This window comes from Panthera uncia, chromosome B4, assembly GCF_023721935.1.
Source record: "Panthera uncia isolate 11264 chromosome B4, Puncia_PCG_1.0, whole genome shotgun sequence".
Lineage (NCBI taxonomy): Eukaryota > Metazoa > Chordata > Mammalia > Carnivora > Felidae > Panthera > Panthera uncia.
In genome coordinates, this window is record NC_064809.1 from 42,657,367 (window position 1) to 42,729,455 (window position 72,089).

General features: G+C 37.1%; 2 protein-coding genes and 1 long non-coding RNA gene across 5 annotated transcripts in view; 1 reads left to right on the forward strand and 2 right to left on the reverse strand.

Moving 5' to 3' along the window:
- LOC125918825 (killer cell lectin-like receptor subfamily F member 1) overlaps window positions 1-11,120 on the reverse strand; it is a 27,267-nt gene extending 16,147 nt beyond the window's left edge. Inside the window, exons 1-4 of one of the 3 annotated variants that reach the window (XM_049625061.1) lie at window positions 10,996-11,120; window positions 10,739-10,828; window positions 6,907-6,993; window positions 4,778-4,876 (exon numbers count right to left, since the gene is read on the reverse strand). In XM_049625061.1, coding sequence (XP_049481018.1) covers window positions 4,778-4,876; window positions 6,907-6,993; window positions 10,739-10,820 — 268 coding nt within the window. In that variant the 5' untranslated portion in view covers window positions 10,821-10,828; window positions 10,996-11,120. The other 2 variants (XM_049625060.1, XM_049625062.1) reach the window with 2 other exon arrangements.
- A 24,664-nt stretch (window positions 11,121-35,784) lies between these two features.
- CD69 (CD69 molecule) lies at window positions 35,785-44,264 on the reverse strand. Its single transcript, XM_049625066.1, has 5 exons — window positions 44,105-44,264; window positions 39,843-39,965; window positions 38,367-38,566; window positions 37,922-38,025; window positions 35,785-36,901 (listed from the first exon to the last, which is right to left on the reverse strand). The coding sequence occupies exons 1-5, from the start codon at window positions 44,166-44,168 to the stop codon at window positions 36,793-36,795; spliced, it is 600 nt and encodes a 199-aa protein (XP_049481023.1). The 5' UTR covers window positions 44,169-44,264; the 3' UTR covers window positions 35,785-36,792.
- LOC125918837 (uncharacterized) lies at window positions 39,959-54,664 on the forward strand. The gene is made up of 3 exons (XR_007456597.1): window positions 39,959-43,722; window positions 46,916-47,002; window positions 53,966-54,664. It is a non-coding gene; the product is annotated as an uncharacterized LOC125918837 (long non-coding RNA).
- Window positions 54,665-72,089: the final 17,425 nt, after the last annotated feature.

Sequence of the window (72,089 nt, forward strand, 5' to 3'; positions counted from 1 at the left end):
TTAAAATGTCAATACTACCCAAAACAATCCACACATTCAATGGAATCCCAGTCCAAATAACATGGTCATTCTTCTCAAAGCTAGAACAAACAATCCTAAAATTTGTATGGAACCACAAAAGACTCTGAATAGCCAAAGTAATGTTGAAAAAGAAAACCAAAGTGGAAGGTATCACAATCCCGGACTTTAGCCTCTACTACAAAGCTGTAATCATCAAGACAGTATGGTATTGGCACAAAAACAGACACACAGACCAATGGAATGGAATAAAGAACCCAGAAATGGACCCACAAATGTATGGCCAACTAATCTTTGACAAAGCAGGAAAGAGTATCCAATGGAAAAAAGTCTTTTTAGCAAATGGTGCTGGGAGAACTGGACAGCAACATGCAGAAGAATGAAACTGGACCACTTTCTTACACCATACACAAAAATAAGTCAAAATGGATGAAAGACCTAAATATGAGACAGGAAACCATCACAACCCTAGAGGAGAAAACAGGCAACAACCTCTTTGACCTCAGCCACAGCAACGTCTTACTTGACATGTCTCCAAAGACAAGGGAAGTAAAAGCAAAAATGAACTATTAGGACCTCATCAAGATAAAAAGCTTCCGCAGTGCAAAGGAAACAACCAGCACACCTAAAAGGCAGTGTACAGAATGGGAGAAGATATTTGCAAATGACATACCGGATAGCAGGTTAGTATCCAAAATCTATAAAGAACTTACCAAACTCAACACCCCAAAAACAAATAGCAGAAGACATGATTAGACACTTTTCCCAAGAAAACATCCAGATGACCAACAGACACATGAAAAGATGCTCAATATCATTCATCATCAGGGAAATACAAATGAAAACCACATTGGAATACCACCTCACACCGGTCAGAGCAGCTAAAACTAACAACTCAGGAAACAACAGATGTTGGCGAGGATGTGGAGAAACAGTAACACTTCTGCACTGTTGGTGGGAATGCAAACTGATGCAGCTTCTCTGGAAAACAGTGTGGAGGTTCCTCAAAAAATTAAAAATAGAATTACCCTATGACCCAGCAGTAGCACTACTAGGAATTTATCCAAAAGATACAGGAATGTTGATGCATAGGGGCATGTGTACCCCAATGTTTATAGCAGTGCTTTCAACAATAGCCAAAATATGGAAAGACCCCGAATGTCCATCTACTGATGAATGGATAAAGACGTTGTGGTATATCTATAGAATGGAATACTACTTGGCAATGAGAAAGACTGAAATCTTGCCATTTGCAACAACGTGGATGGAACTGGAGGGTATTATGCTAAGTGAAATAAGTCAGTCAGAGAAAGACAGATATCGTATGTTTTCACTCATATGTGGGATTTGAGAAACTTAACAGAAGACCATGGGGGAAGGAAAGGAGAAAAAATAGTTCCTAACAGAGAGAGAGGCAAACCATAAGACACTCTTAAATACAGAGAACAAACTGAGGGTTGATGGAGGGGGAGGAAGGTTGATGGGCATTGAGGAGGGCACTTGTTGGGACAAGCACTGGATGTTGTATGTAAACGATGAATCATGGGAATCTTCTCCCAAAGCCAAGAGCATGCTGTATACAGTGTATTTTAGCTAACTTGACCATAAATTATATTTTTTAAAAAAAGACGCCAGCAACAATGCAACTAGGACTTTTAAGGATACATTTAATAAGAAATTACTATATTTGTACTTCTATATTTCTAATAGTAGATACTTTGACCAGATAGTGTGAACCAGTGCTTCTTAACCATTTCTATATTATGGAATATAAAAAAATTTCTGAAGTGTAGCAAGACAAAAAAATAAAAGTCTATGGTTTACCAATTAGTCACCTAGATCTTTATAGCTCAAGAAGCTTAAGGCATACCAATGCTAAGGCAGTGTTGAAAAAACTCTCTTTTAAAGATACTTTTCTAGAAGATAATTATATCCTAAAAGAATTAGATAAAAACGTATTGCTTAGAAGAGCCCAGGTGGCTCAGTCAGTTAAGCATCCAACTCTTGATTTCAGCTCAGGTCATGATCTCAGGGTTGTGGGATCGAACCCCACATAGGGCTCTGCGCTGCTTGAGATACTTTCTCTCCTTCTCCCTCTCCCGCTTGTGCTGTCTCATTCTCTCCCTCTCTAAAATATGAAAATAAAAGTATTGCTTCGCTCGTAAGAAATAAGGAAAATCGCTGAAGGGAGGCACTTAGCTAGAAGCCGAATAGGAAGCATTTCCATAAACGAGTTCATAAAGCCAGGTTGCCCTCAAAGCTAATGATTTATTTGTTTATTTTTATCTTAACACGTATGTGTTTGTTTATTTATTTATTTATTTATTTATATTAACGATATTCAGTGCCCATCCATGATAAAAACTCTCAGCAAACTTGGAATAAAGGTAACTTCCTGAATCGGATTAGCATATAGAAAGTATTATACTTAATGGTGAAATACTGAAAGTTTTACTTTTTTAAAATTTTATTTTTTAATTTATGTGTATTTTGTATTAACTTCATTTATTTTTAAATTTACATTCCAGTTAGTTAGCATATAGTGCTATAATGATTTCAGGAGTAGATTCCCATGATTCATCCCCTACATATAACCCCCAGTGCTCATCCCAACAAGTATCCTCCCTAATTCAAAGCTAATGATTTATATCAGTTCTAGGGTCCTAAATCCAGACCTTGGGTTTGCTGAAAAGTGATAGAGTGAGCCAGTGAGATTCTGGTTAGTCCAGTTTCTTCAATTATTTTTTTTAACATTTATTTATTTTTGAGAGAGAGAGAGAGAGAGAGAGAGAGCGTTAGTGGGGGAGGGGCAGAGATAGAGGGAGACACAGAATCTGAAGCAGGCTCCAGGCTCTGAGCTGTCAGCACAAAGCCTGACTGGGACTTGAACCCACAAACCGTGAGATCATGACCTGAGCTGAAGTGGGATGCTTAACCGACTGAGCCACCCAGGAACACCAGTCCAGTGTCTTCAAAAGCATCTCAAGTCATTTAACCATTAGCCCCTCACTCCCTCCGCGCAGATGAAATTGCAACCAATCTTTGCCAGAAAGTATTTTTCTTTTAGAAATTCCATCAATTGAAATCATTCACATTAGAATAAAAACATATTAAATGCTTTAAAAAACAAGCCACGTTGCAGGATACACAAACAGCAGATTTGGTCACCAAAGACTTTAGATAGTTAATCATCATATGTATCAAAAATCATAATGTTTTAAATTATTTAAAGAATAAAAGAATAAGTAGAAAAATGATCAGATAACAGGAGACTATTGAAAGCTAACACAAGTGTGACTGAAATTAAGTCCTTAGAATTGAACACTATAATCCCTGAAATCAGACTCCATGAATGAGTCTGTAGTTTAGACCCAGGAAAAGAGAGCATGTGTGGACTGCAAAACATATCTGAAAACATTGCCTTCAGCACAAATCGATAACTTTGAGGACACAACGGGATGCTAAGAGAAATGGAGGGTAAGCCTATTGCACATCTAATTTAAATTCTAGAAAGAAAATAGAAGGTGGACAAAAAATTAGAATTGATGGCTGAACAGATCTATTTTTATTTTACATATTTTAAGTTTTATTATTTTATTAAGATCAAATTTAGAATTGATGTTCTTTCCTGATGAATTGATCTAGGAATCTAGGAGAGGTGACATACATCTATAGCAATAGGATTAGGATTAGAAAACAAGTCTAACAAAATTTAAAGCTAGAGCTTTATTTAATAACACTAGTATGACCTGTGTCTCCAGTATAGTACATTATAGTACTCTTGCTCTGGGGATGGCGTCCCACAAAATTTTCCTTCAGCGTCACACCAGTTAAAAAAAAATTAACATGTGTTGTATCAGACAGCTTTTAGAATGTGGTCAAGGGGGCTTGGAAATATCAAAATCCAATTTAAGGTTTTAATGAATTCTCAGAATTTGAATGTACTCTGTATTATGGACTGGTAAGTCTTTCTAATAGAATTATACCTGGATGTTCAGAAGAAGAACGGTATATAGTTAAAATTAAATTAATAGATTTAAACATGTAATAAGGTCTCTGGAAAATAGAAAGCAGAAAGGCTAAAAGTAATTGAGTGTTTTCTTGACTTTTAAAAGTATACAGGAGCGCCTGGGTGGCTCAGTTGGTTAAGTGTCTAACTTCGGCTCAGGTCATGATCTCACGGTTCGTGGGTTTGAGTCCCACGTGAGGCTCTGGGCTGACAGTGTGCAGCCTGCTTGGGATTCTCTCTCTCCCTCTCTGTCTGCTCCTCTCCCTCTCTCTCTTTCTCTCCCTCAAAAATAAATAAACTTTAAAGAAATAAAAGAATGCAAATACATTCATATGAGACAGCAAGAGAAAGACCAACATAAGATTACCATTTATAATTATTTTGCATTTAATAACATCACCTGGTAAGAAAAAAAACTACCTTGGATAATCATGGACTTTAAAAATGAAAATATTGTGATCACATTCTACATCCTCACATGCCCCACTAGAAATAAAAAGAATAAAATGCAAATATTTCAATGAAATACCTTTACATTTAGTTAGAACTCTATATAAGCTCATTTTTCTCCTTTGCCTTGTAACTCTGAGTATTTTTGCCATGGACTGTAATGGGTCTATAGAAAGTAATGATCTCAACCATACCTCTGCAGGTGCAGAGGAACCTTTCTATTCAGATATATTCAGGTAAAACTGAAGCTACTGTCAATGCCTGGCTATTCAGGGATTAGACAATATATAGTAATGTTACCTATTGAGGCGATTGTTCCAGATTTACTTTCCCCAGCACAGAATTTCTCTTTTGATTCATCATCCATTGTATTATGTCTTGCAGATTTGAACTGGGAAACTGATGAAAGAAGAAACATATTTTCCTAACTAAATAAAAAACACAAAACCATTGGGTTCTAGTGACTAAAGTTCAATCATGTAGAAACTCTATAGGAACTTAAATAATTAACATTCTAAGGGGAAAAACAACATTATTTCCCCCAAGATTTGGACTTTCCTTTGGACTCTTAATCTTATTAATGTTAACTTTAGTGAAAATGAAAAGATACGATCTGGGACCAGATGTTGTTCACCTGATTTTTTCCTGGAGGCTTCATACTTATTTTAATAAGCACAAAATAACCAGCCATGGATATAAGCCTCATTTGGAGAGTTTGCGTTTAATGAAACACAATTATATCGTGTTAATGACACTTGTTTCAATCAAGTGTCACCTGATTCAGGGAAAGGATTTTATTTTCTTCTATGAGTTTATTTATTTATTTTGAGAGAGAAAGGGAGTGTGTGCATGCACATGCAAGTAGGGGAGGGGAAGAGTGAGGGAGAGAATTGGGGTTCCATCTCATGAACCATGAGATCATGACCTGAGCTAAAATCAAGAGTCAAAGAATCAGATGCTTGCGGCACCTGGGTTGTGTGGTCAGTTAACTGCCCGACTCTTGATTTCATGATCAAGAAATCATCTCATGGTCATGATCTCAGGTCATGATCTCATGGTTCGTGGGATGGATCCCCGAGTCCGGTTCTGTGCTGACAGCACAGGCCTGCTTGGAATTCTCTCTGTCTCTTTCCCTCTGCCCCTCCCCTACTCATGTTCTTTCTCTCTCTCACAAAATAAATAAATAAACTTAAAAAAAAAAAAGAAAAGAGTCAGATCCTTAATCAGCTGAGCCACCCAGGCTCCCCTCAGGGAAAAGATTTTATATGTTTTGATTTGGTTCATAATTGTTTCAATACTTTGCATGTAAATGCTATATATAGAAGTATAGGGTGAGCCCGGAGTACTTTTTCTACAATGACAAATATTTCTGTCTTTCTGATGGCCATTGAACTGAAATTACCTTTGGTAATTTATAATTTCATAATAATGTGTATTAGGCAATTAAACATTTAAAATCTACTTTGGTAATAATTCTATTGGTAAAAAATACGTTTTATTGACAAACTGATGTTTTAGTAACAAACAAATCTATTAGCTTAACATAAAAACATATATAGAATAGGTTTTTAATGCTAATTATTTTTGCTTCCCTCCTCCCTAATTTTATAGCTGCAATTAGACAATAGACTAGTTATATTAAACTAATGAAACAACTGATCTTTCTGGGGTTTTGGGTGTGCATCTCAACTAGAGGTTCGACCTGGACTTCTAGGTCTTTCCCATTCTGGAATTCTATCACTGTGCCTATTTCTTCGTAACTTCCAAGGCCATTCATAATTGCTAATACTATTTACAAGGATTCTTGATGTAGGCAGGTATGCCTTGGCCTGTTCTAGAGTTTGATTTTATCTGGAAACCTGGATTCCTTGCAATATATACACTCTGTGTGTTACCTTAGTTCTATAGACATTTGTGAAGAACTTTTCTCCAAGCATTTATTCAATAATTAAAAATATTTGCCATATGAATAATTGGATTATGCTCAGTTATGTTCGAAGTACATGCGTAGAATTTTTAAATGGTTTATTAAGAAATGTTTTCACCTATTGATTTAAGATTGATAGTGCCCAGGACTAGCTCATGTGAATAAACTTACAAATTTAAACTTATAAATTTAATTTCCTTTCATCGGAAAATAGTTTTAGAGCAGCTTGTGTATAGCTCAATATTAAACTGCATTGTGCCGTTCAATCACAAAATATAAATATATTCTTGACATCTGTTTCTTTTATCAATGAAAAGAATCCACAATTATATCACATACTGAAGTTCTATGGAGAATCTTTCATTTTAATTGTTTCAAATTTCATACTTTTTGTGAAGTTGTACTGCATTGTTTAGGGAACCATTGAACAGCAAACACAATTACAACAGGTCACTAGAGAAAAATACTTCAGGATAAATGAATAATACTGATAATTACTTACCCAAAATGCTCAACACAATTACTATTACAAGAAGGATGATGATAATTGCACATCCAACTTTCAAGAAAATTCCATGATGGTGAGTATCTACAAAATTGGATAGATTGGAGAGATAAAATTGGATAGTAACTCCAGCAGATATTTCCTTATATGGTGAGAGGTAAGAGGGGACTCAATAAATTTTCTTGGTTATCATGCTTCTAAGTTACTCTCCTTTGAAATATATACACCCAGCTTCTTTTTTGCGGATGCATGCACACACACATACGCACTCACGCAGAACATATATACTTTTCTGGTTTGTGAAGAGGGGACTTATAAAACTTTGAATAGGTATGAATTTTTGTTTATGGGTTCATTGCACTTATTCCACAGCATTACAATGATCTACTGTGAGCAGTCCTAAATTTTTATATAAGACTGAGACTCTCCAGATTCTCTAATAAGTTTATTGACAGCACCCACTGATGTGGATTGATTCATTCTTTTCTCTCTTATGTAACATGCCTACATACTGTGATACATAACTGTGATTTCATATGTTTCATTCATTTTTATTTTAAAATAAAGTACTCTTAGAGATGACCTCACCCAACATCTGCACATTAGTGGGGATATTCAAGTCCACAGCCACATAGTTATTTGATGACAGAGCTGAGATCAGGCCTCAGCTGTCTTGACTGACTACCAAACCAGTAGTTGGTTTGCTGTTCACTCTATCTCATTGTCTTTGGAGTAGTCAAAAGATAATAATAAATCACAAAAAAAGGACTTATTAGCTTTGGCTGATAATTAAACGGGCAATCTCTAATGCAAAATAATTGCAGCATATCAATTCCACTAGATAGATGATATATACACTGAGAAAGTAATAAAATAATTAATGTTGATACATAACCAATTACAAAGTCAAGCGTCAAGACCGGTTAACCTGAATGCTTATTTAGTGGTATATTATTTTTTTTTAATTTTTTTTAACGTTTATTTATTTTTGAGACAGAGAGAGACAGCACATGAACGGGGGAGGGTCAGAGAGAGAGGGAGACAGAGAATCTGAAACAGGGTCCAGGCTCTGAGCGGTCAGCACAGATCCCAACATAGGGCTTGAACTCAGGGACCGTGAGATCATGACCTGAGCCGAAGTCGGCCGCTTAACCGACTGAGCCACCCAGGCGCCCCAGTGGTATATTATTATAGAGTGCTTTGTTCTATGTTCAAATTCTTACTGTTATTGAATAAAACATCTTTAGTGGGATTTTAATTGTCAGAAGATAAAAAAGGCTGTGTATTTTTATTTATCATGTAAAACAATGAGAATGGTGCCAGTCAAGATATAATCTCAAGAAGAATGTGATGGTATCCCTACACACATTTTTAATATAAAATAGACATGTTTTTAATAACATGTTTCAGGTTACAGACCTAAAAACTTACAGAATAAAATTTCAGATTTTGTGAAGGGACTGACATAAGGGATATTAGCTCATTTTTTTGACCCTCAAGGTATGATTTACCAAAAGTGTGAATTTCTCAATTTTAGCCTGGGATATTCTCAGTGGCATCATACTTTTCCACTTTTTCACTTCAGCTCAATTTCATCGTGACCTCTTTGTTTTATATCTTAAAGAACAAATGAACCTATAATATCTATTGAGTGTCTCATGAGATCCGTTTATTTATTTATCCATTTATACATTCATCCACTTACCAAGCATCTACTGATGGCCTGTTAGGTACTTGGTACTATGTGAGGTGTTGGGGATGCAAAGATTAAGAGATTAGGGACAGGGTCTCAGCATTTTTGAGGCTCTGAAGAAGTAAGGAATATGGTAACTTTAAGGAGCAAAGAGAAAGACAATAGCCAGAGCAAAATAAGTAAAACATACGGAGTAAGAAGAAGACTAAGAACCTGACATATCATATGTAGGGCTCTAGAGGACATGACATTTCAGTGTACCAAATAATTTTTTCCCTCTACTGTGATATGACACATGAGAACAGAAGTTGTATTTATCCAACACCAGGGATATGCAGTGAAAGAGTAATAAAGTATTTGATTTCTGGTCATAAGCACCATTGTGGGTAAGTAATTTAATCTTTATATATTTATGTTTTCTCTCTTTAATACTGGAATATTGAACTAGATGGCATTAAAGATGTTATCTTCAAATCTCTAAGCCTGGAGGGAAGTAAAGTTCTATCTGTAAACAAAAAGGAAATCAAACCCTGGAATGTAGAATTGAAAACACTGGTTTTGTTGCTTGAAGTGAGTTAAAATAATGCTAGAAAAATGGACTAATAGTGTGAGAATTTTCACAATGGGAGAATAAGAATGCAATTCTATTACACGTTATTTTTCAAATTAAGTTCTATCTTCTCATCGAAAAAGAAAGCACCCAGTGTAGGGAGAAAAGAAAGCAGATAAGCTTCTATTGGGCAAGTTAGAGAGGTGACATTTAAAAGTAGGGAATGATATGCTTTTGCAATCGGAGAAAATCACACATCAGTTTCATTTCATAACAAATTTAAAAATATAAAAGAAGAAATACATTCTGTGGAAATATAGAAAATCATACATTATATTCATTCTATAAGGGCAAACGCAATGAGGAGATTTTAAATTACATAAATATTTTATATAAACTATTTTTTATTATTATTATTTTTAATTTTTTTTTAATATGAAATATATTGTCAAATTGGTTTCCATACAACACCCAGTGCTCATCCCAACAGGTGCCTGCCTCAATGCCCATCACCCACTTTCCCCTCCCTCCCACCCCCCATCAACCTCTATCCTAGAGAAAAGAATGGAAATGCAACATGAAATTTTCCCTAGTACTTTGGAGGATAAAAGACACATTGAATTTTAAAATCTATCAGTTTTGAGTGGTTTGTGATTAAGGTGCAATGTTATCTTTAGCTATATGCCTATCTCTTCATATTCCAAAAATATTCTATTACTCAGATAGTCACTAATTCTAAACTTCATGAAATAAAATACTAGCATTTCATGTCTCCTTAGTTTAGTTTAACATTGTTACCCTATCAATTTGCAAGTTTCAAAAAGATAATTAACAATGTGAATAGTAGCCAGGAATTTTCCCCTCTGTATAAATAAATATATCATTCTATATTAAAAGGGCAGGTTTAATCAGGGGTATATAAAGTGTAGAGAAAAAAGGGGTCATGAGTACAGATGTCACTGTATGAGTGTAAATGGTCACTGCAAGAAATGCAAAGAATAGAAAGTTTACAAAAACCAAAAGCGAAGTTCTGTGTATTAAGAATAGAATTATATATAACACCCAGTGCTCATCATAAGTGCCCTCTTTAATATCCATCACCCATTCAACACATACCCCCACCCCCACCTCCCCTCCAGTAACCCTCAATTTATTCTCTATAGTTAAGAGTCTGTTTCCTGGTTTGCCTTTTTTCTCCACTCCCCCCACCATGTTGACCTGTTTTGTTTTTTAAAATTGCGCATATGAGTGAAATCACAGGGTATTTGTCTTTCTCTGACTGACTTATTTCACTGAGCAAAACACTCTCCAACTCCATCCATGGTGTTATATGTGAGTGATAAATCACTAAATTCTACACCTGAAACTAATATTATACTGGATGTTAACTAACTGGAATTTATAAAAATTTGAAAAAGAAAAGCATAAATTACAATTAACTTTATGAACATTTGTGTCATTAAAAACATTCACTCTTATCCTTGCATTTTTCTATTTTTTAGTAAGACATATACAAGCACAGGACAGAAATAAAGGAGATTAGAAGTAAAATATTAATTTTAGAAGGACCCCTAAATCCAACTTACCAGATTTCTGAAGCGAAGATGAATTTCCTAGAGAAAAAGCCCCATCAGTTTTAATATCCGCATAGATTATATCTCCAGCCATTGCACATACTAAAAAAAGAGAGACCAAAAATGATGTTCTGCTAAGGGAGTTTCATAGTTCTGCAAATAAATTTCCGGTAAGTCAAATAAACTGAGATGAACAATTTTCTTTTGCTCTCCCAAATTTGGTGGATTTCTCCTATGAATAAATGACAAAGCAATGTGTTCAGTCTTACCAATCAAGACAAGAGATTTCCAAACACTTCACGATAGGGAAGAAAACTACTATTCGTACAGGAGTTTCTTCTCTACAGTTAGTTTTCTGCTTAAATTTGGAATAGTTTTCACTTTTGATATTACCACAGATGACCTCCTGCCATTTTTTCTTCTATAAACTACTTCCTCTTTTAGTTCAGACATATATTCTCTGGCAGAAATTCTGTGACCATTCAGCATTTTCTCCAAAGTGGAATAGCAATTTGGAAGGGAGGACAAAGAAAAAGAATGATTTAAAAAAAAATGTTTATTTATTTTGAGAGAGACGGAAAGCATGAGCAGGGGAGGGGCAGAGAGAGAGGGAGAGAGAGAATCGCAAGAAGGCCCTGCACTGAAGGCCCTGAAGGCCCAACGCAGGGCTTGATCTCATGAATATGAGGTCATGACTTGAGCTGAAATCAGGAGTCAGACACTTAACCAATTGAGCCACCCCGGTACCTAAAAACGAGGGATTTTATAATGGATGTGATAGAAATAACTGATAGACTTCTCATCTTGAAATGCATCGTATTTACCTAGGTAATACCTTTTTAACCTAGGTAAAAATTCCCTTAGGCCTATTCCTTCTTTTCTATGTTTTATAATATGAGCATCAAACTGAGTTAAAACATGGATCATGCAGAGGATTTCCAAGCTGATAATTATATTTAAGGCACAGAAATAAATTCTATGTCAAAATAATTCAAGGTTATGCCATTAAAGAAAATAAATCTTATGTTTAAACAAGGTTCATAGAAATTTCCTGTTGAATGCAATGTATAAAACGTAAATTTTGTTCTCCTGTTTTTTCTAAAGTTACACTAAAATTATATTAAAGGAATAAAAATGTAAAAGTCTCAAACAATAACAAAAAAGAAGTGAGTTCTAACAGATAAGGAAAAAAAATCAGTCAATTCATGGAAGATAGAGATATCATCATTGATGAAACAAAGTAGAAGAAAGTGACGTCTAGAATATTCGTAGGGAAATAACAGAGGAGAGAGCCCAACTACCTGTGAAATTCTCATAAGACTCAGAGGTCAGAAATGCCAGATATGAAAAATGACAGAAAGCTTTAGTTCATAAGCAGTAGATTAAATGGGCTTCTGTACCGGAAGGAATTGGTTTCCTCAATGTTCACCCAAATACGTTGCATGGAATTATTTAAACTGTAGTTATCCTTAATCCCTCAGATCCAAGGATTTTACCTATATTAACCAAATAGCTAGAGAACAGATCTTGATTTTCTGGCATCGAGGGTTCCCTCATGGCTTCTGACTCACAAGGCTTCTGACCCAGGATGGGCTATAAGTTGACCTCATGACCACTGTGACACTCTCTCTTTCTTGGGATGTTCTAAAACTTTATATGTTGAACTGAATTTTATACATGAAAAACTGACTTTGAGAGGTTATATGAAGATGGTTGCATGACCACACATTTTTAGAGTGAGGATTTGAATTTACGTCAAACAGTCTGAAGTCCATAGTATAATACAATAATGCCTTCTAGATTTTGAGGGTGAGAATGACATTTTATTCTTCTTCTTTGTTATATCCATCACTCAATCTATGCTTGAAACATAACAGACACTTAATAATTATGTATTGAATTACCAAAACAGTTAAGGCTACACTGAATTTTATTACCGAACTCTTAACATTTTTCCAGAATGAGAGCAATCGGTTTTGACTAAAAAGTAGACTTCTATTTGTATAAAAAATATTATCAGAGATTCAGCCATCTAAAACTAAAAAAAAAATCCTAGCAGGTGGAAAATTTATTATATATAAAATCCTAGCATATGGAGAATTTATGTAATAAATCCTTGGAATTTACAGTTATATATATATATAACATTATATATATAAATATAATAAATATTATATATTTAATTAATATATATTGTATATATGATTATATAAATATATATATATAAATATATATATTTAATGTTTATTTATTTATGAGAGAGAGAGAGTGCTCAAACAAGCAGGGAAGGGTCAGAGAGAGAGGGACACAGAAAATCTCAAGCAGGCTCTTTGATGTCAGAGCAGAGCTCGAGGCAGGGTTCCAACTCACAAACCACGAGATCATGACCTGAACCAAAACCAAGAGTCTGATGCTTAACCATCTGAGCCATGTAGCAACCCCCACATTTGATATTAATAATCTCTGCCTTCTCTCCTTGCCCAAAGTAAGTCACCAAGGTATGAGTTATGGAGTAATCTCTAGGTTTGGTGAGATTTAACTTTTGATTGTCATGATTCTTGTAGGTATAGGACTCACTTAGCCAGAAAAACCATTTTATAGGTAGTCAATTTATGGATTAATTGAAAAATGGGATATTAAAAGTTGTGGTGTCTTGTGGTGTATGTGATTAAATAATAGAAATATGTCTGGAAACAAAATAGAGCTATTCAGTTAGGTACACTAGACTCATGAAATATTCATCAGTAAAGATGTGAAAGCATAACAGATATCTAGTTAGGCTGCTGTATCGTATAAAGAAAATTATACGCGTACGATGATGTTCTCAAACTTGGTGACAACTTCCCTGGGCTATAACTTTTTTGAATGTTGAGTTGTTCCGTTTCCATTGTTATTTAAAAACATTTTTTTTGATGTTTATTTATTTTTGAGAGAGAGAGCATGAACAAGGGAGGAGCAGAGAGATAGGGAGACACAGAATCCGAAGCAGGCTCCAGGCTCTGAGCCGTCAGCACACAGCCCAATGCGGGGCTTGAACTCACAAACCAGGAGATCATGACCTGAGCCCAAGTCAGATGCTTAACCGACTGAGCCACCCAGGCGCTCCTTCTGTTACCATTATTGATAGATGCCAGTTCTAAGTAATTAAGTAGTATGCATTTGAAATATGTTTTATTACTGTCCTAACTTTAACCATAATTTTATTAATCATGGTTCCGGGCCTGGATTCCAAGTGGAATCCTCCATCTTGGCTCACTTCCTGGAGTGCAAGTCCTCATTTCCAACTGCCTTCCAATATCTCAAACTCAAAATGATCCAAAGTAATCCAACTTCACCTCTCCTTCCACCGTGTCACCTCTTTATTTTGGTGGCCCCATTACTTTTGCATAAACTCAGACTTAATATCTCCCCTTTGTATACCTCCTTCTGTCACGTTCCAGTGTGCATGCGTGGGTGAGTGATGGAGAGTCGTATATAATAATTTATTCATTTAAGATGAAAATGTCCTCTTCACCTCAGACAAGCATGGGATTGAGAACATATTCAGAGAAATATAATGCTGTGGGAGGGCAGGGAGGTAAATCTGGAGAATGATTAAAAGCTTACCAGTCAGATAAGTAACTCTTCCTGTGATGGTAAGAGTGAGAAACAGAAAAATGTACATGTTTTCTCTGAATATTTCTGGGGGGGAAAAGGTTTTATTTTGCAGGTTGGCTGGGGCATGGGGACAGGGAAATAATTGTTTGTTCTATGATATATTTGTATCCATTTATGTGTGTGTGTGTGTGTGTGTGCACATACATATTTTTAAGGTCAACTATATATATATATATGTATATATATATATATATACATATATATACATATATATACACTTTATAAAGTGTGTGAAAAGATTTCATTTTACATGAAAATGACACCTTTTGCCCTTTTTCAGTAATCTATAACAATTATCTAATTATCTAATTATTCCGGGTTAGTGGTTCTTAACCTTGTCTGAACATTGAAAACTTTTGGAAAGCCTTAAAAAAATGAGGATGTAGAGAAAAAGGAACGCTTGTGCACTGTTAGTGGGAATATAAATTGGTGCAATCATGGTAGAAACACTATGGAGATTCCTCAAGGAAGTAAAAATAAAAATGCCATATGATTCCATAATTCTACGCTGGGTATTCACCCAAAGAAAATTAAAAAAAAAAATACTTTGCAACATTACATGCACCTCTATGTTTATTGCAGCATTTTTTCAGTAGCCAAGAGATGGAAGCAACCTAAGTGCCTATTGATAGACGAATGGATATAAAAGATGCGATATATTATATATGTATATATTTATCTATTTATAATGGAATATTCCTGAGCCATAAAAAGAATGAGATCTTGCCTTTTGCAACATTTACAACAACATGGGTAGACCTAATGGGATTCATGCTAAGTAAAATAAGTCCGGAAAGGAAAATAAATAGCATAAGATTTCAATTATATGTGGAATGTAAAGAATAAAACAAACAAATGAAAAACAGAAACATACCCCAAAGTACAGAGAACAAACCAATGGTTCCCTGAGGGGAGAGGGTGGTAGAGGGGGCAAAATGGGTGGAGGAGAGTGGGAGATACCAGCTTCCGGTTATGGAATGAATAAATCATGGGGATGAAAAGTGCAGCAAGGGGAATACAGTCAGTGGTATCGCAATAGTGTTGTGTGGTGACAGATGGTAACTTCACTGGTAATTACACATAGCATAGGAGTGTCAAATTACTACGTTGTATACCCAAATGTAACCTTGTGTGTTAGCTATACTTCAGTAAAAAATAAATTGAAATAAAAATAAATTTGAAAATGAATGAAAAGTATCACCAACAAAGCCTTCAATCTATCTCACTCCTATTAGTAGAACAAGAAATGAAAATAAGACACGAAAAAAAAAAATAAATGAGTCACAGGGATGTAATGCACAGCATGGTGACTACAGTGAGAGTACTGTATTGCATATTGGAAAGGTGCTAAGGTAGTCGATCTTGAAAGCTTTCATCGCAAAGAAAAAGAATTTCTGTAACTATGCATGGCAATAGTGCTAACTAGACTTATTGTGATGATTATTTTCCCATAAATACAAATAGTGAATTATTATGTTGCCCACCTGAAAGGAATATAGAATTATATGTCAATTATACATTAATAAGAATTTATTTATTTATTTATTTATTTTTAATGTTTATATATCTTAGAGAGGGAGAGAGAGAGAGTGCGAATGGGAGAGGGTCAGAGAAAGAGGGAGACGCAGAATCCGAAGCAGGCTCCAGGCTCTGAGCTGTCAGCACAGAGCCAAATGCAAGGCTCGAACTCATGAACCCGTGAGATCATGACCTGAGCTGACCCTTCCCCTTCCCCTTCCTTCCTTTCTTCCTCCTTTCATGGGTCAAGTTACCTGCAGATAAGTTTAACAGTTTTGAAACCTGTTTTTCATTGTTGTTAGGTTAGGTACGAACTAATGTCAGGGTTAGTTTATTCCTACCACTAAGGTCTGAGGCTTCTGTAGTGATGGCCCTGGTGAATACTAACGACTCTCTAGTTGGGCAAGTAAGAGCTTGAATGTCTCCTCACCCTGTTTGGGCTCTGAGAATTGGTCTGCAGATAACCGCTTTGTTGTTTTTTACCCGGATTGGTGCATTTTTATGTTATGTATAAGCATCGTAGTATTCAGCAGAATCAAGGGAGATTCTTTTTTGAAATTCTGCCTGCAACTTCCAGCTGCCTCAAAGTCCTACTCTGTATCTGTGTGTCCTCAATTTCAGTGAGACTGCTAGCTTCCTTTGGATGCTCTTTCCTGTGCCTGCATTATGGAAGATTATTCCCAGTGAAATCTGGAGTCATCTTAGTGCCCATCTTACTTATTTCCCTTTTCTGACACGATCTGAGCTATCTGTTGTACAATTTCTGAAAGCCTTTTTTGGTAGGTTTGCTGAATTTTCTACTTGATTACAATGGGAGGTTAAGAATGATTCTTGTTAATCCATCATGGCCAGTGGTGTTATACTTTTTAAACATATTTGCATTCACATTATATTCTATAAGCAAATTTTATTTATTTATTTATTTATTTATTTACGTACTTAATTAGGGGAGGGAGGGGCAGATAAAGAGAGGGAGAGAGAGAATCCCAATCAGGCTCCATGCCATCAGTGCAGAGCCTGATGCAGGGCTCAATCTCACAAACCATGAAATCATGACCTGAGCCAAAACCAAGAGTCAGACGTTTAACCGACTGAGCCACCCAGATGCCCCAATAAACACATTTTTTGAAAAGATGACTATTATATTGCTAATATTTTGTTTTTATTTTCTCTGTGACTTGTTTTTGAGTTTCCATCATAATCCATTATGAGACTAGGGAGATTGGAATTCAAAACACCTGAGCTTGAGTCCTGACTTCAAATTGTTTTAGGTAAACAACTTTGGGCAAATTTATCTTTTTAATGCCAATGTTTCTATCTACAACAGATATATAATAATATTAAAGCACTGTTGTAACATATGCGACATTGTAACCGTTAGTGAACTATACAAATATTGTTGTTTTTCTCTTGCTCACTACTATGAGGAAGGAAAAATTTTCCTCTACCCTTTAAGCATGTTCCAGCTAGTGTAAGACTTAAATTGACATAAGGCAGTTTGATAGGAGAAAAAAACCCAGAGTTTAATTAAATGCACACAGAGACCCAATAACAAAATTGATACCCAAAGAAATGACCGAGGCAGCCAGTTTTGATATATTTCAGATAAAGAGGCAATACATTTGTAAAGAATTGACAGAACAAAGAATGTTATGTTTGGGAACTTCAATTAATAAGGATCTCTAAACAGAATTTGGGCTAAGGCGGTAAATTAGTAAACAGTTACAAGGTTTATTTATAAATGATAATGATATCCCTCTACCTTCCGGTACATGGAGAGTACCTTTCACATGAAATATTTCCTGTTTTCAGCAGGACAAAGGAGGGTCAGCATGTCCTTCTGGCACTGGCTGTTTCCTAAATAGCTTTAATTCAAATAATCAATATGCCATTGTGGCAAATTTTTCTTGCCCTGGGTCCACACAACTGACTTTCTGTGACATTTATTCTAGTAGTTTTTAAAGACCTCCCTCAAGCTCTGGTGCTTTATTTCATTTTCCCTCTTTCATTAATTTAATGTTCTCAAAGAGGCATTTTTGTGTTTAGAAAAAAAAAAGACTGAACATAGTAACACTTAAGGAAGAATATTTAATAAAAAATAGTTATTAAAAAAATAGTGTTATTCTAACACATTGTAAGAATTTGTAAAGTTCCCTTTCTCTCCCAGTGTCTTTAAAGTACAAGGCAGAAAAATAAGATACAGCATCACAATAAAAGATCCAATGTCAATAGTGCTGAAATGTCAAAAACATCAAAAAATAGTGTGTTAAGTAAGTAACCACATTTAGGGGGAAGTCTGAGAAAAGAGAAGTTGTGAAATCAGGAGTGTTAAACAGTTACAAAAAGAGGAAGAATGTTCTGAAACAGAGTAAAATTTTAGCTTCAGAGAAACCATAGAATTATTAACTTTGAATGCAGATAAGAAAATTAGGTTTAATCATCAGTGGAGGGAGCAATATTGTCTAACGTGATGTTGAAAGTAACTCAAAGACATTTACTTATCAGCACAGAAATTTGTTCACATTAGGGTTAAGAGATGTTTGCCAAGCATGAGATATATATGAGAGAGAGAAGAGAGAGAGAGAGAGAGAGAGAGAGAGAGAGAGAGAGAGAGGAGAGATTACAGCTTTCAGTAGTTTGTTTGAAATGGATTTTTATTATACGTGTGAACTTGAAATACAGTTTAGATACAAAGTTAAGATTAGTAATCACATTTCCTCTGAATTTTAGTGGCACTTTCTGTCAGATGGCATATCGTTATTAAAAATTACAATTATTGTTCCAATTTCTGAGTCTGTGTCTGTAGCCTAACTTTTCTTTTTTTTTTTTTTAAGTTTATTTCTTTTGGGGCGCCTGGGTGGCTCAGTCGGTTAAGCCTCCGACTTCAGCTCAGGTCACGATCTCATGGTCCGTGAGTTCGAGCCCCGCATCGGGCTCTGGGCTGATGGCTCAGAGCCTGGAGCCTGCTTCCGATTCTGTGTCTCCCTCTCTCTCTGACCCTCCCCCGTTCATGCTCTGTCTCTCTCTGTCTCAAAAATAAATAAACGTTAAAAAAAAAAATTTTAAAGTTTATTTCTTTTGACAGAGAGAGAGAGAGAGAGCGAGCAGGGGAGGGACAGAGAGAAAAGCCCAAGCAAGCGCCACCTGCTGTCAGCACGGAGCTGGACCAGGGACTCAAACCCAGGAACAATGAGATCGTGACCTGAGCTGAAATCGAGTGGGACACTTAACCAACTGAGCTACCCAGGCACTCCTGTAGCCTAACTTTTCCATATGGAAACTTTAAGAACCTTTAATTTGTCCCTTGAATTCTGAAATTCTCTAATGAGGTGCCCTGTCAGCCTATTTTCCCTCTTTCTGTCGGACATTCAATGGGACATTTTAAATGGGAAACATGTCCTTCGTTTCTGAGAAAGTTTCTTTCATATTTCTATTATAATTTTCTTCCAACTTTTCCCTCATGTCTTTTTCTAGAATTCCTATTAGTGAGATATTGGTGCTCTTGGGTTGATTTTCTTTCTTTCTTTCTTCTTTCTTTCTTTCTTTTTTTTTCTTTTTTAACATTTATTCATTTTTGAGAGACAGAGAGAGACAGAGCATGAGCGAGGAAGGGGCAGAGAGAGGGAGACACAGAATCCGAAGCAGGCTCCAGGCTCTGAGCTGTCAGCACAGAGCCCGATGTGGGGCTAGAACTCACGAACTGCAAGATCATGATCTGAGCTGAAGTAGGACGCTCAGCTGACTCAGCCACCCAGGCGCCCTTGATTTTTTAATATCATTAAACTTTTCCCCATTTTTAAAAATCCGTTTCTCTTTAGATTCTACTAGCTAGGCTAGTTCCTCAAGTTTTTCCTCCACTCTCTTCATAGAATCTCCTTTCCTGAATTTATTATAACTTTAATTTCCAAGCATTCTTTCTTATTCTTTAAATGTCCTCTTTTCAGTTTGCTCTTCTTACTTATGTAATGAAGTTTTTTTCCCCTACTTCTCCCACCAAATATATTAATTATAAGAACATTTAGAATTTTTCTTGTTGTTTGCCATCAACTTTTACACGAATGTTATCTGATATGTGCTTGCTTTGGCCTCTTTATGTTTGTTTGTTTGTTTTGGAGGGGGGAGGGGCAGAGAGAGAAGAGAGAGAATCCCAATCAGGCTTCATGCCCAGTGTGGACTCCCATGCAGGATTCAATTTCACAACTGTGAGATCACGATCTGAGCTGAAATCAAGAGTCGGGTGCTTACCGTACTGAGCCATCTAGCTGCCCCTGGTCTCTGTTCTTTTAAGGGACTTTCCTAAATATCTAGTGTCCCATAAGTGCCTATTAATATGTGAGGGTGAGATACTAAATAAACAGTAGAACATTATGTATCTGGAACCCGCGGACATCCTTACGGATGTTAAGGCAGAGACTGTTCATGTCTTCTTATTCTCAATAGGTCTTTTGTATTCATCACTTTTCTCAAAGAGCAATTCTACTTTAGGCTGAGTGAAATAACTCAGAAAGAGTAAGACAAATATGATAGGATCTCATTTCTGTGTGGAATCTTTAAAGCAACAACAAGAAGAAGAACTCAGGGATATAGAGAAGAGATTGGTGGTTGCTTTAAGTGAAGGGTTAGAATGGGCGTAGTGGGTGAAGGTGGTCAAAAGATACAAACTTCCAGTTATGAAATAAATAAGTCCTGGCAATGTAATTTATCCTAGAGACTAGGGTCAATAATCCTGTATTGTATACTTGAAAGTTGCTAAGATAGTAGAGCTGAAAAATTCTCATCACGAGAAAAAAAAAAGCTTGTCGCTAAGTGTGGTAAGAGATGTCAACTAGACATTGAGATGATTTCACAGTATATACACATATCAAGTCATTATCTTGTACACCTAATGCTAATATAATGTTATCTGTCAATTATACCTCAATTAGAGGTATAATTCTCTGGTACAATTCTCTGGTTTTCAGCCTGGTTGTATTAAGCCTGGATCTTAAGGATCTTGAAACTAATGAAAGAGTCTCTGATCTTATTATTCATAATTGCAGTTAATTTCTCTCTTTTTAATAAAATACCTCCTCCTTTAGCCTTTCCTAAAGACTCCCAACCTGAATTCAGATTTCTTTTTGGTTCAGTCATTCCAGGCAGCAAACTTCCAATCTCCTGCAGAGATATCAGATTGGAGTTTGGTTGTTCAAGGTGGAAAGGAGCTCAAAAGACTGAAACGTTTCTTATGTGTATTTTCAACTAATACTCCAGTTTTCCCCCTATGGTATTTGTTTTCTACTTCTGACCAACAAATTACCATAAACTTAGTGGTTTAAAATAATTTCACTTATTTATTATCTCATTTTGCTTATGCCAGGAGTCTAGGCATGGCTTAGGCAGGTCCTATGCTTCAACCTCTCACAAGGCTGCAATTCAAGTGTTGCTTGGGGCTGCGGTCTTATCTGAGGCTCAACTGTGGATCTACTTCCAACCTCTCGTGTTGGCAACATTCAGTTCCTTGTAGGCTGTCAGACTAGAACCTCCATTTCTCATTGACCATAGCTTTCAATTTCTCACCACAAAGACTTTTGCAACATGGTATCTTGCTTTCTCAAAGCCAGCAATAAAGAGAGTCTCCTCCAGCAAGACAGGCATTAACAGTCTTATATAACATTATTATATTTCGTGTATTTTTCCTTTATTTTATGGGTAGAAGCAAGTCATGGTTCCCACCCACACTTAAGGAGAGGGGATCATGCAAGGTCACAAAGACCACAACAGAGAGATTGTGGGGCTATCCTACAGTCTGCCCACCACATCCAACTTTAGAGGTGCATAGTCTCTCTAATTTCATAGCATTCAGAGTTCTATGGCTTAAGTCACTTGACATATTCTAAAATGCATAAATATTTATCTTTTGTGTTCATTTCCTCCTAATCCTTTCCAGTCCATTATTTGTTTTTCAATGAATGTTGTTTTAATGGAGTTTTTGAACAAAGCAGAAACAAATACAGCTGTTCAATATTATGAATACACCTGAAAGTCCCCTACTGAATTTTTAAGTAACCTTTGTTCAGCAATTAAAAACAAAAATCCCCCCCCAAAAAAACCCGAAAAATCCATGATATCTTAAGAATAACATAGACACATTACACTTAATGCTTCATTTAGTTTTATTAAAGGGCAAATAACTTATTATGTTAATTAATTAGGTTTGAATCCTATATGATATCTATATAATATTATAAATTTATATAAGTATAAATACAGACCTTAAATTATATATATATATAAGTGGTATGCATATGTATATATACCAAAACATTTTCTATTCAGGGAAACATTGGGTTTATTTGTATTGATAGATTAATTTTCAAAAAACGTTATATAAAGTTTATAGTATTTGTATGAAATTTGCACAATTTTAAGGTAAACATATTCGCAGAAAGGGAGTAACCTAAATTTACATGAAACCTACAAAATACTCTGATGATTTTATTAGCAAAGAGCTAACATTTATTAAGATTATTATATCCTTCAGATATTAACTTACTTAAACCTCCCAGCATCACAAGAAATATAAGAGCTACGTACTTTGACTATCCCTATTTACTGATGAGGCACACAAGGCAATTTACCCAAAGTACACAGAAATGTGAAACCAGGCTATTTGACATCAAAGCCTATACATTCAATAACTAAACTGCTTCTCTGAAACTGGAAGCTGAGATTGAATATGGTGTCCTCCCTATAGGAAGTCAATTTTTTAGTGAGTTAGACAAACCATTCGCTAACAATTAATATATAAAGCAAAAGAATTCTGCCACAGAGTATGCACAAAGTTCTACTGCCACCTAGAAATACACCAGAAAGGAACTGACACTCACAAGCAGGGGTGAATTTTGAAAGAAAAGAACCTTTCATTTTCTTAGGAAACAAAGCTAATGAAGAAGTGCCCTAGTCATGCTGCAACGCGCCATCAAATATTTTCAGGATACGCAGCCTTTTGTGTTAGGATGGTTTTCCCTGCCACTCCAGACTTTTTAAAACACTTCATAAAAGCGGAATCACACAATTTGGAGTCTTTTGTGTCCAGCTTCTTTGATCATCGGTTTTTTGGATACATATTTGTGTCGCTGCCGGTGTGATAAATACAGTGCTTTATGGTATAGATGCACCACAATGTATCTATTTTCCAGTCGAGGGACACCTGTGTTGTTTCCAGTTCAGGGCTAGTATGGATAAAACTGCTCTGAAATTTTTGTATCATTCGTTGCATGCACATACACATTTATTTGTGCCAGCAGATGAATGGAATTAATGGGTCATAATGTGTCCCATTGGTAGAGACTGCCAACCAAGATAGTAGCTATCAGTTTAATCTCCCTCCACAAGTGCAGTGGGTGCTTGAACAACACAGACAACCCTACAGAGTTGAAAAATCTGTGTACAACTTTTGAACGCCCAGAAACGTAACTCCCAATATCTTACTCTTGACAGAAAGCCTTACCAATAACATAGACGATCAATTAACATATATTTTACGTGTTATATGCATTATATACTGTATTCTTTTTTTTGTCTATTTGGGAGAGAGAGTGTGTGTGTGTGTGTACGCGAGTGGAGGCAGAGTAGGAGAGAGAGCATCTCAAACAGGCCCCAAGTTCAGCATAGAGGCAGACGTGGGGCTCAATTCCACCACCCTGGGATCATACGCTGAGCCGAAATCAAGAGTGGGTCACTCAACTGACCGAGCTGCGCTGGCGCCTCTGTACTGTATTCTTACAGTAAAGCAACACAGACCAGAAAATATTATTAAGAAAACCAAAAGGAAGGAAATACATTTATAATATTGTACTATACTTATTGAAAAAAAATTTGTGTGTAAGTGGACCCACACAGTGGACACCCATGTTGTTTAAAGGTCAACTGTACATGAGTTCCAACTGATACAAATTCTCACCAATGCTTGCTAGTCTCTGTTTTTGTTTATTTTTCTAAAAAAATATTAGACATTGTAGTCGGTCTTACAATAACTCCTTTTAGTTTTAATTTCTATTTGATGACGATTTTGATAAGCGTATTTGCCATTTCAGTTTGTGTGTGTGTGTGTGTGTGTGTGTGTGTGTGTGCGCGCGCGCGCGCGCAATGACCTTTCAAGTCTTTTTGCCCATTCAAAAATGTGCGTGTTTTTCCTTCTTGCTGATTTCTCGACTCTTCATCTACAAATCTTTCAGTCTTCGCTGAGGGAGCCTGTGTGCCTGTCGAGACGCATCTTCGACACTCGGGCAGGCAGGTTACAACTTTTCTCAGCCTTCCCTTCCTGTTTGTGCAGACTCTCAAGGTCAGTCAGAGGTGAAAGCTTAGCCCCCCCTTCCCCCCCCCCCCCCCAGGTCATTCCTGGGCATGCGTCCGATCCTGGCCTGGCACCCTACACATGTGTATAACCTTTTAGGGTCCCAGGAATATGTTCAAAGCCCACTTCTCAAAGTCCGCTACAGGTGTTCAAAGCCCACATGCAGCAAAACAAGCACCAAAACTCTACTAATGAACAAAATTTTCGCTTGGATGTTTTGGTCAGCTTTTCATGCCCATTGTTATTGTTGCCACTGGAAGCAAAACAATTGCCACTGAAGTTCTGAACAAACACCTGCAGGAAATGGGGAAGGACTAGACGGTTTTGACGAAGTCTCATCTGAAGATGACTAAGCAAGCTTTCGCAGCAGGTGTAACCTGGAGGAAAAGGAGCTGTTTTGTCGGTAGGGGGCCCTAAGTGATTGTGGTTGCCATAAACTTTGACAGCAGTGACCCGTGACTCTCAGCGTGACACATTCTGCATGGCTATGTCCCAAAGTGTCAGACGGCCTGGGTATGAATACTCGATCTAAAATTTTAAGGCCTTGGGTAAAGTACTTACTCTCTATGTAACTTGGTTTCCTTATATACAAAATAAGACATTAATAACACCTAAGGCACGGGGGTGTTGGGAAGATTAAATGAATTAATTGTATGGTAAGCATTTAGTCTCTGGCTGATAGAAGCACGATGTAATGTTGGTTATAATTATTGCTATGTTTTTATTATCCTTATTAATCATCATATCGTCATTCAATACAAACGTTCCTTACTTTTATATTTTTGAGTGCTTTGCATAATGCAGGGAGCGAGTATTGTCACATTTAGCAAAGTAGTAGGGGTCGAAGGCTGTGCCACGTGGATGCAGGTATGAACCAGCAAAATGTGACTCTTGGAGAAACCGGCAACAACAATTAAGGGTGAGAGGTATTAAGCAACAAGTAACTTTTTGAGCACTGAGTCTGAGAATTTCTCAGAAGATTTCTTAAAAGCAGGAGGAGACTTCTACTACTTTCGTTTGGTTATTCAAAAGAAACAGGGTGATTTTCTCACTAGGTAATACCGATCCTCTCTCCACAAAGGAAAACGTGTCGAGCCAGCAAAATATTCTAAACATATTAACGGCATCAGTGAGATAGCAAATTAGTAAGTAACCCCAGGCAAGTCCAAAAGAAAGTTAAAACCCAGAAAGAAGAGCTGCCTTTCCTGTACAAGATTCTCAGAGACAGAATCAGAGCAGCAGAAGAGGGTTTGGGGCAGTCTAAGAGCTTGGGCAGGGGTAGGGAGATTGAAAAATCAGTACATCTCGTTGGTTCACCAGAAAGCTACACCCCAGGACAAGATGGTCTCGCCTGGATACCACGGACATTTTGAATCAGATTATTCTTTGTTGTCGGGAGCTGTTCAGTGCCTTGTGTAGTTTAGAAGCGTCTCTTACTTCTCCCTTCTAGAGGCCAGTATCAAGCTTTCCCCACCATTGACTGCCCACCATGTTGGACAACCAAAAATACCTCTAAACACTGCGCTAGGAGTAAGGCCGAGGAAGAGTGGCTGGTCTTTGAAGGAGATGAAGGTCAACTTCAAACTTTTCAGTCACTAAAATTGAAGGGAAATGATGCCAGATTGCCAGTGTTGAGGAAGGAAAAATTTCCTTTTCTTCCCCACCCCCAGGGTTCTTCTAGCTAGTGAGGAATTAAATTGATATGAGATAGATTAATAGGAGGAAAAAAAAAAGACACAAGTTTTATAACATGTCTGCGGAGACTCAATTATGACATTGAGATGCCAAGAAATGACCAAGGCAGACAGTGTTTACACATTTTAGAAAAGAGACAATAGGAATTGACCGGATAAAGAAAACATAGGGACACCTGGATAGCTGGGTCAGTTAAGTGTCTGACTTTTGATTTCAGCTCGAGTCATGATCTCACGGTCATGGGATCCAGCCCCCTGATGGGCTCCATACACACTGGGCATGGAGCCTGCTTGGGATTCTCTCTCTCTCCCTCTCTCTCTCTCTCTGCCTCTCTCCTGCTCACGTGCTCTCTCTCAAAAGAAGAAGAAGAAAAAGAAGAAGGAGAAGAAGAAGAAGGAGAAGAAGAAGAAGGAGAAGAAGAAGAAGGAGAAGAAGAAGAAGAAGAAGAAGAAGAAGAAGAAGAAGAAGAAAACAACAGGTGTTTGGGAACTTTTTTTTTTTAAATATGAAATGTATTGTCAAATTGGTTTCCATACAACACCCAGTGTTCATCCCAACAGGTGCCCTCCTCAATACCCATCACCCACCCTCCCCTACCTCCCACCCCCCATCAACCCTCAGTTTATTCTCAGTTTTTAAGAGTCTCTAATGGCTTGGCTCCCTCCCTCTCTTTTTTTTTCCTTCCCCTCCCCCATGGTCTTCTGTAAGTTTCTCAGGATCCACATAAGAGTGAAAACATATGGTGTCTGTCTTTCTCTGTATGACTTATTTCACTTAGCGTAACACTCTCCAGTTCCATCCACGTTGCTACAAAAGGCCAGATTTCATTCTTTCTCATTGCCAAGTAGTATTCCATTGAGCTTTAATTAGTAGCTTTAATTCTATGTGGAATTTGGGCTGAGGTCATAGATTACAGTAAAAGAGTAATGGGAGGTTTTTTTCTACAAATTTCTCAACTTCAAAGTCTCTGTCTTTGGTGATAAGGAGGTCTTTTTCCTTCCAATCATGGGGAGGGCATTTTTTTTCACATGGGGGATTTATTTCCTGCTTTCAGGGGGACAAGGGAGGGTCTGAGTGTCCTCGCGTTGGTTGTTTTCCAAATAACTTCAATTCAAAACAATCAATATGCCATTGTGGCACATATGGGATGGCCTGCCCTGGGCCTCTACAGTTCCAGTTCCTGCCCTGGGCCCCTACAGTTTCCAGCTTCCCTGGAAACTTCCACACTAAAAGCTGATCTGGTGACTGTGGAGAGAGAAATGGAATTAGTAAATGCGTGGTAAGAGATCTGCAGAGAGTAGAAAGAACATAGATTAGAATGAAGTTGACAGGGGCGCCTGTCAGGAGCACCCACAGGAGCCTGGGTGACTCAGTCAATTAAGCATCACTCTTGATTTTGGCTCAGGTCATGATCCCAGGGTCATGGGAGGGAGTCCCATGTCTGGCTCCACACTGGGTATGAAACTGCTTGAGATTCTCTTTCTGTCTCTCCCCTGCTTGTGCTCTCTCTCTCTTTCTCTCTGTCTCTCTCTGAAAAAAAAAAAAAAGACTGAGGATGAATAAACAGAAAAGAACAAATCAGAGCCCATTTCCCATCTCTCATTAAGCCAGTCCAAGCTCCAGAAATAGATCAGGTCTATAGAATACCTGTACTTCTTTACTTCTTTTCTCTGACAAAAAAATATTAATTCTTTCTTTTAACAGATTTAAATTAGATATATTTGTCCTGCTTTGTTTACAGAGAAGCAACATTTTTCACTGATGATGGCATAAGCTCCTCTTTGCACGATGGCGTTGGAGTACCATAGAGGCTGAGCTGTTAACTTCTGAGCATTTCTTTTTTTTTTTTTTAGTATGAAATTTATTGTCAAATTGGTTTCCATACAACACCCAGTGCTCATCCCAACAGGTGCCCTCCTCAATGCCCATCACCCACTTTCCCCTAACTTCTGAGTATTTATAAAGTTCACTTGGTGGTATTGAACTCCGGTTCCATGACCATGGAGAGACTTAGGATTGCTTTTCTGACTGATTATCTCCCAAATTTGACTAATGGCACCTTTAGTGCTGAATAGAATTTGGAATTGTGATATACTAATGGATTTTCTATGATTTCTTGAGGGACGCATTTATGTGGCACAATTTTAGGAACAAAGGAGCACAGGTTTGTAATTTGGCAGTCAGTTAGCTGGAGTGCTTACTCACAGAAAGGAACCAGATATCCAAGATCACATTGTCCTGACCACGTAGTTAGGAACCCCATTTATGCTTTGTTGCCGCATAACATAAGGAGATTTTTATGGACAAGATTAAGTTGAAATTTTGAAAGTCTGGGACATCTCATGACCTCTGCCACCGATAATGTTCACATCCACATGTCTCCATTTCTCCTGTGAGAGAAGAACAGGTTGAGAAACAGCCGACATAAGAAGCCTGTAGTTGCCAATCACAACATTATTTAAATAGGAGTAAAGGGGTTCAGAACAAGTCTCTCCAAAATGTGCCACGTGGGCAAGTAGACTGTTGCAAGCTGAAGTCAATCAAGACCCAACAGACTCAAGAATAGCTTTACCTCTCCCTTAAACTATCTAAAAAATATTTAGATATGGGACCTGGCTCAGAAAGAGAGCCATTAACAAGAGATAACATTTTTACGTGAATGACTTATTTGCATGGCAGGTCAAATGTCTGTTTATCACACATCTCTGTTCTTCTCTTTGGTCTGTGAATTATTCTTCCTCCCTTTGAAGCCCCAGGCCTTAGCTTAAGATGACATAGAAGTCTCCATTGCCCGGCTTGTCCTTGGGTCTTACATTTTTATGGGGTCCCTGCACATTTGCAATTAAATTAGTTTTTCTCCTGTTACTCTAACGTTAATTTGATTGCCAAGGAGGTTAGAAGGGTAGAAAGAAATTCTTTTTCCTCGTCCACACTAAAAAACAGAAAACAACCCAAATATCAATCAATACTGCCTATTCATACAGGAAACAACATATAAGAATGAAAAGTAATTAACAACAGGTACACCTAACAGCGTGGATGAAACTCACCCATGTGATGTTGGCTATGAGTTTGAGCTTGAGATATACTGAGGGAAACTAGACACAGAGGATCACTTACCACTTCATTCCATTCATACAAAGGTCAAAAACAAACCGCAAACATCAATTTTAGAAGTTATGAAAACAGGTATCTCTGTATTTCTGGGGGAGATGAAAGGGGTAGAGACAAAAAAAGGGCAAGAAAGTGTCATTTGGTGCTAGCAATGTCCTGCCTTTTGATTTGGGTACAGTTTTCATGGATATTTGTTCTGTAAAAAATTGTTAAACCTACATTTATGTGTTGTACCTTTGTCTGTATGTTGGTTACAAGTTATTAAATATATTTCATTAATATTAATTAATACGGTATTGTGTTCATTGCAAGCTATTAAACATGTATAACATATGTATAAAATAAGATATTAATATTCACTATAGTATATATTATTAATATCACATTTATATAATATTCGTCATTATATTAATATTGATAATTAGTCATATTATATAATAAGAAAAAGGTGTCTTTCAGGTCTCAAAAACTAGACATTTTGAAGTATGTTTTGGTAATATAGACTTTGGTAGTAGAGGCTTTAGCATATACAAAGTACTTTAGCATATTTGCACATATTACACAATAAATAAACATTAAAAAGGTTTTAAAAAGTGAGTTCTTTGGAGAAATGTTTATTTAAGTCTTTTGCCCATTTTTAAATCAGGTTATCACTATTATTATTTTTTTGCTATGAATTAAAAAAAATTCTTATATATTTTGCATATAACACTTTATCCAGATGTATGTTTTCCAAAGATTTTTTTCTCATTCAATAGGTTACCTTTTCAAATTTTTTTTTTAAGTTTATTTATTTTTGAGAGACACAGATAGCATGAGTGGGGGAGGGGCAGAGAGAGAGGGAGAGGGAGAGAATCCCAAGCAGGCTCTGCACTGTCCACACAGAGCCGATGTGGGGCTTGAACCCACGAACTGTGAGATCACGATCTGAGCCAAAACCGAGTCAGACGCTGAACCAACTGAGCCGCCCAGATTCCCCAGTTACGTTTTTATTCTGCCATTCCCTCTGCTCTGCAGAAGCTTTTAGTTTGATGTAATCCTACTTATCTATTTTTGCTTTTGCTGCCTGTGCTTTTGGTGTCATTCAAGAAATCATTGTGGAGACTCATGTCAAGAAGACTTTCCCTTATTTTTTTTTTCTGGGATTTATTTTCACGTCTTTAATCCATTTTGACTCAATTTTTATGTATGGTGACGTCAGATAAGGATCCAATTTCATTCTTGTAGATGTGGATATCCAGGTTTTTCAACACCATTTATTCAAAAGGCTATTCTTTCTCTACTGTGTTTTCTTGATACCCTTGTCAAAGATCAAATGACTCTATATGCATGCTTCCCCCCACCTCCTGGGCTCTCTAGTTCCACTGATCTCTATGTCAGTGTTTATGCCAGTACCATACTGTTTTGATTACTGTAGCTTTGTAATATATTTTATTGTTTAAAAAATTTTTTTTTCTTAATGTTTTTATTTATTTTTGAGACAGAGAGAGACAGAGCATGAGCAGGGAAGGGGCAGAGAGGGAGGGAGACACAGAATCGGAAGCAGGCTCCAGGCTCTGAGCCATCAGCACAGAGCCCAAAGCGGGGCTCGAACTCATAGACTGCGAGATCATGACCTGAGCTGAAGTTGGATGCTCAACCGACTGAGACACCCAGGCGCCCCTGTAATATATTTTAAAATGAGGATGTATGAAGCCTCTAGCTTTGTTCTTGTTCATGATTGCTTTGCCCATGTGGGGGTCTTTTGTGGTTCCATCTGAATTTTAGGATTGTTTTTTCTTCTATTTCTATACACTATATCTTTGGGATTTTGATAGGGGTTGCACTGAATTTGTAGATTGCTCTGAGTGATATGGCCTTTTAATAGTATTAACTCTTCCAATCCGTGGACACAGAATGTCTTTCCAGCTATTTGTATCTGCTCTAATTTCTTTTATTAATGCGTTCACCATGTAAGTCATTCACTTTTTTGGTTAGGCTTATTTCTAAGGTTTTTTAAATTCTTTTTGGAGCTATTGAAATGGGATTGTTAATTTCCTAGTGTTTGTTGTTGGCGTATAGAAATGCAAGTGATGTTGTATTTTGATTTTGTAACCTGCAACTCTACTGACTTTGTTAAGAGGTTAGATTTCATGCTGTGATTTTTTAAATGTTTATTTATTTATTTTGAAAGAGAGAGAGAGGGGGAAAAAATGAGTGGGGGGAGGGGCAGAGAGGGAGCAAGGAAGAATCCCGAGCAGTCTCTGTGCTCTCAGCGTAGAGCCTGATGCGGAGCTCAAACACATGAACAGGGAGATCATGACCTGAGCCGAAACGAAGAGTCAGAGGCTTAACCAACTGAGCCATCCAGACCCCCCTCATGTTGTGAGTTTGAAACACAAACAAGCAAACAAAATCCAAGAGAACAACTTTGGGAGGTGATGGATATGTTTATCACCTGGATTGTGGTGATGGTAACATGAGCATATATGTACATGTGACCAAAGGCACCAAATTGTACATATTAATTATGTGCCATTTTCTTGCATACTAATCATACCTCAGATAAATCTAGAAAACAAAACAAACTAAAACAAAGCTACACGTTAGGTAGCATTATTTGTGGTGTAGATCATCTCCTTGGTCTGCACTGTGGGGCAGAAACTAGACGCAATTGTCTTTATAATGAAATACGTAAAGCTGATTATACTACCCATGACACTTAAACCGTGTTTAAACTGCGTTTAAAAAGAAAAACAAACCTGCAGTTTCTCTCCCGTTAAATACATCTTCCTAGCCAAGAAACAACCCAACAAAACAAAAGTGCAGTGACTTTGCCCCGCCACTAGGTGACACTGCACCATGCCCTGCCCATAAGAGTGGGGGAACTTGAGTTAAATTAGGATAGAGGAGATTCTTGAAGCAACCTTATTATTATTATTATTTTTTCTTTATTGAAGTATAGTTGAGGGATGCCTACGTGGTTCAGCCAGTTGAGCGTCCAACTTCAGCTCAGGTCATGATCTCCCGGTTTGTGGGTTCGAGCCCCACGTCGGGCTCTGCACTGACAGCACAGAGTCTGCTTGGGAGTTTCTGTTTCCCTCTCTCTCTCTGCCCCTCCCCGACTTGTTTCTCTCTCTCTCCCTCTTTCTCTCTCTCTCAAAAATTAATACTAAAAAAAGTATAGTTGACACAGTGTTGCTTTAGTTTCAGGTGTACAACAGGGTTATTTCACAAGTCAATACATGATGCTAGGGTCATCACAAGTGTAGCTACCATCTGTCACCATACAAGGCTATTGTAGTATCATTGACTATAGTCCCTGTGCTTGCTTTGCCTTTCATGCCCAGACTTATCCATTGCATAACTGGAAGCCTGTATCTCCCACGCTCCTTCACCCATTTTTCTCATCCCCTCATTCCCATCCCCTCTGGCAACTATTAGTTTATTCTCTGTATTTATGGGACTGTTTCAAAGCAAACTCATTTTTTAAAAATATTTATTTTTGAGAGAGAGAGAGGAGGAGGAGGGACAGAGACGGGATGGGAGTGGGGGGAGAGTTGGGGGGAGAGGACCCAAAGGGGGCTCTGCGCTGACAACAGGAGCCTGATGCAAGGCTCAAACTCAGGAACCACGAAATTATGACCTGAGCTGGATGCTCAGCCAACAAAGCCATCCAGGCACCGCAAACAAACTCATTATTAAATTTTTTTAATGTTTATTTATTTTTGACAGAGAGAGAGAGAGAGAGAGAAGGAGAGAAAGGCAGAGCCCAAGGGGGGAGAGGGCAGAGAGCGAGGGAGGCACAGAATATGAAGCAGGCTCCAGGCTCCGAGCAGTCAGCAGAGTTCAACATGGGGCTTGAACTCGTGAATGGTGAGATCATGACATGAGCTGAAGTTGGATGCTTAACCGACTGAGCCACTCAGGTGCCCCCAAATTCATTTTTAATATTGGTAATTGGTCACTAGGAAATAGAGTCATACTTTAAATAATAAAATTGCTACTTTAATGATACTATATTAGGGCTTATTAACATAAATTTCTCTTATAGAATATCTTGAAACTATGAAGAAACATAAAGAAGAAAACAAATGTTATCTATACTCCTATTACTCAGGGAAAACCATTGTCTTCACCTTTGTAGTTTTCTGTCTTTAAGATATAGAAACACAAAATGTGTGTATTTCTATTTAATATTTAACAGGATAAAATCTTACTGGATATATATTTCACCTGGCCTAACAATAATACTTTGCACATTCCCCCATATACCTAAACATTCTTTTTTATTATTATTTTTCATTGTCGTCATATTATTTCATCATGTAGTAGAATCATATTTACTTAACTAAATCTTTAATTTTGGACCATTAAGTGGTTTCTAATTTATCATTATTAAAAATAGCTCTTTGATAACATTTTGTGGTTATATCTTGAACATCAGAGATTATTCCTTTAAAGTCTTCTCTCTCCCCCCCCCCCAAAATGGTCACATCAAAAGAAACATGGAATCTTTTTAGGGTTTTTGATAAGTGTTTTAAAAACTGCATTCCAAAGGTTAAACTATACCAATGTGTATGATCATCAGCAATCTTTCCAATCATATATATTCCAACATTTTCTCTAGAATTTTATTAGCATAGATTTTCATGTGTTAAAATCTAGTCAAATTTATGAAAACTGAGAGCAAGCTTAGAAAGATCATTTCTATATTAGAATTATAAAAATGTTGAATCAGTTCAATACTGACTATAGGATCCAGCATTTCAATGGCATTCTATCATTTTAAAAGTAGTTGTCATTTTATTGAGTCCCTGTATTTATGTGAAATAAGCAGGTGAACTGTTATTCCTCTTTCCAGAGGAAGGAATTGAAATTGTGTTGCAAATGCCAAATAAAACACAGATAATTGGTAGGTGCCTTCAGCACGCATTAACATAATTATCCAAGGTGAATATAGCCTGCAAATTCAACATTTTAAAAATTACATAAAAGCTTGAACACGGGAGCAAATCGAGTATATATATGAGCTCAGGTCATGACCTCACGGTCCTTGAGTTCAAGCCCCAAGTTGGGGTCTGTGTTGACAGCTCGGAGCCTGGAGCCCGCTTCAGATTCTGTGTCTCCCTCTCTCTCTGCCCCTCCCCTGCTCGTGCTCTGTCTCTCTCCGTCTCAAAAATAAATAAATAAATAAATAAATAAATAAATAATAAAAATTAAAAAAAACATGCTATAGAAATAAACATATTATGTAGAAATGCTGCTCTATGTCAATACTGGACCTTTAATGACATAACAATCATCATTCAAAGTTAATACATCCTGGGGGTTCACTTTGAGGCAGGGACTCTTCTAAGTTCGTTTCCATGTATTAACTAATTTAATTTCTACCCAATTGTAAGTAAGTTTCTGACCAGTGCTAACTAAAACAGCTGGACAACTGGTGACAGTGACGGTGCGGGGCGGAAGCAAAACAAATACTTGTCCTGTGCTTTGGCCTTTAGCTACACTTTCTGCCTACACATTTCATAACAGGTAAATCACAAGACTTTGTTTTCTAACGTGACTCAAGAGTGCTTTGTTATTATTAACGATAGGATATTAGAGTTTGAAAGCCATTTGTTTTATTTTGCAGCTGTGGGAACTGAAGGACACTGAAATTAAGAAACCTCTATTTTTTTTTTTTATCACTATAGGCAGTGTCTGGAACCCACATTTCTTTCCAATATGGCATTCTAGTGATAACAGTTTAGAGATATCAGAATGGCATTCAGAGAAGCCTTCAGAGAAGAATATGATGAAATACATTGCAGCTTTCGGAGAAGCATATTGTGAAACGCATTCATCAAACAATTTTGAAAGTAACAGAATTTTTCCTGACTCGAGTATCTCGTAGAGATTAACATAGCGCCTTGTTTCTACTTTATGGATTATTTTGTGTAAATGACTAAAATACAGAGCATCAGTTATGAGGGCCAATTATACTTTTATTGGAGAGAAGATGAGCTTTATTTATTTAAAAAAATTTTTTGAATGTTTATTTTTGAGAGAGAGAGAGAGAGAGAGAGAGAGACAGAGCATGAGCAGAGGAGGGGCAGAGAGAGAGAGGGAGACACAGAATCAGAAGCAGGCTCCAGGCTCTGAGCTGTCAGCACGGGGCCTGAGAGAAGATGAGCTTTATAAATAGGCCCTTGCAAAATAACTCTAGATGTCTCCTAATTTCTCTATGTCTCTTTAGTATGAGGGTGATGAATAACAACAGAAAGGAAGAAAATAACAGAGTCAGAAATTTAAATGACCTACATTCCTCTCAAGTCAATTTGAATGTTCACTGCACATCTGCTCTACAGAAAAATAAATAGAGCCCTTTTGGAAGCACATATGAAAACAATTCAAAAAGTACAAACTAGGGGTGCCTGGGTGGCTTAGTCGGTTGAGCATCTGACTCCGGTTCAGGTCATGATCTCGCGCTCTGTGAGTTCGAGCCCACGTCGGGCTCTGTGCTGACAACTCAGAGCCTGGAGCCTGCTTCGGATTCTGTGTCTCCCTCTCTCTCTACCCCTTCCCGGCTCATGCTCTGTCTCTCTCTGTCTTAAAAATAGATGTTAAAAAAAATTCCAAAAATCAAAAGTACAAACTGTGCTATAAAGCTAAGTTTCTACTGTAGATAAGTTTAAAAAATGTTCTAATGTTCTGTTTTCTGATACTATGACATATATTAGTGTATTTTGAAGGAATGAACACTTCTTAGAAACCGTTTTGTGGATTCTACTTTTATTTTAACTTACACAAAATCAGCTTATAATGGCAGTGAATACAAAAGACAAAGAAACACTATTGCACTCAGAAAATACTTCATATGAAGCATTGCACGTGGGAGAATTGATTAGGAAAGGTACAAATTTATAGTCAGATAAGACTTGACTATTCCAGGTTTGAAGAATACAGACTTTTTCCCGGTAGAAATTTACCACATCACATATTGCACATTTTCCAACACTTTCATCTGCTTCACAAATATCCGTTATAGTCTTTGCTTTTGTCTGTGTCTCTGTAAAATGCTACATGTAAGATTTTTAAGACAATGAAGTATGTACCATTGGAAAAGATGAGTTACGTAGAACTAAAAAAACAAAAACAAAAACAAAAACCAACAAACCATATAAATACATGATTATCCCACTCTTTTGGCAGGAAAATGACAAAGTAACTTGGCAAACTTCTCTATAAAGAGAAAAATATTATGAAGCTTAGTTTCATAAGCATTTGTCCACTTAGAAATGTTCTCTGATTTTTTTCTCAAAAAATGCATTTAGACTAAATGTCTGCACTACTGGTTAAAATTTCTTATGTTGACATTTGGTTTTTAATACCATCAGTTAACATCTTCAAATAGTGCAAATATGAGGAGCACACTCAGTTTCGGTAGTCATTCAACAATAAATAATAACTCTAAGCCTAGTTATTTTACTATTTCTGAATTTTAAAATATAAAGTGCATCCATAAGGCTTAAAGTCATTCTCATTTTTGCGCGTAATGAATGGTCAGGCAACCTGTGCCTTTTTCAGCTCATGGCTGGATAACCTGGAATTTCTTTTCCTTTTTTCCATAGTCTCATTTGGAAGAAGGTTTCCAAAATAATACAAAGGTTTTTTTTTCCCACAAAGTTTTTATGGAAAATTTCTGACCATAAAGCAGCATCCATCAACACAAATTTCCTCGAGTTCCAAGTCACCATAGTCTAGAAGCAAATATGTTTCCTCATTATTTGAAGGGCTTACTACATATCCAGTATAAATTCTTTTCACATTCTGTGCTGATGACCCCTGTGCTATTCAGAAATGCACAGTTCTCAGATCCTGTAAGGTTGAACCTGGCAAACAATAAAGAAAGTCAGCATTATTTTCAGTTCATTATTTCCATTCAGTTACAGGAGAATGAACTTTGTGAGGGTAGTCTGTGATTTTTTTTTTTTTTTCGCTTGGTAGGACCTCATGAAGCATGTCAGCTGGTCAAGTTGACCATAAACTAACTTGTAAAGACAGTAGACCGAGACTGGAAGAAATACTATGTGGAGGGTGGCTACAGAGCAGAGAGTAACAGTTCCATTCCTTCGGTTGGCATACCACCAGAAGAGTGATTCTTGGTTGTTTCTGAGTTAGGTTTATGGCCCCTAAAGCCCATCTGCATGTATAGTCCCATAGGACACATATTAAGATTTCTTTTTCTAGAGATTTTTAAATTTATTCTTCATATCAGTAATTATCATGAAACTATTTAGATACCTAGAGATTTATTCAATTCTGAGTTTTCAGATGAAAAGATTAACACTAAACATATAAAATGTCCTTTAAACTTTAAAATGTACATTAATTACAGGTAATAAAATTAGGCAATATCTTTCATTCTGAGGCAAGTTTTCTCTTAGGTTCACAGAAGCTTCTAATTCGTGATTAGAAATATTGTTCTTTATCTCTGTGGTGATGAGAATTGGGAGAGGGCAAAAGGGAATTATTTTCTAAAAAAAAAGAAAAAAGAAAAACTCCAGCTTATCAGGAAAATATATATACGAGATTGGAAATGTTGGATTTTTTTCTTTTTGCAGCATTGCAATTATTTCTGGAAAATTTCTGAGTCTGTCACTCACACTGAAATTTGCTGAGATAAACATGCTAGAAGCATTTATTGTATGATTTCCAAATAGATAAAAAGAGAAAAATGGCAATATTAAAACCGTTCTTTGAAGAATTTGAAAGAGTATAAGCGTAAAAAACAGACTGGTAAAGCTCTGCTCATAAAGGGCACAACCTTTGTATACAACAGTGATTTGAAAGGAAAATGGCTTCCCTGAGCTGCCATTCTGGGGAGGATGAAGAGACATCTAAAAACTTACCTGTTATTGAATACTTTGCCATCTGACCATTTCCATGTCCGGCCATCTTCATTTTTCAGCCCAATCCAATGTTCGGCTCTACCCACAAATCGTTTTAAAAAGATCTTGAAGAAAGCACAAAGAAGGCATATGTTAAACAACCCCTCTGGTAAGTATGTAATAAATTACATTTCTCAAAAGCTGCAATTCAAGGCATGATGGCTAAGCTGCTCACTTATTAGCTCTATTTGGGACCAGCTCGTTTGAACTTTTGGCCATTGAAGCTAAATAATCAAATCAAATTTACAAGGTTAAACGGAACCCTGATTATGACCTCAGACTGATCTCATGCTTTTCTGTAACTAAATTTCCCTACAAGGGAGATAGGTACAATGTCTTCAAAGAAATCACAGATTATCTCTATCAAAAAATAGCAAATATTTAGGAAATTGTTTTTGAATCTTACCATGTCCTCTTCAGAATCAACGAAGGCAAGAGTAGCCCAATGTTCAGAGCAAAAGTTTTGTGCTGACTTCCAGTCCTTTGTTACAGTGGAAATAAAGTAGCATTTCCTCCGGTATGCAAACCAATCATCTGAGCATGAAGAAACAGGGCTATTTGATGGCAGTGGGTGTGAATATTGTTCTGGACAGTTGTATTGGCCAACTGTGAACAGGAAAATGGTTTGTTTTAGTAATAAAAGAAACTAGCTGACAATGACAAGGATGAGAGGCAAGAAGTGAATTCTGAGAAGAGCAAGAAGGCAGGTTCTCACTTTATCTAATTTCCTGTTGTGCCTAACTACCCCTGTCAGGATGCAAGAAATAAGAAGGTGTCCTTTGGGCCATAATCTCCGAAAGGGGTAGGAAAATAGAAAAATCCTGCCAGTAGTCTTTGGACTAAAAAGGGTAAAGGGCATTATAAATTCCAATGCAGCCAACGAAACACTAAATTGGGAGAAGGAGAGAATAATTTGTAGGGAAATAATTCAGAATACAGAAAGAACTATGGCTGGGGACATTTCATAAAATTGTAAGATTTCATGTTTGTTAAAGGCAAATGTCTTGGTATTGCTATGTTTTGAATACCGTATCCCAATTAATTCTTTGGGAGCTTCTAGATATATATATTTTTTAATTATGCGTAAGCACCATTCTGTTGCCCTTGAGATAAAAAACAAAAGACTGGTCAATTCCTGATTAATCTATGGCTTAGATATTATTTTTTTCTATCAAAAATGAATGTGAAGCCCACATTTTCCCCCTAGCTAAATGTCTGTTTAGTTAGAATCTAAATCAGTCCCTTTCACTTCAGATTTAAAAATCTGCTCGTGTAATTTTCTCCCACAATAATTTTTAACTTCTTTTTTTTCCTTCCCTTCCCCCATCCCACAATAATTTTTAAATCATAGACACCTTTAATACTTCTAAAGACGTTCTAGGCAACTGAGAAAGCGTTGCATTGATTATCTAAAGAATATGGAATTATATTTGGGATGTTCAAAGAAATCAGCCATGTATAAAAAATGGGGGTGATTCTAAAAAAGAGAGAGAGAGAGAGAGAGACCATTTCTAGATTCCAAAGTATGAAAGTCCCCCCCCCCCACCGCTTTTTTTTCCTTCATGTGAGACCATATCCTCCTCTGTGAGGGTTCTGGGGCTAGAGTTGGGCATGTTACACATTTCACTTTCTGTACAATGGCAGCTAACAATCCCTGACCCTCCCCTTGCCTAAAGGCTTTACTGTTAAGATTAAACCAAAGGCTTTTAGATTAAGTTCCATGCAAAAGCAAACAAATAAAACAAAAATGATGCTTTAAAAAAAAAATGGGGGTGATTCTAAATTAATCAGAATTTCAGATTAATTAGTGCCAGTAATCCCTGTTGATTTCAGCTGGACAGGAATGCTAACAGCAGAATGAATTCATGAAGTACAGACCCACCTGATAAAGCGATGAGAGCAATGATTAAACAAGTGATAAAGACCACATTCAATACAGCACATGGGATAGGAACTTGAAGGGACCCTTCATGCTGTGTTGCAAACTGAGGGCTGGCGGTGGTACCTGCAGGGAGAAAGTTCATGATGAATTCAGGTCAACTGTGGAAGTAAGAAAGGGACATTTGATATTCTCCTGAGGCATTAGCTTTTCAATACCTCCTTATCTTCTTAGATGAAATTTATAAGTTAATTTCCCCCCAATTTTGAGTGACTTTGGACAGTTTATTTTTGGCTAGAAATGAAACGATCCAGGGATAATAATGAGATCATAAAATATCTGCCTAATATGTGCACTTAGTAGCTACAAAAATTCTAAGTTTATGATGATTTTATTGTTTGAATCACAAAAACATTTATTAAATATCTGATTACCCTAGGAGACACATAAAAAGGACATCCTAAGCATAATCCCTTAACCTCTCTGTAGTTCCTGTTTAAGAAAGTTGACTTAAATGTAATAAATATGGATGATGAATAAAAAATATTGAATTGATATATAAATATATACAACTACCATGACTGAAAATTAAAAAAAAAAAAGACTGGTGGTACTTTTTGGTGAAGTCAGTACATACGTAAAGCAATGGAAATTTTCATATATTACTGATGGGGGAGTAAAATGTAAAGATAATTTGGAAAGCTGTTTTTCATACAATGAAATATATACCTATCTTCTGATTGAGAATTTGACTTGTACAAAACAAGAATGCTCATAGCAGCTTTATTCTTAACAGCCAAATCTTAGAAAGAATCCACATATCCATCAGTAGGAATATGGATAAACAAGATATGGCATATCTGAATTCTACTCAGCAGAAAAAAACACAAAAACAAAAAAAAAACCCACAAAAACAAACAAACAAAAAACCTCATCAATGCAACAAAATGCATTGGTCTCAAAAAATGTCGAGTGAAAAAAATGCAGCTACAACTATATACTATAGATTTCCATTTATATGACATTCAAGGCTATAAACTATAGATTTCCATTTATATGACACGCAAGGATAGCTGAACGAAGTCAGACCAAGAAAGACAAACACCATATGATTTCACTTATAGGTGGAGTCTAAAAAACAAAGCAAGTGAAGGAACAAACAGAAAGCAGAATCGGACCCATAAATACAGAGAACCAAATGAAGATTGCCAGAGGGGAGGAGAATGGGGGTATGCGCAAAATGGGTGAAGGAGAGTGGGCGATACAGGCTTCCAGCGATGGAATGGATAATTCATGGGAATGAAAGGCACAGCATAGGAAATATAATCCGTGGTAGTGTAAGAGCATGGTGTGACAGAGGGTCCTACATTATGGTGAGCATAGCATAACATAAAGGGGTGTAGAATTACTATGTTGTACACCTGAAAATAATGTAACATTATGTGTTACCTATACTCAAAAAAAAAAAAGTTGAATTAAACTATGGCAACAGAAATCAGAAAAGTAATTGCTTTTATGTGTGTAGGAAAAGTAATTTGGCTGGAAAGAAACACAGGGGAACTTTCTAGGGTGAAATTTCAAATCTTGATTGGAGTTGTTATGGAACTCATTAAATGGCATACTTTTGATTTGTGCGTCTGTGGCATGTCAATTATGCCTCAATTAAAATGATATTTGAGTGAAGAGCAAAATATTTGAATTTTTCAAGAGAAGATAGTAGAGGAAACATAACAATATTATACAGCAAATGTTAGGTAGAAGTTGATTTTTTTCATGTACCTTCTGTATAATGCTGAAACGAAGCAAAAATTTGATTTGATTTCACCAATAAGAAATAATTTTGTGGAATATGAACATGATGTGAATGATGATTCTTAGTTTAAAAAAAAACTACAAGAATATCTGCTTTAGAATATAAATAAGTAATCAAGAACGGAGAGAAGAAGATTTTGTGACCAGTGATTGAATTTGATTTTTGCTAGGATGACCCCTCAGGGTTTCTAAAATTTGGCCTCACAAGAGATACATAGTTCCCTATTAGGTTCTCAAAAACTGAAACGTAAAATGGCCACTTGAATGATACTAGAAATTACCATACAAAATAGCATCGAATGCAAACATATCATGTTTTTCTATATGCTATGATTTCCATAATTAAAAGCATACTAAAAGAGGACATATCTTGAGATTCTTGTATTTCTTTTCCTAAAAACATTTCTCCGAAGTGAAACTGAGCACAGAGGTGTGTTTTCTTTCATTGTTCACTGGTTATCATTTTTGCTTCTGGGGATTGTTCTTTCCCAGCATAGGTCTGCATTGGGGTTTTGCAAGAGAAGCTTTTACTTCACTCCTCTCTAGGTCTATTTCTCTCAGCTTCTCAAAGCAAATCTTCCTTTTTTTTTTTTTTTTTTTTACCAGCATACAACTATCACCGGAAGCTGCCCTTGGTAGATAGGGTAGCAAGTTCAGAACTGTCTGTCTAGTTTCACTTCTCCCCATGTGAGAGTCAATCATGCTGTTTAGACTCAATGCAGCAAGAGTTGTGGTTCCTCGGCAAACACTAACTCATCTATGTAGCTCCCGGACTCAGAGCCAGCCTAGCTCAGTCTATTGGCTTATCCACAGGCAAAAGGTGGAGGTGATTCTCAGACTGTATGTTTCTCCATTAGTGAGGGCTATTGTTACTCACTGTTTGATTTATCACCTAGGCAACAAAACACTCCCCTTACAGGATACTTCCGCTCTGATTATGGGCCCTGTTCATTAATGAAGAAATTGAAGCTAAATCCATGATTAAATACCAAGTCATCCAAAGGTGATGCCCAATGATGGCTTACAGTAATAAAGCAACTACAAGGGCAGCATAAACTAAACACTCAATAGAAAATTGGAGAACTCGGGAAAAGTTGCGGATTCCTGAATTAGGTCCTTCGTTGTGCAACTATGATCTCTACTTACTGGGTGATTTTATTATTATGTACGTTATTTCTTTTCAGCAGCTCAACTGGGCCATAACATTATGGTTACCTAGCTACCAGGAATCTTTGCGGCTTGCACTTCTTATGCACACTTGATTGTGTGTACTTAGTACAAGATGGGTTTATCAGAAGCGATTGGTGTCTTCCTAACATAAACCAGTCTAGCAGACACAGGCTCAGAAAACAATCCCGCTCTCCAGACCGTTCAGCTCTGCTGTTCATGTTATAATGCACCCTTTGATTACCAGGTAACTTTGCCTAAAAGTAAGTTTGGGGGGCACCTCATTAATTGGAGAGGAAGAAGGCTAAATTAAAAAAAAAACAAACAAGCCTCACAGAAACACATTATAAGAAAAAAAAATGGGAGCGTTCTGGTAACAGGAAAGATAATAAAAGTCTGTGGACAGAATAGGCAAAGAGAAGAGGGGAAAAAGTAAATAGCTAAGATAATCACATTTTGATGTATTTAGATGAAAAACAGAAGAAAGGAAGAACCATGTGTGACTCATGTCGAATCTGAAGCCAGTGATTAGAGGGTGAAGCAGAATGATGAAATAGAGGAAGAGTTCTATGAAGGGTGCAGAAGCAGAAGATTGCCCTTTCAAGAACTTTTCGTGACCTTCTCCTAAGAAACTACCACCGGGCCCGGTAAATGTTCAGATATGCATCCGTCTATCCTCTCAAAGGTTGGAAACCTTCATTGCCAGCAACTGGAGGATGCTGTCACGAGAATACAACGAAGCAAACAGAAAGCCTACAAAGACACAGGTGAAGACAACGAAGAATGTAATTGTTCATGTGGAAGGCCCAGAAAAGTTTTGTAAAGAGAGGCTGTGCTTCCTGAAGTGCCTACAGATGGATATGGAAAAAGGATGCGGAATGCACTGGGCCAGTGAGCTTTCCAGGTAAATCTGAAGAACTGATATGGAACATTGAAACATTGAACATTGAAACAAAGGAACAGGTCTTTAAAGGCCTTCTGAAATCCAACGCTGTGGTCTCCTCTCGTGTTTCAGGTAGATAGAGAAATAATTACTTGTTCCCATATTCTCCTTTTCCTGGACTGAAGCAAAATGTAACCAAGTTTTTCTAAAGACAAAGGCTCATTTTTTAAAGTACTGTAATATATAAGCTAGCTAGCTAGGTGATAGATGATAGATAGATAGATAGATAGATGATAGATAGATGATAGATAGATAGACAGACAGATAGATGTATGTGTGTGTGAGGGACAGAGAGGGAAAAGGAGTTTTGTTACAAGGATATAACAAATAAGGTCTGACTTACTTTGTTGTCCTCTCTCCGGATGCAAGGAGCTGTTCTCTGTTATGGAACAATCTTCAGAATTCATCTTTGCTCTAGTCAAGATTCCCTGGCTAATCCCAGGCCAAGCCAACTACAGCAAAAGTCTTTGCTAGACCTCTTGTCCCGTCTCTGAGTCTGTGAGGTACCTCAGCGTTTATATTGTTATATTGTCTCCACCCCCTTCCTCTTGCCACCTATACCCGCTCGACTACATCAGTTCTCTTTAATTTATGCTCCAGCGGCCCAGACAATTCACACTGTGTTGTGGTGGTGAGCTGCGGGTTTTCCCTGCTGTCTGAAATGTGCTTTCTCACAACCGTAGGTGTAGCATGAAGCGACAAGCGGGATTTTTCCAGCATCTGAGACATCCTTCTTTAAGTTTGTAAAAAACACAGATAGTTTAGGAGACGGTGTATTTAAGTAAGGAGCGAACGGTTAAGGCTTCTTATCTTTGAGGTGGAAATAATTTGGAGAGTAATATTTCCCCTAGATTCTGATTCATTTAGTTAATGAACGACTAATATTTATTGAGCATGCACTCTGACCCTGACACTGTTTGGGGCTAGAGGGGTCATTGTTAAGTAAGAATTTTAAGATCTCTGTCCTCATGAATCTCTCTCCACTCTGGAAGAATTTTACTTAGGAAGCTATAAATCGGCTGTCAGAAGGGTATCACTGACGTCTTCCCCAGGGACCAGTTCTTCTACGTTACCATTTAGTACACGCTTGCTTTTAATTCAAGAAATAGAAACCTTGTGGTCTGGAACTTCCGATAGTCTAAAATTGTTTGTCTTAAATTACCTGTTTCATTTACCTCCTGTTAATTTTTTGCCACATTTTACTGTCATCTAGATTGCCCTTATTCCCCCTAGTATCTTATTCTTCTCTAATTTTCTCCTCTTTTACGTGATTATTTTTCATGTATTTCTGAGGTGTCAGACATCTGGGGTATGATTGTCATAAATTTTATGTATTTTATTTTTGAGAAGGAGAGAGAAAGCACGAGTGAGGGAGGGGCAGAGAGAGATAGAGGGAAAGAGAGAGAATCTTAAGCAGGCTCTGTGCTGTCATCATGGACCCCGTGTTCCCCGAGATTATGACCTGAGCTGAAATCAAGAGTCAGAGGCTTAACTGATTGAGCCACCCAGGCTCCCCAAGGAGTATGATTTATAAAAAATATATTGCCATGGCATCTAATACCATCTAAGCTATTAAGATCGACACAAAATGAAGCCAGAATGTCTGTGCGTGGTGACTTAAAGAGGGGATCAAAATATCACTCTGGTTACCAATCTTGCTGCCACAATTTTTGTCATTAGTACCTCTTCTTTAAAGACAATCTGGTTTCAAAAGAAAGACTTCGTGAAAGTATTATGCTTAGATGGGTTGGCAATTCTCATCGACTGTGGCTAAGTTAGGCCATTGTATTTATTTGTTAACCTAAGACGTTAAGAGTTACACGTTGGTCTTAAGGGTTCTCTTTGCTTCCACTCTCAGTCCGTTTCTTGGTATGTTTTCCACACGACAGCAAGAAGCGTTATTTAAAGTTAAGTCCTATCACTTTGTTGAGATGTTCATCTCCTCCCCACTCCTACCCGCAAAGCCTTCTTATCAAAATCACCATAAAAATCCAAAGACCTTCTTATAGTTGAGAAGGTCTCTGATCTAGCCCTTGGCTACCTCTCCTGCCATTTTCCCTATTAGTCACTGCCCTCTCCAACTGTAACCTCTGCTATACCACAAAAATGTCAAGCATACTCCCACTTCAGAATTTGTGCATTTTCTCTGAAAGGTTCTTCTTTCATCTGCTTGCATGTCTCTCTCTTCCTTTAACTCATTTCATTTATTATTCAACTATGATCTGCCCAGAAAGGTCTTCGATGTGCTTTCTATATGTAAAATAGAACCTCACGCTCTATGCCACCGTATACCTTTATCTTTCTTTATATCACATGGTGACAGCTGACATTATATCATTGTTTATCATCTACTTTCCTTTCTAGACTAAGTAAGCTGCTTGGGGGCAATAACTTTTTCTGGCTTACCCCCTCTGTGGCTCTAACACCTGACATAACAACTGGAACCTAGTATGTGCTTACTACACAGAGTTGTTGAGTGCATGAATAAATAAATATGAACTAATGAAAGAATATGTATAAAAGCCATAAAAGTTCCACGGGCACCTGAGTGGCTCAGTCGATTGAGCGTCCAACACCAGCTCAGGTCACGATCCCACGGTTTGTGAGTTCCAGCCCCATATCGGGCTCGCTTGAGCTCTCTTTCTCTCTAAAGTAGAATAAACATTAAAGAACTGTAAAAGTTCCAGAATACAGCGTGCCACTCAGGGAGGTGTGGGGGATTGTAGACCGCCACTGGGTAGCAAGGACACCCTTGAATATTACAGATGAGGGATGGAGGAGGCAGTTGGGTATTTAAGGGAAACATCTGCTGCGTTCACTAATTTCTTTGTGTTAAAACAACTTAGGTCCTCTGTTTATTCTCCTAAAGTTGGGAGACCTGGGTTAATGTCCACACCTTGGCACTGACTATACACACTGTATCATGAAGAATGTATGGGGTCGAGACAGTGTAGGGAAAGCAAGAGGGACTTAATTCCTGTGAAACTCCTGGTCTGGGCCAAGGGTTGAAAGTTTCCATACTCTTAGAGACAAATACCTACTTCTGGGAAAGCAAACAAATGAGAGATAACAGCTGTTAGGGAGTAATGGTAGTCTGGGCAAAATTAGAAATAACAACTTAAAACCTGCTTGCACAAGGATTTCTGTTTTTCAGGAGCCCTGAAAGGAGGTGGACCATGGAGAAAGTCAGCCTGTGATTGTCTCATGTCCGTTGAAAAGTAAAGACCACAAGATAATGACGGTAGGACTGAAGGATGCTTCCCCACTCCCAGCGCCTCACTCTTTGGAAGAGTACCTCTCTCTATAAGCCTTGCACGCTGCCCCTTCGGGGAGCAGCATTCCTCTTTCTTGTTGGCTCCCTTGTATGCGAGCTATCTCTGATAAACTCCAGCTGTTTTCTTTCTCTTAAGTTCAGTGTTCATATCTATGACATTCTTACTCAAGAACCTGGTCTTGGGGCTCAGGTGACGGGATAATATAACAGTTATAAATCTACAACAGTATTTGAACCCTTCCAAGTCTGTGGGGTATGATGGGGGGGAGAAAGCAAATATTCTTACACACACTAATAATCCTTGCCATGTGTGTTTCCCACCTACAAAGCGATTTCTAGCAGTTCGTTGGGCAACCACAGAAATCCTGGTCCAGTCTTACCACTTACTAACATGCCTTTTCCCCTCTGATGACTCCCACGTAAGTGTGAAAATCAGTTTTCTTAGTGGAACACCGTTTTTGAAATTTGAATATTCCAGAAAAGTTAGGTTGGTTAGCATTATTTAAAAAAAGTACAGATTTTACAGTCAAATAATCATCTCCCGCGATTTTCTCTCCTACTCCCTATAGGTCAGCTATGGTGACCTTCTTTGTGTTCCTTGAGAAAAGCTAAACTTATTTTGGTTTTATGGAGTGTGTTCTTGCCCTTGTTCTCTCAGATTTTCCATGGTTAACACTTTCTTCTTGTTTATGTTACCTCACATGTCACCTTCTCAGCAAGACCTTCCCCAACCCCTTGTAGAATTTACCTTCCATTGGCCACAATATTACCTCACTCTCTTCTTTTATAAAATCTTTTCTCAGGGGTGCCTGGGTGGCTCAGTCAGTTAGTATAAGACTTCAGTTCAGGTCATGATCTCACGGTTCATGAGTTTGAGAGCCCCACATCAGGCTCTGTGTTGACAGCTCAGAGTCTGGAGCCTGCTTGGGATTCTGTGTCTCTCTCTGTCTCTCTGTCCCTCCCCCACTCAAGCTCTGGCTCTCTCAAAAATAACTAAAAACATTTAAAAAGAAGAAGAATGGTATAAAATATATTCTCATCTGAAATTTTGTAGTTCATTATATATATATATAACGAATACACATATAAATGAATAAATAAATAATGTAAATGTATATATATCTAGTTTTGAAAATTCACTGTTATCATTTATTTCCCTTTCTAGAAAATAGCATCTTTAAGAGCAGGGGCATGGCTGACTTATTCAACAATGAATCTCTAGTATAAAACAGCACCTAGAATATAGAAAGATTTCAAAATACTTACTGGGCAGACACACAACAGATTGTGTGCGAATACCGGCTCAAGCATTTGCTAACTGCATGGCTTTGGGAAAGTGCACAACTCCACTGAGCTTTGGCTTTGTTATCTGTAGACTTAAAGTACTAACATCCAACTTACACGGTTTGGTGAGGAAAGAAAATTATAAACTAAAAACATCAGTGTTCTAGTATGGGGTTTGGGACATATTAGGCATTGAATGATGTATGAAGGAATCACTTTGATAGAAGTCCTAAAAGGGGAGAGTTTTTCATTTGTGGGAAGAGACAAAGCTGAGAAGTCGCAGCATTCTTGCTGATGGGATGCAACGTGGCTCTTGTCTGCCTAGGATACAGACAGGAAGCTGCCTTCTCTTACTTCCACCTCAGACAGCGCTCATAATATGGAGATGCTTGCCTGTGTGCTCGAGGTTTCTTGCTTCTTCAGCTGTAGTCAAGTGAATGGATGCTATATGTATACATTTAGATACGCTTACATTTATAAACACATGCATATATATATGTGACATCTACTATTGATGTTATTTTTATGTAACGCATCTATAAGTAGGCCATTGGACAGAGAAAAGAAATGATAACCAGAGATCTTATTTTCAGAAAATAAATATCTGGGGGCACCTGGGTGGCTCAATTGGTTACAAATAAATAAATAACTAAACTTAAAAAGGAGGAAAAAGATTATCTGTAAACCTTATAACCATGATCAAGACCTGTGTTATTTCTTTTTTGGAGTCATTTTGCCTCTGTCTTTATGGGAGCAGCCCAAGTATTCTGTTGAGTTCAGCACTTAGTATATAGGTGACAGCAGATGGCCTCTGCAAACATGAAAACCAGTCAGATTACTGAGAACGGATGTCATCAGTGGGCCTTCTAGGTATTTACTGGACCTCCTGCTAGGCAAGTCCTTTATAATAACCTGAACTTCACTACAAAATTAATATTGTCCCATTAATCCTCCTCTGCTTCCACAGTCCTTATTTTTTTGAGTGTAAGAAATCTCCCTTAGGTTTGAGGAAGCAGTCAACCTAAATGTATGCAAAAGAGTGAAAGAACAGTGAATAGGGTTTGCCCTGAAGGTCTGGTTGACACTTGTCCTGATGTAATTATTAAAAGTGTGCCATCTCAGGGTGCCTGGGTGGCACAGCTGGTTGAGTGTTCACTCTTTTTTTTTTTTAATTTTTTTGATGTTTATTTATTTCTGAGACAGAGAGAGACAGAGCATGAACGGGGGAGGGTCAGAGAGAGAGGGAGACACAGAATCCGAAACAGGCTCCAGGCTCTGAGCTGTCAGCACAGAGCCCGACTCGGGGCTCGAACTCAAGGACCATGAGATCATGACCTGAGCCGAAGTCAGACGCTTAACTGACCAAGCTACCCAGGCGCCCCGAGTGTTCACTCTTGATTGCAGCTCAGGTCATGACCTCATGGTTCATGGGATCGAGTCCCGCACCAGGCTCTGTGCTGCCAGCGCGAAGCCTTCTTGGGATTCTCTCTCTCCCCCTGTCTCTGCCCCTACTCTGCTCTCTCTCTCTCTCTCTCTCTCTGTGTGTGTCTCAAAATAAATAAATAAACATTTAAAAAGGCATGCCATTTCACTTGCAAGAGGGTCTTGCTAGACACAATAGATTACATGCTCATATTGCTAATCAGTATTTGGTAAATCCAAGAAAAGCATCTCTGTATGTGGCATTGCAGGAAAGAAGACAAAGCAAAGTGTAGAGGGTCAGGATGAAGTGTGGGAGAGATTCTGGGGTCAGGTTTTTCAGTTACCCCTTACTCATCTAAATATGGAAGCCAGCTTCCTGTGTGGTCAGCCCCGAGGGATTCAACTCTCTAAAGCAAAGCATCGCATAGGAAACTAAAGCAACCAAACTAGCACAACTAAACGTTGTTCAACCTCCTCGTAAAATACACATAATGGTGTATACTCGCTCAGAGATGCTGTATATCTTATTTCATACATACACGCCGAAGGCAGAGATGGTCATTAATATTTCATAGACTGGGGCTTAGAGAAAGGAGTGCATGGGCAAAGTTGGAAGAAGCCACTCAGGACACCAGGAGTCAGAGCAGCAGAGCCTCTGTCGTGTTTGACCTTATATGAAGAATCCGGGGCAAGGTCCCCAACAGGAAATGAAGTAATGTGAGCTAGATGCAAAGTGATGCAGAGAAGACAGGATATACAGTCCTTATCAGACAGCAGCTCAGCAGGATGCTTTTGGTAGCACATGGTCACAGAGACCGCAAACTTCCGACCTAAGACAATTTCCGGAGACAGAGTGTTCATCCTTTTTTTTCCTCGTCTTCTTCTTCTTCTTCTTCTTCTTTTTTTTTTTTTTTTGTCTGAAACATTTTTTTTTTCTTTCAATGGGTGAATTAGGTTTCTGAATGGCTTTTAATCTGCTCAGGAATCAAAAACTTCAGTTTTTACTGTTTGGTCTCAAATTCGTATAAATTATGCAAATTGGTCACATTTATTTTTAAGTCGCAGATGTGTGTGTGCCTTCTGATTGCTTATTCTACAGAGTCAACGCAGGTAACCATGAGTAAGTGGGGGAATTTCCCGTTCTAAACACTTTCCAACCTTCTGCTCTTCTCTTTGAATTTACTCTTTGAACTTTCTACCTTTCTTCTCTGGTGGAATAACTCCTAAACACCAGAAATGAGTTGGTCTGGAAAGTATGAGCTGTTGTGTTTCTTCTCCCTGACTTGAGACAGTGAAGGTAAAATACGGAGTTCACGTATACATAAACCTGGACTATGAAAAATCTGACACTTTTTGAAAGGAAAAGATGTAAAAGAACTATAACAAAGATGAGATCTAGTGCTTCACCATCCCTCGGTACTTTACAGAAATTAATCCCAGGCTTCTTGACATGTAGCAAACATTTGGGGGGAATATTCTCAAAACGATGGTGTGGAAATACCAAATGTAACATATAGAAATTTTAGGCAGCCCAGGGCCTGAGTCACTGAGTGATTTAAAATGTATCCATTTGCCTTTGAATCTTGATAGATGCGTAAGGAATTTGAACAGAACTGCTTATCCTTCCTCCTATGGCTCTATTTGCACGTACTTATGTACTGAGAGAAGAGCCTCCAGGTAGAAGACGCTCAGGGATTATTACATTCTTCTGCCCAATCAATTTGAAGTTTAAATGCATTAAAATATTTCTGAGGCATGTGGATGACTCAGTCCATCGAGCGTCCAACTCTTGATTTCTGCTCCAGGCAAGATCCCAGGGTTGTGGGATCGAGCCCTGTGTTGGGCTCTAGGCTGAACGTGGATCCTGCTTAAGATTCTCTCTCTCTTTCTCTCCTACTCTCTCTTCTTCTGCTCCTCTCCTCCACTTGTGCTCTCTCTCTCTCTCTCTCTATATATATATATATATATATAAAGTAATTTTTTTTTGAAGTTGAAATATTTGTGAATTGGATTGGTCTTCACTGAGGCAAGATCTTAGGAAAGGAAAATGGAGCCCCTAAAAGGGAATTTTGCCAAGAGTAGGAGAAGTCTAGGCAGACGCGAAAAATCATAATAGTGTATTACGAATAATTTAAGACCAGCATAGTTGACAATTTAAGTAAAACGGACACATCCCAGACAAACACCTCTTCCAAACTTGGAACAAGAAGATATTTCTACCTTGGCATACTTCTGTAACTATTAAATAAATTCAATCCATAACTAAATACATCCTTTTGGGAAATAAATAAATCATGAAAACAAAACCAACAAAAACTCTATGCCCAGATAATTCTGTGTTCCAATTTACCAAACACATATGACAGAAAGAAGTTACAAATTCTTCCAAAGAAGATAAAAAGATCAAATCAGGAAAACACTAATCAAAACCTGGCCAGTCAATCTTACTCACGAAGAGAGATGAATAATTTTAAAAAATAAGCTTAGAAAACTGAACTCATGATACGTAAAAAATAATATACCACAAGAATATTGGTTTCATCCCAGGAAAACAATGCTAGTTTTTCATTCAAAAATCAATCAACTGAATTTACCACATTAACAAATCAAAAGGAAAAAAACTAACTCAAAAAGTATAAAATCAAGTATTTGAAAAATTGAACCACAGGACGCCTGGGTGGCTCCAGTCAGTTAAGCGTCTGACTTTGGCTCAGGTCATGATCTTGCAGTTTGCGAGTTCAAGCCCCACATCAGGGTCTGTGCTGACAGCTTAGAGCCTGGAGCCTGCTTCAGATTCTGTGTCTCTCTCTCTCTCTCTGCCCCTTCCCCTGTTTACATTCTGTCTCTCTCTTAAAAATAAATAAACATTAAAAATATATTTAAAAACGGAAATTTTAACCATAAATTTGTGATTGATGCCTATAATATACTAAGAATTATATGAGCCTCCTTAATGTATAGATTAGAGAGGAATGATATTTACAAATATCATACTAAAGGATAAATAATTGAGAAGCTTTCCTGTGAAATCAGAAATGAGACATGATATAGTAATGCAGTAATAATAAATAAATATATACAATAAACGTAAAAATTGAAGAGTCAAACATTTTTAATTAGTTTTCTAAAATGTTGAGATAACTTTAGATTCAAATGCAGTTGTAAGCTTTAACCAATTCATACCAATAGCAACATTTTGAAAAACTATAATATAATATCACCACCAAGATGTTGACACCAAATGTAGTTAAGATATAGAACAAATCCATTACCTTATGATTTTTTTGTTTTGTTTTGTTTTTGGTTGTCCTTTTAGAGGCAAATGCATTTCCTTCCTGCCTCTCCCTTATTTCTATCTGCCCTTGCCCTTGTCCATAAGCCCTGGCAACCATTAACCTATTCTTTATCTCTATGTTTTTGTCATTCCAAGAATGTGATAGGAATGAAATCATATGGTACGTAACAGTTGGGGGCTGGCCTTTTTTTTTTTTTTTTTTGCTCCGCATAATTCTCTGTGAATTGATCCAAGTAGTTGCAAGCATCAGTAGTTTCTTCTTTATTGCTAAATAGTATTTCATGGTATGGATGTGCCACAGACGAACCATTCACTCTTTGAAAGACATTTGGTGTGTTTTCAGTTTGGGGGCTGTTATGAATAAAATTGTTGCTATGAACATTTGTGTATACAGCCTTGTATGAAGTTAAGGTTTCATCACTCTGGAATAAATGTCCAGAAATGCAATTAATGGATGGTTTGGTAGTTGCGTGCTGGCTTATTAAGAAATTCTCCAACTCTTTTACTGTGGCTGCACCATTTTATGTTCCCATTAGCGCTGCGTTTTACATTTCCATTAGCCATACTGATAGTTATGCGATGACATCTCATTGTGACTTTAATTTGTATTTCCCTAATGGCTAAGGATGTTGAACATCTTTTCAAGTGCTTAGTTGTCACCTGTATGTCTTCTGCAATGAAATGTCTGTGTCTTTTGCCCAAACTCCTTAGATTGTTCGAAACGTGTTTACAAATAGAGTAAAACCTTGGATTGCGAGTAGCTTGCTCTGCGAGTGTTCTGCAAGATGAGCAAACATTTCTAATAAATTTTAACTCGATAAACAAGCCATATCTTGCAATGTGAGTAGCACAGGATGCCGAATGTCACGTGCTCACAACCGAGCCACTGATTCTTCTCTCTCTCTCTCTCTCTCTCTCTCTCACTTCAGGACAGTGGGTGATCCTCTCCCAGGCTTGGATGCTCAGTCAGGCTATGGTGTTTGCCAGAAATCAGTGATATTTCAGAATGTTGGAAGGTGACCCCAACCGGAACTCGTGTATTTTTTGTCACTTCAAAGCACCTATGGACAGTCCTTTGCTTTTCCATACAAGAATAAGCTTAGGAATGTTTTGTTTCATTCGAGGTCAGGCTGCCTGCAGATATAGACCCTTTCCTCTGCTGCCTTATTGCCAGGTACATTAAATACAGTATATGACAAGAGTTTATTAATACCGTACTGGGGTCAACATCCGTACAAGTTCATACAATGGCCCCCATGCAGAAAAAGGTTGAAAAGAAAGGCAGTAAGAAAAAGGATATGATTACGGTGGAGGTTAAAAAGGATATCAGCAAGAAGTATGAATTAGGTACGCAAGTGGCCGAAATTGCAAGATTTCATAAGGAGTCTACGTCTGCATCTCGTCTGAACAAGAGGAGGAGAAAAAGGCAGAAGACACCTTCACTTCAACTGACATTAGGGAGATGTGTCAAATGTGGGAAACAGTGCAAAATTTTGTAGACAAGCACCACCTGAATAAAGAGTAGCAGTGCAAGTGATGAATCGGTTTAATGACAATGCAACGTCACAGTTTCGCAAAATCCTCAAAAGGAGGCAAAAGCAAGTGTCGTTGAATAGGTTCTTGTTAAAGTTGCATGACAGGAAAAAAATTCCCTTGAGCCAATAGATAGCAGTGATTCTACGAGTGATAATGAAAATTGTCCCGCACGATAACCCTCCTCCCTTGTCACGAAGGCTCACACCAGCCACAAAGGTTTTCAAAGGTAAGTGCAGTTAACTTGTTTATTTTTCTTTATATTTTGTATTTCTTTTATTATTTTGTATTCTATTCCAGTATCACAATCATTTTTACATAAATATTTTGGGGTTGTGGAATGAATCATCTGAGTTTCTACCATTTCTTATGGGGAAATCTGCTTTGATATACAAGCACTTCGGATTACAAGCACGTTTCTGGAGCCAATTATGCTCACAAGCCAGTTTTAACACCCTTACTTCCACTCTGCAGTTTGCCTTTTCATATTCTTCATGGAGTCTTTTACAGAGCAATAGTTTTAATTGCCATTTTTATTGAATGTGTATTATTTTTCTGATTTCAGTTTCATTAATTTTTAAATTTTTTTAAATTTTTATTTTTAGAAAGAGAGAGAAGAGTGCAAGTGGGGGAGAGGGGAAGAATAAGACAGAGTAGAAGGAGAGAGAGAGAGAGAGAGAGAGAGAGAGAGAGAGAGAGAGAGAGAGAGAATCCGAAGCAGGCTCCATGCTCAATGTGGAGCTATGTGGAGCTTGATTCTACAACCCTGGGACCACGACCTAAGCTGAAATAAAGAGTCAAATGGTCAACTGCATGAGCCACCCTGGCACCCCTCAATGTCATTAAGTTTTAATCTTACATTTATTATGTCCTTTCTTCTGTTTGCTGTGGGTTTATGTTGCTCTTCTTTTTCTATTTCTTGAGATAGAAGTTTAGGTCATTGATTTCACTCTCTCTGTTTTATAATAAAAGCATTTAGTACTATAAATCCCCCTCTTACCACTGCCTTAGCTGCATCCTACAGAGATGGATAGATTGTATTTATTCAGTCCAATATCTTTTCCCATTTTCTTTTTCTATTTGATCCAGGGATGATTTGGAAATATGTTGTTTCATTTGTAAGTACCTGGAGGTTTTCTTATCTTCCCATTATCAGCTTCTAGTTTGATTCCATTGAGGTCAGAGCAAATTTTGTACTGTTTCCATACTTTTCAATTTATTGAAGTTTGTTTACTTGCCCAGGATATAGTGTACCTTGATATATGTTTATCAGGCTTTTGAAAAGGAAGTATATTCTAGTCTTGTTAGGTTGAGTATTATATAAGTGTCTATTAGGTCTTGTTGGTTGATGGTGGTGTTGAGTGTTTCTATATTATCATTCACTATATGTTTAGTTATTCTACCAATTATTGAAAGAGAAGTATTAATATCTTCTACTATGATTGCAGATATGTTTTCGTCTCCTTTCATGTCTGTAAATTTTGCTTCACGTATTTCACAGCTCTGTTTTTGTAACATTTATATTTAAGATTGTTATGTCTTCTTGGTAAATTAACTTTTATCATTAACTTATTTCTGGCAATAATTTTTTCAACTCATAAGGCTATTTTACCTGTTATTAAATAGCTGCCCTTGCTTTCTTTTTATTAACACTTTTCTTTTTCTCTCAACCTAGGTGTAACATTATAACTAAAAATAATTAACTTTTCTCAGCATATTTGTGTCACAGTTTTTAAAAAAATTTTTTTTTAACATTTATTCATTTTTGAGAGTGAGAGAGACAGAGCATGAGCGGGAGAGGGGCAGAGAGACAGGGAGACACAGAATCTGAAAGAGGTTCCAGGCTCTGAACTGTCAGCACAGGGCCCGACGCGGGGCTTGAACTCACAGAGTGAGTCACGGAGTGCGAGATCATGACCTGAGCTGAAGATCAAGACCTGAGCTGGGTGACTGAACCACCCAGGTGCCCCATTTGTGTCATAGTTTTTAATCCACTCTGTCAATCTCTATTTTCTAAGTGTTTAGACCATATACATTTAGTGTAGTTGCTGATATGTTAGGGCTTTGTCACTTTATTTTTTGATATGTGTTTGTTCCCTGTTTTATGTTTCCCTGTTTTCTTTTTCTTGTCTTTTTGTAGATGACTTGAACATTCTTTTTAGAATTGCCTTTTGGTTTCTCTATAATATTTTTGAATGCATGTGTTTTTTAGTGATTTCTCTAAGTATTACATTTTATATGCACAACTTACCACAATCAACTGGTGTTGATATACCAGTTTGAGTAAAGTGTAGAAAACGTACCTCCCTTTATTTCTCTTTGTCCTCCCCTAATTAAATATAATTTAAAAATATTCCCTCTAAATATATTTAGTACCACATCAACCATCAAGTGATTTGGAAAACACAAGATGGGAAGTCAAGTCTATTGCATTTATCCATATTTTTTTCTTATTGTGTTCTTTCTTCCTGCCTTATGATCAAATGTTCCTTCTTGAAGTGTTACCTTTCTATTTAGAGAACTTCCTTTAACTATTCCTTTAATTCTTCTTTCCTTATTCTACTTATTTAGGATAGGTCTGTTGGTGACGGATTCAAAGTTTACCTTTAACAGAGAATGTCTAGATTTCCCTTTCTGTCCTGAAGGATATTTTCATTAGGTATAGGATTCTGAATTTTCTGTCCTTTATTTCAGCACTTGGAAAATATAATGGTAGTCTTATATCCTGTCATTCAAGTTTTCTTCCTTATGGGTAGGGTTTTGTTATTGTCTCATTGCTTTCAAAATCTGTTTTTGTATTAATTTTTAGAAATTTGACTATGATATGTCTTGCTGTGAATTTCTTTGTATTTGCCCTTTTTTAGGGTTTGCCCAGTTTCCTGGATATGAAAGTTTCTGTTTTTCGCCAAATTTGAGATTTCAACCTTTAATTTTTAGAATACATTTTTAGCTCTACCCTTTTTTCTCTCCTTCTGGAACTCTAGTGATATGGATGCTACACAATTTGTTATGGCCCAACAGATCTCTAAAGCTTTCCCCCATGCCCCTGGTCTATTTTCTCTCTGTTCAGTTTAATTTCTCTTTTTCTGTCTTTAAGTTCACTGTTTTTTTTCCCACTGTCCTTTGCATTCTGCTGTTGATCCTATTTATTCATTTAAACAAAGCTTTTTTTTTTTTTTTGGTTATTGTAATATTGAGTTCTAAAATTTTCATTTACTTCTTCTTTATATCTTATTTACTGAGACATTCCATTTATTCATTTGTTTCAAATGTGTCCATAATCACTGGATGAAGATTTTGTATGGTGGTTACCTTAAACTTCTTGTCAGATAATTCTAGTATCTAACAACTTTAAGATTATTCTCTCTTATCATAGTGATTGTAGCCATTGTCTTTTCTCATATAAAAATCAATAGGCAAAAATCTATTGCATTTCTCTACACTGATAATGAATTATCAGAAAGAGAAATTAAGAAAACAATCCTATGTACAATCATATCAAAAATAATGAAATACCTAAAGAATAAATATAACCACAGAGGTAAAAAGCCCATATATTGAAAACTACAAGAAAAAAACCTGTACGTTGAAAACTACTAGGCATTAACGAAAGAAATTAAAGAAATCTTGAATAAACGGAAAGATATTTTATAGCCTTGGATCAGAAGAATTAATAACGTGAAAATGTCTTTACCACGTAAAGCAGTCTACAGATTCAATGCAATTCCTATCAAGTTACAGACATTTTTCACAGGAATAGAACAAACTATCCTAAGATATGTGTGAAACCACAAAAGACCTTGAATAGCCAAAGCAATCTTTAGAAAAACAACAAACAAGTTTTTGGCCACTTCATTTAAGTTGTTGACTTTGCTGGTTTATTATATGATTATATGCTTTTATTATCCTTTTAATGTTGACATAATAGGTAGTAATAGTTGTTTCACTCAGGATACTGATGATTTCTGTTCTCTCTTCATTTCTCTCTCTCTCCGTTTTTTTTTTTTTATTACTCTTATTAGTCTAACTAATTGCCTATCTTTAAAAAAATAAATAGGTCTTTATATTGTCAATTTTGTTTTCTGTTTTGCTGATTTCTACTTTTTATTATTTCCTTATTTCTACACACTTAGAGTTAAATTTGCTTTTATTTTTCTAGCTCATTAAGGTAGTACTTTTGGTCATTGATTATAGAATTATTTTCTTCCTTTATAATCATACGCAAAGTAGAGACTGGCAAGCTGTGGCCTGTGGGCCAAATTCCATCTCATACCTCATTTAATAAATGACGTTTTATTGAAATACTGTTATGCCCTCTTTTTACCTATTATCTATGGCTGCTTTTGAGCTAGAAAGTCAAATCTGAATTTTTGTGACAAAGATTATATGTCCTTCAAAATTTAAAATATTTACTATCTGGCTTTTTATACCAAAAAGTTTGTGGATGTTTGATTTAAAATTAGAAATTTGCCTCTAAAAATTGATTTTTATTTATTTTTATTTTTTAAAGTTTATTTTGAGAGAAAGAGAGAATATGAGCAGGGGAGGGGCAGAGAGAGAGGAAGAGGAGAGAATTACAAACAAGCTCTGCAGTTCCAGCACAGAGCCTAACATGGGCTCGAACTCATGAACTGTGACATCATGACCTGAGCTGAAATCCAGAGCCAGAAGTTTAACCAACTGAGCCACCCAGCTGCCCCACCTCTAAAAATTGCTTTAAATCCATCTCCCCAATTTTAATGAAAACTATTTTTTAACTGCTTTATGACGATCTGTTATCCAGAAGAAAGTTCTTAAATTTGCAAATATGGGTTTTTCACTTTGCAGGGGAGATACTGAGACTTGTTTATTGCTCAACATATGATATATCTTGGTGAATGTGCCATGTGCATTAAAAAATAATGAGTGTTCTGGGGTGCCTGGGTGTCTCAGTAGGTTGAATGCCCATCTTCAGCTCAGGTCATGATCTCACCCCTGGAGAGTTCAAACCCCGCGGAGAGTTCTGTGCTGACAGCTCAGAGCCTGGAACCTGCTTCAGATTCTATGTCTCTCTGTCTCTCTGCTTCTCCCCCACTAGCACTCTGTGTGTGTGTGTCTCTCTCTCTCAAAAATAAATAAACATTAAAAGAAAGAAAGAAAGAAAGAAAGAAAAGAAAGAAAGAAAGAAAGAAAGGAAAAGAGTGTTCTGAAATTGTTAGATGCATGGTTCTATAATTATCAGATCGAGGTGGCTGATAGTTTTGTTCAAATCTCCAATGTTTTATTGATGTTTTGACTAGCTGTTCTATCAATTGTTGATAGAAGGAAAGTTGAAATTATTTGTGAAGATTATTGAATTGTCTATGTTATTAAGCTCATTCATATCTAAAGTATGTAAACATGTCCTGCACATGCCAATTTCAGGGACCAACCTGGGTATTTTATGATGCTTATACATAGATTATGAAAAAGCATTTTCCAGCTTTCTCCTTTCTGGGATTCTCTTCTCCTTCTCCTTCTCCTTCTCCTTCTCCTTCTCCTTCTCCTTCTCCTCCTTCTCCTCCTTCTCCTCCTTCTCCTCCTTCTCCTTCTCCTCCTTCTCCTCCTTCTCCTTCTCCTTCTCCTCCTCCTTCTCCTCCCCCTCCTCCTCTTCCTCCTCCTTCTTCTTCTTTTTCTTTCTTCTTCTTCTTCCTTCTCTCTCTCTCTCTCTCTCTCTCTCTCTCTCTCACATAGCCACAGTTGTTTTGATTCCTTTCTGTGGCAATCATAAAAGTGGGCCTTTCAAATCTTCATCTTTAGTCATTTGATGACATCATATTTTCCCCTCTGAAATCTATCATCACATTTATACCAAAGCCACACTTCTCACAGGCTTCTCTCAGCCAATGAATGAGTTTAGAGAGATACTGAAAGAAGTGTATTCCCAGGAGATGTGGAATTTCTCTGAGAGACAACTTTGCTTTGAAGAATTCTGGTCAGGGTTGACTTGCTGTTTCATTTTTGTTTTTGGTTTTTTGTGTTTTATTTTTTTGAACTATACTACAGTCTTTAGCTTTTTTCCACTCAACTTTCCTTCCTTCTTTTCTTTACATGGTAGAATACAATGACCCTACTGTCTTTCCCTGGATCTTCCCTGTTTGTCTTTATCTGCATTTTCCCTCACAAACCTATTATGTGTTTAGTTTTTCCTTAGAATTTGCTAGCCAAACTAACATACTTTCCCTGGATCCTCTAATCAGAAAAATTCTATAATTTCTATTAGGATTATCACCCATACCGGACAATCTGCTGCATGCCCAGAGACAAAACCATAATAACATTGAGAAACTCATCTTCATGTTAGTATCTTCTCCAAGCTGCGATTTATTTCCACAGTATGATCGCCACTAATTACTCTAATAGATACTTAGCCTTTTTTTTTTAATTTAGTACAGTTCATATAATTTAATGAGCAAAAGTATGGGTCTGTATGTGTGGGAGGTGGATTGGGTAACACTAACATAATGGAAGCAGAAATGTCTAAATATTCAACCTATCACTTCTTAGACATTGAGATTCCTCTTTAGGATGGTTTTGTGTCTATTTACCCTTCATCTTTAATATCTCTGAATTTACATTCCAAGAAAAACAAAGGTGACTTTAGTTGTAAGAAACAACAAAAACTATGTGTCCATTGACTAAAACAATTAAGAATCAGTGTCTCCTGAAACAAGATAGTCAGAGGTAAGGTTTCGGTATTAAATACAATCATCTGGATGTACATAACAGGGAATTTGACCCAAGATGTCTTAAACATTATCTGGAGGTAGATTCAGAGAGGGTAATTTCAGTAGTTCAAGTATTAAGAGCAGTCTACCTGTTTTGGTATTTTTGTGGATTAGGTTGAATTATTTTCACTAATGGTCACAAGATGGCTGTATCTGTTCCAAGGATCACATACACACATAAAGGCAACCAGTGGAGACGAGGAGTGTATATTCTATAATATGTGATCTTTTGCGTATGCTGTTGGATAAAGTGTCAGTGGTCTGTCAATGAGAGATTACAAGGATTTATAAGCATTTCTGTTTTCCTGTCTGATCAAATTCTCATACCACTCAGGTTGTTGTTAATACCATAGCCTTTGAAATAACCTTCTTTTCCACGTCTTCCTGTTTCACACTCTTCTTCCTGATTGGAGACACTTCACATTCTAGTTCTTAGCATATTTCCCCTTGAGCTATTTACACAGGTACCAGAACCTTTAGTGATCCCAAAGTTCTAGACTAGATGTTATATGTGTCTGAGAAAGTTTACTTAGGTAATCTGCCCAATTCGTCTTTATTAAGGGTTGTCACATCTGAATAATTATCAAGGTATTCTAGCTGTCCCTCAATTATATTACTTACAATGGAAATAATTGTAACTATAATATAAGGTAGTTGCAAAGGTTTAATGAGTCACTACGTGTGAAACACTTAAAATAGTGCATGACTGAAAGTTGGTACTTAACAAATGTTAGCTTTTACAACTCACTGGTTTTCATAACCCAATTGCTGGCAAAGAATTGATGTTACCATGACTATTGAGACCAATTGGGATTCATCTCCTCAGTTAAATGATTGTATTTACTGATCCTTGATATGCCTTGGCCACATGGAAGAGAGTGAATGCCTGAACAGACTCTTAATTCATATTAGAAAAGTAACAGGGAGCAATTGCCTTCTGGGTAGAAAATCATTATGACCTGCAACAATTATTTAAAAAGATTTGCTAAAAAGAAATCTTTGTTAGTGATCTTCAGATTCAAGCTCTGGAACTTTATGTCCCTAGCTTACATTGATCTTAGTCTCCTAACAGGAAATTGAAAACCACATCAGGTAATTTGAAAAAAAAGAATTAAGTGCTATTGTCCAACACCATAGAGGTTTTCTACGATACAGAATTTAAAGAAGTGCGTGGGGAGTAGCAAGATCAGATAAAAAGGAAACAAAATAGATCCGGTGCACATCAGTGGCAAAAACTTGAAATGAAGAGGCTTAACATATCTTGTGATGCGTGTGGTAAAATCCTGGGTTGGAAATCAAAAATAGATGTGATGTGAAGATTGACTGCTCATGATGTATAAACTTTGGGAAATAGTTCTATTCCACTAATTCATTTATTCATTCACTTATTTAACAAATATTTAACGGACAACCACTCTGCCCAACACCGACATAGGTACTGGAGCCACAGAACTGGACAAAACAACCATGATATCTGTGCTTTTAAGGAATGTGCAGTCTAGCAAGGACACCAGACCATTAGTAATTTAGTCTTTTTTCTTGTCTTGGTCATTCTAGCTAAAGGTTTAACATTTTGTTGATCACAAAACAAAAACAAAAACAAAAACAAAAACAAAAAACAAAAAACACAAAAAAGCGACCAAATCTGTGGTATTACTGATTTTCTATACTGATTGTCTATTCTCTATTTTTCTCTCAAATTTTTTATTCCCTTGCCTCTTCTTATTTTAGGTTTAGTTTGCTCCTTTATTTCTAGTTTGTTAAGGTAGAAAGCTAAGTTGTTGATTGGGTTTCCTATTTTATTTAAAAAATAATTTTTTTTTTAATGTTTATTTACTTTTGAGACAGAGAGAGACAGAGCATGAACGGGGGAGGGGCAAAGAGGGAGACACAGAATCTGAAACAGGCTCCAGGCTCTGAACCATCAGCACAGAGCCTGACGCGGGGCTTGAACTCACGAACCACGAGATCATGACCTGAGCCGAAGTCGGACACTTAACCGACTGAGCCACCCAGGCGCCCCTGGACTTCATATTTTAAATTATTGGCTATATGGCAATACATTTTCCTCTAGGAAATTCTTTCACTGCACCCTATAAGGGTTTTTTTTTTCCTTTTGATGTTGTATGTTTATTTTTGTACATATGACAGATTTTCTAACTCATCACGTGGTTTCTTCTTTGACCCATTGTTATTTAGGAATGTGTTGTTTAGTTTATACGTATTTATGAATTTTCCAAATTTCCTTCTACTATTAATTGTTAATTTCATCCCGTTATGGTCAGACAACATACTTTATATGACTCTAGTCATTTTAAATCAATTAAGACTTGTCTTAATGTGTTTTGACCTAACATATGGTCATTATGGAGAATATGTCCCCTTGAAAATAATTCTTGTCATTAAGTGAAACGTTCTATGGATGTTTGTTAAATCTAACTGGCTTATAGTGTTGTTTAAATCTTCCACCGTCTGGTTGTTATTCTGTTTAGTCTTATTTATTACAGAAATTGAGACACTGAAATCTCCAATTTTTGTCACTGAATTAATATTTTACTCAAACATAATTGACATACAATATGATATTAGTTTCAGGAATATATCACGATTTGATATTTGTAAATATTGCAAAATGATCACCTCTATACATCTAGTTAACATTTATCACCACCACACAATTATTAGTTTTCTTATGATGAGAACATTTAAGATTCACTCTCTTAGCAACTTTCAAATATACAATATAGTACTATTAATTAATCCAGCTACATTTAACGTAATAACTGGTTTGTTAGGGTTTAGGTCTCCTATTTTGCTATTTGTTTTCTATGTGTCTCAGATCTTATCGTACCTCTACTTTCCATTACTGTCTTCTTTTACGTTAAACAGATATTTTCTAGTGTGCAATTTAATTATTTTGATTCACTTTACTGTGCATTTTCCAAGTAATTCTCTTAGTGGTTGCCCTGGGGCTTATTATTCACATCCTGACTAATGACAATCCAGTTCCAGTTAATAAAAACTTACTTTCGGGGCGCCTGGGTGGCTCAATCGGTTAAGCGGCCGACTTCGGCTCAGGTCATGATCTCGCGGTCCATGAGTTCAAGCCTCGCGTCGGACTCTGTGCTGACAGCTCAGAGCCTGGAGCCTGTTTCAGATTCTGTGTCTCCCTCTCTCTGACCCTCCCCTGTTCATGCTCTGTCTCTCTCTGTCTCAAAAATAAATAAACGTTAAAATAAATAAATAAATAAATAAAAATAAATAAATAAAAACTTACTTTCAGTAGGATCCATAAACTTTGCTCTTACATAGCTCTGTTCCCTGTCCCTCCCTTTGTACTACTGTCATAAAGTTACATCGCTATGCATTACACATCTGCACAAATTTACAAATTATACGTATATGCAAATCTTTTGTTTCATGCAGTTGTCCTTTAAATCAGATAGGAGAAAATAGAATTATAATAAAAATATATTTATGCCCTGCCTTTTATATTTATCTATATAGTTACCTTTACCAATGGTCTTAATTTTTTTCGTGTGAATTCAAATTGCTATCTAGTGTTTTTCATTTTAGCCTGAAGGACTCTCTTCAGCATCCTTGTGTGGCAAGTCTGATAGTAACCAATTCTCTTACTTTCTATTTATCTGGCAATGTCTTCCTCCTCTCCTTTATTTTTGAACGATAGTTTTTATGGATATCGAATTCTTGGTTGAAATTTCTTTTAGCACTTTGGATTTTGAATATGTCACGCACTGTTTTTCTGGCTACATGTTTTCTCTTCCTTTTTTATTTCTTTTTAAATTTTTTAATGTTTATTCATTTTTGAGAGACAAAGAGAGACAGAGGGCGAGCAGGGGAGAGGCAGAGAGAGAAGGAAACACAGAATCTGAAGCAGGCTCCAGGTTCTGAGCTGTCAGCACAGAGCCCGACATGGGGCTAGAACCCACGAACTGCAAGATCATGACCTGAGCCGAAGTCGGACACTTAACGGACTGAAGCACCCAGGCACCCCTGGCCTCCATGTTTTCTAGTGAGAAACCAGCTAATCAAAATTCTTTTATTTCTTTAAATATGTTTGCTTTTCTCCTTCGAAAATATTTAAAACATCTGATCTAAAATGTTTGCCCTTAATCTCTGCTTTCACAGAGCCTTAAGTTTAGTCAGATGGAAGAATTTAGGGTCTTCTTGGGTCTTTCTTGGGTGTCTTCACAACCCTACACATGTGTACAGAATTCTATGTTTTTAGCAATGTGTTTGACCTTTCCAAGACCCTCTATCCCCCAAATTTCACTCATAATTTTTTGTCAATCTTTCCTTTGCCCTAACTCTTACTGCCACCTCAGGCAGCAACAATGTTCAGCAACTGGGTTCAATGGTTTTTGACAAATGCCCCTGGAGAATATCTGCTTGCACTAAGCAAGCTCTGTGTGATGATTGCAAGTCAAATAAAGACGTGCCTTATAGGCAGGACTTTCCAGAAAAATGCCTGATAGTTCAAAGAATGACTACTCTGAAAGTTTTCTTTTGAGGACTTCCAAATTCTTCTTGTCCCCTCTGGTTCTTGTTAGGCTACTATTTTCCCCAGCTATTGTAGTTGAAAGACTGTTGGTTTTCAAGATTACTGTGAGGCTGAGAAGAAAGAGATGGGAAAAGAACAAATCAAAACACCCCAAATATCACTGTTCTTTAGGAGATTCATCTATTTCCTTGAGTAAATTATTTTAGGTTTTTGTCACTCTTTGGTTAATTCCCAGCATCTTGAAAAAATTGGTATTGGTAACAAATTTTGTTATTGGTCTTGTTGATTTTGTGAGGGGATAGCTTTCTGTATGTCTCAATGCCACCCTCCCTGCTGATATCTGGCAAGACAAATTAAACAAATAATTATGATAAAATATGCTTAGTATTTTGATAGGAAAAAATTTTAAAAAGCTATAGAAGCATATATTGGGAATGTGCTTTAGTATCAATGTAGCTCTATGAAAAAATTAACATTAATATGAAAAGTAAAAAAATGAGCAGAAAGCTTCCAGGTGAATAAGGCAGGAGAAAGCCTTTTTATTATCATTATTTTAAAAAAATTATTTATTTATTTTTGAAAGAGAAAAAGTGTAAGTGGGGAGGAGCAGGGAGAGAGAGAGAGAGAGGGAGAGAGAATCGCAAGTATGCTCCACACTGTTAGTGCAGACCCCAATGTGGGACTCAAACCCCCAAACCATGAGATCATGACCTGAGCTGAAGTTGGACACTTAACTGACCAAGCCACCCAGGTATCCCAAAAACTTTTTAGATAGGGACAGCTGGTATAAGTCTCATAGATGAGAGGAAGGATGGTCCAGTCAAGGAACTGACAAAAATTCAGGAATCTGGATGAAAGCAGGACTCAAGCATGAAGCAAGAAACAAAGAACCAAATAAATACTGCTAAATAATCTAGAATCATTTTAACCGTAGTGGGAAGTCTCTAACATGCTATAAACTGGTGGCTGAGATCAGATATTCATTTTTAGAAGTATCATTCAGGCAGGCTAACTAATCCAGTGTGGTTGTAGTGAGCTGTTACCATAGAGAGATTATTATATTCAAGACTCGTGCAGTGACAGTAGAGATGAAGGAATGTCATGGAATTAACGACCTGTTGATAAAAGTAGTCTGATCGATTGGATGAGAGAATTTAAGGAGAGAAGGTACAGAGTCAGAGTCAGGAGTCATCCCCATGTTTTGATTCACGGGGCAGCATTCCTTAAATAGAGTCGAGAATAAAGGTTCAACAAGTACTTTAACAGATATTTGGAAATAGACATCTTACTAAAGTCATACCTTTCTGTACTCACTCTACATGTACATGGACTAAATGCTCCAATCAAAAATGATAATACGGTAGCAGAATTGATAAGCAACCAGGACTCATCTGTACACTACTTACAAGAGAGTCATTTTAGACCTAAAGACACCTGAATATTGAAAGTAAGGGGATGGAGAGACACCTATCATGCTAGTGATCATCCAAAGAAAGCTGGAGTAACCATACTTATATCAGACTAAGTAGATTTTCAAACAAAGACTGTAACAAGAGATGGAGAAGGGCATTGTATCATAATTAAGAGGTCTATCCACCAAGAAGATCTAACAGTTGTAAATATTTATGCCCCCCAGGTGGAATACCCAAATATATAAATCAATTAATCGCAAACATAAAGAAACTCACTGATAATGATATCATTATAGTAGGGGACTTCAACACCCCCCTTGCAGCAAAGGACAGATCATCTAAGCAGAAAATCAACAAGGAAACAAGGGCTTTGAAGGACACACTGGACCAGATGGACTTAACAGATATATTCAGAACATTTCATCTAAAACAGCAGAATACACGTTCTTCTCAAGTGCACATGGAACGTTCTCCATAACAGATCACATACTGGGTCAAAAATCAGCCCTCAACAAGTATAAAAAGATTGAGATAATATCTTGCACACTTTCAGACCACTACACTATGAAACTCAAAATCAACCACAAGAAAAAATGTCGAAAGACCAAGAATACTTGGATATTAAAGAACATCCTACTAAAGAATGAATGGGTTAAGCAAGAAGTTAGGAAATTTAAAAGTACATAGAAAGCCAATGAAAATGAAAACACGACAGCCCCAAACCTCTGGGATATCACAAAGGTGGTCATAAGAGGGAAGTATATAGCAATCCAGGCCTTTCTAAAGAAAGAAGTAAGGTCTCAAATACACAACCTAACTTTACACTTAAAAGAGCTGGAAAAAGAACAGCAAAAAAAGCTCAAAACTGTCAAAAGGAGGCAAATAATGAAGATGGGAGAAGAAATCAGTGATAGAGAAATAAAAAAAAAACCAGTAGAACAGATCAATGAAACTAGGAGCTGGTTCTTTGAAAGAATTAATAAAATTGATAAACCGCTAGCCAGACTGATCAAAAAGTAGAAGGAAAGGACCCAGATAAATAAAACCATAAATGAAAGAGGAGATCACAACCAACACTGCAGAAGTACATACAAAAATAATAATATGAACAATGATATGCCAACAAATTGGGCAATCTGGAAGAAATGTACAAATTCCTAGAAACATATAAACTATCAAAACAGAAACAGGAAGTAATAGAAAATTTGAACAGACCCATAACCAGTAAAGAAATTGAATCAGTAATCACAAATCTCCCTAGAAACAAGAGTCCAGGGCCGGATGGCTTTCCAGGGGAATTCTACCAAACATTTATAGAAGAGTTAACACCTATTCTTTTGAGGCTGTTCCAAAAAATAGAAATGGAAGGAAAACTTCCAAACTCATTTTAAGAGTCCAGCATTACCTTGATTCCAAAACCAGACAAAAAAGGAGAAACCACTAAACCACTAAAAAGGAGAACTACAGACAGATTTCCCTGATGAACAGGGACACAAAATTTCTCTACAAGATACCAGCCAAGTGGATCCAACAATATATTAAAAGAATTATTCATCATGATCAAATGGGATTTATTCATGGGATGCAGAACTGGTTCAATATCTGCAAATCAAACAATGTGATACACCACATCGATAAGAGAAAGGATAAGAATACCATGATCCTCTCAATAGATGCAGAAAAAGCATTTGACAAAATACAGCATTCGTTCCTGATAAAAACCCTCAAGAAAGTAGGGATAGAAGGACCATAACTTAACATCATAAAGGCTATATACAAAAGACCCACAGCTAATATCATCAATGGCGAAAACCTGAGAGCTTTCCCCCTAAAGTCAGGAACGTGACAGGGATGTCCACTGTTATTCAACATAGTGTTGGAAGTCCTAGCCTCAGCAATCAGACAACAAAAAGAAATAAAAGTCATCCAAATCGGCAAGGAGGAAGTCAAACTTTCACTATTTGCGGACGACATGATACTCTACATGGAAAACCCAAAAGAATCCACCAAAACACCGCTAGAATTGTTACATGACTTCAAAGTTGCAGGGTACAAAATCAATGTACAGAAATTGGTTGCATTTCTATACATCAGTAATGAAGCAGCAGAAAGAGAAATCAAGGAATCGGTCCCATTTATAGTTGCACCAAAAACTATAAAATACTAGGAATAAACCTAACCAAAGAGGTGAAAAATCTATACACTGAAATTTACAGAAAGCTTGTGAAAGAAATTGAAGAAGACACAAAGAAATGGAAAAACATTCCATGCTCTTGGATTGGAAAAAAAACTATTGTTAAAATGTTGATACTACCCAAAGCAATCTACATATTCAATGCAATCCCTATCAAAATAACACCAGAATTTTTCACAGAGCTAGAACAAACAATCCAAAAATTTGTATGGAACCACAAAACCCCCAAATAGCCAAATAATGTTGAAAAAGAAAACGAAAGCTGGAGGCATCACAATTCTGGACTTCAGGACATATTACAAAGTTGTAATCATCAAGACAGTATGGTACTGACACAGAAACAGACGCATAGAATAGATCAAGGGAACAGAAGAGAAAACCCAGAAATGGACCCACATACATATGGCTAACTAATCTTTGACAAAGCAGGAAAAAATATCCAGTTGAAAAAAGACATTGTCTTCAGCAAATGGTGTTGGGGGAAACTGGACAGCAACATGCAGAAGAATGAACCTGGGCTGCTTTCTTACACCATACACAAAAATAAACTCAAAATGGATGAAAGACCTAAACATAATACAGGAAGCCATCAAAATCCTAGAGAAAAGAGGCAACAACCTCTTTGATCTCAGCCATAGAAACTTCTTAGACATGTCTCCTGCGGCAATGGAAACAAAAACAAAAATGAACTACCGGGACCTCATCAAAATAAAATCTTCTGCACAGCAAAGGAAATGATCAGCAGAACTAAAAGACAACAGAATGGGAGAAGATATTCACAAATGACATAAGTGATAAACGGTTAGTATCAAAAATCTATAAATAACTTAATTGAGCTGGTGTAATCACTTTGGAAAACAGTATGGAGGTTCCTCAGAAAATTGAAAATACAACTACCCTATGACCCAGCAATTGTGCTACTAGGTATTTATCCAAAGGATATAAAAATGCTAATTGAAAGGGGCACAGGCTCCCCAATGTTTATAGCATCCCTATTGACAATAGTCAAAGTATGGAAAGAGCCCAAATGTCCATCAACAGGCGAATGGATGAAGAAGAAGTGACACACACACACACAGGAATATAACTCAGCCATGAAAAAGAATGAATTCTTGCCATTTGTAACAACATGGATGGAACTAGAGTGTATGACGCTAAGCGAAATAAGTCAGAGAAAGACACATATGATTTAACTCATATATAAAATTTAAGAAACAAAACAAGAATGTATGGGAAAGGAAGCAAAAATAATATAAAAACAGAGAGGGAGACAAAAGGTAACAGACCCTTAAATACAGAAAACAAACTGAGCGTTGCTCGCGGGGTGTTGGTGGGTGGGTGGGCTAAATGGTTGATGGGCGTGAAGGAGGACCCTTGTTGGGATGAGCACTGAATATTATATGCAAGTGATGAATCACTGAATTGTACTCTTGACAATTATTATGACACTATATACGAAATCATTATTACACTATGTATGCTAACTTGGATTTTAATTAAAAAAAAAAAAAGAAAAAAGGGCAGGGGCCTGTCTTCTCTAACTTCTGGTTTAGAAAGTGACTTTTCATCCGCAGTGAATGCAGTGGTGTATTTTCATTCTGGGCTGAGGCACTCATTCCCTCCGCTGCCCAAGAGTTGGCAACTGAAGGCTTTAGCCGAACCTCTGTGGTATGACTTTCAGTCAAAGGGTCCCAACTTCTCAAAGTCATACCCTCTGTCAGGACCGACTGAAGCGAATGACCGGTTCATGTGAGACTACAGACACTTGGACCTCCCGCCTTATGCCGGGACAAATTGAAAGGGGCCTCTCGGCTCCAGAGTTCCCTGTGGTGTCCGCTAAAGCTTTTGTTGGGACTGAATCGCAGTTCAAAGGTTTCCTCGGCCCAGACAGAGGTTTTGATTTTGAAATACCTCCCTAATTAACACCCTGCATGCACACCCCTATCTGAGAGTCTGGCTCTTGAGGAACATTACCTACACCACAATCAGAAGAAATAGCAGGAACATATCCTCGCAAAAAAGTAGAGTTCCATCCTTGATCTATTAAATTTTTGAATGATGCATGCAATCTTTACTCCTTAGGAGCTAGTGCTACAAAGGAATGAGCAAATGTAGAATTTTTCTGCAGCCTCTATCTTGACAACAGCCGCTTTTCCAACTCCCTCCTTGACTGTGACATTTTGGAGGGATAATTATAACGAATATTTTGGCTCTTCAGTAAACACATGGAAATGAATCTTTTGCATGAAACCTATCATATTTGCAGAAGCCACAAAAATTACTCCTACGAAAGGAAAGCGAAAATGGTTCTATTTACTGAGATCAGAGTATGTAGGTTCATATTTCATCTTATCAGCAGTTGCATTTGCCCATTTTTAAGTAGTCACTTTAGCCAGGGGAACGGTATACTCTGGCTGACAACCTCCTAAGACCATATTATGTGAGCCAAATATTTTTACAAAGACACAGAAAGGAAGAGGATATGAAGACATAATTTATCAGTGTGACTATCATAGCTGAGACTATTTTCATTGACCACATGAGTGATTGATTAAAATGGTAGGTGTACCGAATTGAATGTGATTGAATGGTAACGTCAATGAGCACCCAGTATCCACAAGCACAACAGAGCAGATCCAATATTAA

Bases quoted from the DNA above. Each gene is read 5' to 3' on its own strand.
- CD69 (XM_049625066.1), bottom strand. From the start codon at position 44,168: ATGAATTCTGAAGATTGTTCCATAACAGAGAACAGCTCCTTGCATCCG. The intron at 38,026-38,366 runs GTAAGATTCAAA...GCTTTCTTCAAG, and splicing joins TTGATTCTGAAGAGGACATG to ATCTTTTTAAAACGATTTGT. The intron at 36,902-37,921 runs GTAAGTTTTTAG...ATTGTTTGCCAG, and splicing joins GGCAAAGTATTCAATAACAG to GTTCAACCTTACAGGATCTG.